Source organism: Notolepis coatsorum (genome assembly GCF_963971535.1).
Source record: "Notolepis coatsorum genome assembly, chromosome: 5".
In the NCBI taxonomy this organism is placed as follows: Eukaryota; Metazoa; Chordata; class Actinopteri; order Aulopiformes; family Paralepididae; genus Notolepis; species Notolepis coatsorum.
The window spans coordinates 207,101,398-207,173,486 of NC_140169.1; positions in this window are offsets into that span (position 1 = coordinate 207,101,398).

The following is a 72,089-nucleotide window of genomic DNA, read 5'->3' on the forward strand; positions in this document are numbered from 1 at the left end:
TGTGAGGGAGCCTCCTCAGAGTTTCAGAGCCTCCTCCTCAGATTGTCAAGGTGAGTAGAACTTCAAAAAGGAGTTCTGCTCTATTGTGTGTGTGTATTCGATTCAATTCGATTATTGAGTGTGTATTGGTTCAGTGCCTCCTCCTCGGAGAGCCCTAACCCAAGTGTTACATAGCTCAATGTTGCAATATATTCTTTTCAATCTATACAGCTCGCGTGGGAAGTCTCTCTGGGGATTTCCGTCTCCTCCCTGAGGCGAGGGTGGTGGGATATAAAAATGTAAACAATTTTTACCCTCAGCTGCGTCACGTGGGATTCATGTCAGTCTGTGTTTCTTTCTTTTTTTAAATAAAAAGAGGAAGGAACATGAAGCACGACGGCTCCGTGTCGTTCTCCCAGGCGACTTGGAGGAACAATGTTTGGTGTCTTGCTAGACTATCCATTGATGTGTTTGGGTCTCGACGCGTACATAGTGCTGGCTCGGGGTGTTTCTGTTAAGAATCACGCAGGGCCTAAGTGCGCCTTGGTTGCTTGTTATTAAAACAGCGTTTTTATAGGGCAACTGGGATGGAGTTTTGTCTCTTCCGAGCGCCAGTTTACTAAGTTGTCTCGATGAATTCTTGTTCATATCTGGGGGATGTTAACGGAATAGATCAGAACATAGGTAGAGGGGTCTCACGCCCTTGGGGTGGGCCACTGAGCGCGGTACAAATGGGACCGTCTGGGTGGCGCCCTCTTTTCATGTTTTAGATCGACACGCATACCTACCCCCTCTCCTGGAGTGGGCATGTCGGCGTGGTTAGGGCACGGCACTGGTTCTGGTCGCGCTGGTCCAGGTCAGTTAATCCGTTGTCCGCCGGGGACGCAGATCTGCTGTTCTGGTACCCTGAGGGACTTGTGCTTTTTTCGGGGGGGAAAATGCCGGGTCGGCCCGGGTGTCACAGGGTTAGGCGTTATGGAGACCCTTTGTTGGGTACATGTTGTACTCTGCACTATTGTAATGGCTTACGGCCATACCAACCTGAACACGCCCGATCTCGTCCGATCTCGGAAGCTAAGCTGGTTCGGTCCTGGTTAGTACCTGGTTGGGAGACCGCCTGGGAATACCAAGTGCAGTGAGCTTAGGGCTGGTTCTCCATTCTTTTGTGGCGAAGAGGGGGCTGTTGGGGTGGTCTTTTGGACCTCCTCTGGTAACCCTGTGTGCTTCCCGAGCCGCCGGGCCCGGTCCGAAGTAATGTTTCGTCGACCCGTAGGCCTGGAATAACCCTTTTTTGAAAACTGAAACACTTGTACTGCGGTATATCCAGTGTATACCCGCAGGTGTGTTTTGGAGTTTTTTCTTGAGGGGTTATAGGAACAACCACTGCATGTGGTACCAAGAGGGTGGTTGATTCCCTGGTGTGTTGGAGCAGAGTCAACTCCCGGGTTACCCGGTTGAGTGTGCCCCTGCACGTTCATGACGTCTGCCAATCATGTCAGCCTTCTCTGCCTCGACCCCTCTGGGTGGGTTTTTTTTAATGGAGGCTTTGTCATGGTGATCAACAACGCCAGCATACGCCCCTTCCGCCGGGGGGGCTGTTTTCAGCTGACTCCTTTGGCGCCTGTCTCGTCCGCAGTGCTCCAGGCTTAGGTTACAGCCTGCTGCCTGGTTTCCCCGGTGCGCTGCCTGCTTCCGTTGGTTAACCTTTTTTGAGTGCTTACGGCCATGCTGACTGCCTGTTCTGCAGGGTCAGTGTGCCAGGCGGTGTGCTATTGGGGGGAAAGGGCCCGCTCTTGGAGGGGCCTTATCCGAATACGCTGGCGATGTGGGGGGGCGGTGTCACTAAGTGACCGCCTGGTGGGGTCTTGATGCCTGGCGTCAATGACCTCTCCGGGCCCCAGTCCCTTCAGTGGGTCTGGGTCTTCCTTCGCCCTCCGCTGCTACAGCCTTGCCACAGGGTTGGGTTTGCTCTTGACCCCGTGATTTTGGGGGCAGTAACGTTTGTTCCCTGGTGGCATGCGGGTTGTGCGTGTATGTAGTCGTGGGGTCAAGCCACGGTCTGCTCACCCTGTGCGTTGAGTTGCTTAGAGTTCCTCTTCGCACGGTCGGATCCGTCACCCTCCCATAAGCCTCCAATAGGGAGGGTATCCTCCATTAGGGAGTGTCGGGGTGCTCGGTCCTCCCCGGTCTGATGGTTGTGGGGGGCCTCAGCGGGGTACATTTGTCGAGCTATGGCTCCCGCTCAGCTCCTGTTATGCAACTGATGCTGAGCGAAAGCCATAATGAAATAGAACGTAAGGTTATGTATATAACCAAGTTCTATGAATTATGGCGACGCTCAGCATCAGGACGCCACTGCGGCCCTTGATCTTTCATTGTGGTGAAATTTGTTGGGAAGGAGATGAGTGTGTGGCCCCACCCCTGCTTATGTAGGCAGCAGATGGGGGTGTGGTCAGACGGATGTTGGTATGTAAAGGTACATTTTGAAATGTATTCAGTGCATATCCACTGAAGCGAGATATTATGCAACTGATGCTGAGCGTCGCCATAATTCATAGAACTTGGTTATATACATAACCTTACGTTAATTGGGCTTGTGTGTGGGCTTGATTGCCACCTGATTGGTGTCAGGTGTGCAGTGCCTTTAAGTAGGCTTGGTTTTCTCTGTGTTCAGATGCTTGTTATAGTATCGTCATAGCTTCCGCTCTGCGCCTACTGGAATATATCCCTATATCAGTCTATACACTCAATAAATCTCCACATGCACCTTTACACACCCATTCGCCTGGCCACACCCCCATCCGCTCCTCTACATAAGCAGGGGTGTGGCCATACTAACAGCTCCTTCCTTATTTTCACCATGACGAGTGTCTGTACACACCACTTGAGTTTAGTGTAAAATAGTTGGAAAGGAGCTACGTTGAAGAGAAGGAGCTGCGTTGACATTATATCTTTGTTTTCTCTCTCACTGTTTTTCGAGGAAATACAGCGATAATGTCTTCGCCACCGGAGTGTCTAGAAGATGATGATCATTCTGACCTCCATTGGAGCTGTGTAGTAGGGGCTTGCGTCGCTGAGCAAATCTCCGCCGGCATTTCCTCCGCTCTGCAGTTGGATGTTGCTTGGGAGGCGGTCGGCTGTGTGGGGGCTGACGGCCTCTCTGGGGCGGGTGATGTGTTTGCAATGCGGGCGCCAGGTGTGTTGGTTGTGGGGGGAACAACTACACAGTTTACGAAGATCCTACCCCAGGGTGGTATTCTTTTTTCGCTGCTCTAGCGGCGTGGAGAGGGTTCTGGTTTGATGCCCACGTTAACATGAGCTTCTCATCGAGAGCTTTGTTTACTGGGACCGTACTCCGAATCTGCGGTTCAATTCCCCGGGTCTCTGGACAAACGGATCCCCTCTGTCACCGTGCGGGCCCCACTTTCAAGGTGAAAAATACCCAGCGCGAGGGAGGTGAGCTTGGTGTTTCATTATAAGAATATCCCCACGCTCAAGTCGGCTGCAGTCCATGAGGGACTTGTTGCTGACACCTCTGTGTCTGATAAACAACGTTCTGAAGACTGTGTTGACTTCTTTTTCTCTTCTCTCTTCGGATGAGGAGAGGGACAGACAGCGGCTGTCTGAAATGTTGGCCTATATTGTTTTCTCACGTTGTACAGTTTCAGTGGTAGCTGCTTAGCTTGCTTCCTAGCTGGGTTGAGCTACCTGTTAGCCAGTTAGCTGCTTAGCTATGACGTTCGCTCCCTACGTTCGCCCGGCTGGGTTCAGTTAGCCTGGAGTTAGCTGTTAGCTTGTGCTACAACCGCTGAACATTAGCCGTGAGAATAGCAGGCCCTAGCTCTCTGACTACGACGTCATCTTTGACAGAAGATGTAGTCGGGGCTGCACCATGACCGGCTGTTGGAGGGGAGCGTCTCGCCGGAGCCTTGCTCCGGCCATAGCTTCTTTTGCCCCGCCAGCGAGAGGCCTTTTGTCAACGTGGAGACCAGCCTGTTGTGGCCTTCTCATCCTGCGTTCGTTGGTGCAGGACAGGTAAGAGTCCATTGGACATTACCCCACTCTTCCTTCCTTCCTTCTCCTCCCGAATGTTTTGTTAATAACAATGTTTTTTTTTCCAAAACGTACTACATTTGGAGATACGACATGTGCTATGTGTGAATTGTCTTGGTCGCTTGTATAGCTTGGGTACCGCTGGCCAAAGCTTGTGCTTTTCTCTCTACCTAGAAACAGCGTTGTTTTTTACGTGAGTAAAAATGAACTGGGTTTTTGTTGTATGATGAGAAGTTGTGTGTGTTCATGTAACGTTAGACAACGTGGCTGAGCCCACAACTGGCTGAGTTACCCTACAATGCTGTGCATAGTGGCATGTGATCGAGGGATGAGTCCCTCTCTCAGCTTGTGATGACAATAAACAGGTGGAAAGTTTTTTCACACATGAACAGGGCTGTACCTGTTCAAACAAGGTCTTCGGCTGTGCTGGCGTGTATGATGTAAAGCTTACTCTACACATTGGCGTCGTATCAGGGATAAGGTGGTGAGGGGTGGTTTTTCCCCCCGGTTTTCCCCTGGGCCCCCCCTCCCCTCAAACATGATTTTGTTTACAATATGTGTGTTGTTTCACTATGTTTTGGGGGAAATGGTGTAACCCCTCAGCTTCTGCTGGGGTTGTGCTCTTGCTTAGAGAGGCAATTTTTTTCTGAAAATTGTTTGGTCGCTGTCATGTGGACTTAGCAAGGCCTGTGGCCAGTACTTAATCGAGGACTTGTGTCTTCTCTCGTTATGAAAAACGGCGTTCCTCTTACGGTAGTGAGAGTGTACTTTCGCACTTTTTTGTTGTGATGGAGGGTTGTGTGTGTCGTTAAGATCCACAACTGGGTTAGGTGTTGGCCTACAGAAGTTACATGTGTAAGCTCTTGTACCAGGGCCCTCTGTGTTTTTTCTTCCTTTAGGAAAAGGTGTAAAAATTCAGGTGGCAGGTTCGCACATGAGCCTATGTGAAGCTGTTACCTTGATAGGTATACATGCGCTTCATGTAGCACGCTATGACTGGTGTCATGGCTCTGCTTTGTCATTGCATCGTATCAGGGGTGAGGGGTCATGAGGGGGTGAACTGATAAACCCTCCCTCCCCTTTTTCTGATTGGTCAGGGGGTTGGACCTCCTGTCTTTCGGGCTTCCTGTCACGTTGCTGGGTCAGCGTGTCACAGGGTAGGGAGTTTCCTGGTCCCACGCCATATTTGGGCGGTGGGTCACGGAATTCCCCCCGCCATAGAGTACGTCACTGGGCGTGTTTCTATTGGTTGTGAAACTTCCGTGAGTTCTTTTCAGGCTCCATGTTGTGGACCTCTGTTATTGTCAAGATGAGTTAGAACTTAAAAAGAAGTTCTGCTCTGTTGTATGTGTCTTGAGCTTGGTAGGTGATGCAATGCAGTAGAGACAATTTGTTCTTCTGCTCTGCTCCCTACTAGTAGTATATATTGGGTCAGAGCCTCCTCCTCAGGGAGTTCAGAGCCTCCTCCTCAGGGAGTTTCAGAGCCTCCTCGTGAGTTTCAGAACCTCCCTCTCAGTGAGGGAGCCTGCTCAAGAGTTTCAGAGCCTCCTCCTCAGAGAGTCTTAGTCCAATTGTTACAGCTCAATGTTGCATATATCTTTTCAATTATTACTCACATGGGAAGTCTCTCTCTGGGGGTTCCCTGTCTCCTCTCTTTTATAGGGCAGGGTTGACAGGGGTGTTTTCCCTCGGACGCGTCACATGGGACCCATGTCTGTGTCTTGGCCAGCTTCCTGCCGCTCTCCCAGGCGGCTTGGAGGGAACGTTATCTGGGTTCTTGTTAGAATTACCATTGATATGTTTTGGGTCTCGACATGTACATAGTGCTGGCCCTGGGTGCTTCTGATAGGAACCACGCATGGGCTTGCGCGCCTTGCTTGCTCATCATTGAAACAGCGTTTTTATGGGGCAACTGGGATGGAGTTTGTCTCTTCCGAGCGCCAGTGTAGATCAAAGCATTGGTAGAGGGGTCTCACGCCCTTGGGGTGGGCCACCAGGCGCGGTGCTTTGTGTTCTGACCGTCTTGGTGTTTTGAATCGACACGCGTACCTACCCCCCTCCTGGGACTGGGGATGGCGGCGTGATTAGGACACGGGACTGGTTCTGGTCGCGCCGGACCAGGTCAGTTAACCCGTTGTCCGCTGGGGCGCAGATCTGCTGTTCTGGTACTGTGGAATATATGATGTATGAACTACGCCCCATTCCTCCCCTCCCCTTCCCCCACCCCCCCCCCATTGTTCACCTGGTACTTAACTGCTTCCCCGACTGGGGAGCAAGATCTTTTTACCTGACTGACGGAGCTGGTCTGTTTAGGTAAGATCTCCAGCCATATTCTCTATTGTTGTAATGATTTGATTTGATCTGGGTAATAAACCTTATTATCTGGACCCTCTGAGTGAGCAAGTCATTTGACTCTATTCCTATTTGAATACTATTATTATCCTACAATTTGGCGTCGCGAACTTCGAGTTTTGTGCAGACTGATCTGTTCTCAGGTGTAGAGAGAAAAGGATTAGTTTAGGCCGGCCGGTATCTGGAACACATTGGTGTGATCCCCACTTCTCTCTACACAAGGTGAGCATTTACAGTGTGTTTTAATATTCAAGACTATGGCTGGACAATAGAATAACGTGTATTGAATATCTGGGCTGTATTGGGATTCGTTATGGGGGAAACGCGTGTACTCCGGTCCTATATCAGGAGGTTCTGGTAGGATTTGCTATAGGTTGAAGTGCTATTCCTGGTCGAGTCCACAGTAAGGTTGTCGGATTGCTAACCCAAGTCTAATTCAGGCTGAAATATAGGCAACAAAAAAGGAGATACGTGAGCTTATTAGAGTGATATCATTGGAAAACGCTACTCTCTTAGAAACTATTCTATGATTCTTTTGGCAAAGAGGCGGGAAGTTAGGACCGAGAAGCTGTTATAATCTAATTAGATTTAACAGAGTAACGATATATATTCATAGATGCAACCTTAAACTAAGCTCACAACCTCTTCCATTCCTGAAAACGATATATTTGGATTGAATTAATCAATTAATCATACAGAGAGCGGGAAGGAGACCGGCGATGCCTCGACAGTACATAAATGTACATTTAACGGGACATTAATCGCGGGTTGAAGGGACCGAGACTATGATTAAAAGGTATATATAATCTAATATATCGCTATTAAATTTCGAAGTTCAGGATTCGGTCGTTATGTTTTAAAAGACGATGTATAGATAGATCAAGGGTATAAATGCCTTGTCGCAGCAGAGTGCTGGCCGACTAAACGAACAAGCGATCCAATACAGACCAGGTATATACACACGTTAACTTTTATGTATTTTCGTTTGTTTGTCTGTTTGAGTCTTGTTTGTATGTGCACAGTATTATAACCCGCTGAGGTGTTTTATTGAGTTAAGAACGAACCGGCTGATATCGCAAAGCATTGAGAGACGAGTTAACGTTATACAAGGAAGCCAGGAAAGTGATTTCCGGTAGTGATTTCCGGTTGGGAATTGTAGTTTTGGTTCCACTTCCGGTTTCACGATAGGTAATGATAACGGCGCTATAAATTACATAGTGATAACGATACATAAAGTAATTGGGATAATATGTATAAGGATTCAACATCTAAATTAGGTATAGCAGTATACAACTGAAATACATATATCTTAGAATCGGACCTGACAAATTAACTTTGACTTGAATGAATACCCAAATTGGTTCTCTAGAACAATATAGATTGCTACAGTTAATAAGTTATAATTAAGATACCAACAAGTATACAAAATAAGTTATAATTAAGATACCAAATATATAAGATTGAGTGTCTGGTCTCCACCTTATATACAGTTATTTAGTTATAACTAAAAACAGGGCATTTGTTCTAGTTATTTGTCTGTCTATCTCTCTCTCTCCTCCTCACTGTTTACCAGTCATACCGGTTTGACAACACGAGTGATCATATCAGGGACGTTACATCGAGGGCAACGCGGAGCATATAGCTGGTATCATGGGGCGTTCACTAAGCAAAAATGACGTTACCGGCAACTCTCCGTGCGACTTCATGCTAACAAAATATGGACCTATAGCTGTAAAATATTTGGGATTGTGGTCAAAATGGACAAAAAACAACTGGCCAGTCCTAGGGTGTTTTCATAACGGGAAACTTAGAGGCGTACGCGAAAGTTTCCGTGAACGTGCCAGATCGTTTACCGTGAGAAAACAAAGTCGTATCGAACATGCATTGGTTTTGTGGCAATGTGAAATTGATTTGAGAAATATGACACGTTTAAAAGAAGAGGCGGAAAAAAGTATTATAACGCAGTCTCAAACTAAAACGCTTGACAACGGAAAAGACAGAGAAAGTAACACAAGGCCCAATATCAAAAATGTTAAAGGCCTATATCCAAGCCTGACCGCAAGCGTGGTAGAAGACGATTCAGACGATGACATATCCACAAGAGTGACGTTTAACAGAGACGCACATGTGGTTTTAGATAGGAACCCAGACGAAAGAGAAAATGTAGAAGCAGGACCATCAAGGAACAATAGACCTGCTAGAACACAGGACAGTTCACCAACAGTGCAACCGCCGTCACCACCAGCGAATAAAATAGAAAAGGTTAAAACGCCTCCGGAACCATCACAAATGGTCACTAGATCCGAGAAACCGACCAGCACATATCCTATGAGGATTGTCCCACTAGGCGAAAATGTAAACGCTACAGTTTACCGACCATGGTCACCGACAGAATTAAAAGGACTCGTTGAACAATTTCCCAAACCCGACAGAGACCCAATCGGTTTTATCGAACAATTGGATTTAATATGCCATTGCTATAGTCCGACCCCTAGAGACATGAAACAGCTAATGTTGGGATGTCTAGGAAATAAATATCACAGCGTCTCAACGCAAATGGCTATTCCAAGCAGTGATGCCTGGAGTGAAAACAACACTAGAGAACAGTGTATTACTGCAATAACAGCCGCGGTACAAGGTTTGGCAAGGCGAAATGCATGCATGTCAAATATCACAGCTTGCGTTCAAAACGAGTCTGAAACAGTCGATGCGTTTTACAGTAAATTCAAAGCGGCTTGGGCCGCGAACAGCGGATTAACGGCAGACGAGGGACTCGCAATCCAGGTATCCTATTTCGTTAACGGCCTCCTACCACACGTTGGAAAACATTTGAAAGCCGTCCAGATTGGGAGAGCTCTCCTATTACAAACGTTAAGAACGCAGCCATCAATATAGAACGACAGCATCACGACAAGAAACGTGTCATCAAAGACATCGGAGTCTTTGTATCTCGACCAGAGGTGGTAGAAGAGGAAGCAATACACTGCTATCCAGCTAGAAATTATTACCCCCAGGGAAACAACCAAAGGGGTGGGGGTGGGAACACGCGAAACGGGCCTCCACAGAGGAACGGGGTACAAACATGTTACCACTGCAATCAACCAGGACACCGAATACAGGAGTGTCCCCATGTAACATGTCATATTTGCCAACAAAAGGGCCATGTGGCGTTCTATTGTCCAAAGGAGAATAGAAACAATGGGAACAAAGGGGAATATATGCAAAGAGACTCACGCAGGCCCCACAAACCCCATCCTAGCGCCCCACCATATGCAGATTACACTATGGCGGATCCGTTCAAAGGAGACGAGGCGACGAATGTCGCATAGAGGTGCCAACAGGAAAAAAAGATCTGTCTGGAGAATGTTATGCAAATATTAACAGCAAATCCCGAAGAGGAACCCAAAATTAACTTAATGATAAATAACAAAGAAGTTACTTTCATGATAGACACCGGAGCCACACAATCATCAATTGATGAGAGCACAATGTCATTACCATTGTCTGGACAGTCTGTATTAACAGTCGGGATAAGCGGTATCCCACAGACAATCCCTTTGTCTATACCAGTTAAAATAGAATCAACTAGCGATTCTTTTTCAACTGAACACTCTTTGTTATTAACATCTAAAGCAGCAGTTAACCTTTGTGGACGAGATTTGCTTTGTAAAATGAACGCTAACATTTACTGCTCACAAGATGGAGTCTTTTTACAGCTACCAGAGAAGGGAGAAAGAATTGAAATGCAACAGATGATGTCACAACGAGTGGGAAATGTGATAGAATACAGATGGAAATTAAATAATGATCCTATCAATGAGTTTGTTTCCACAGCATTGAAAGAAATAACAGAAGCCGACACAGGAGTGAACGCGAGGTGTTTACAGATGAAGTTCCTGGCCGAACACCACGTAACAGCGTCCAAATGGGATACAGACGTACCAAAAGTATATATAGAAAAGGTAAAATCATCCATTGGTAAGACCACACTGTTTCCAGCATTCTCAGAAATATACATCTCCCATGAAGGCATTGCAGCCACAGTAATCTTATCAGAAGTTCAAAGAGTGGCAATTCATGACTCTGATTATACCCCACACATATCAATCGCATTCGACACGGCGGAAGGAGAACAGGACTTGTCCCCCATGATGATAAGACTACAGACAGACAAAAGAACGGCTACCTCCCACACTGTTAAGATAAAAAATGGGTGGAATTTAACTAGATTGAAAGATGGATACATAATAGCCATACCCCCATTCATGATTGAAGGGCCATTGATATGCATACCAGAGCCCCCACACGCTGTTTTCCTTCCTGAAACTTCATTGTCTAAGGTACCCCATAAACTGTGGGCGTCACACTCCACTGAAGTCGGGCTAATGACATCTGCAGTCCCCCACAGAGTCACACTGAAACCAGATTGTACCCCTCCCAAACTAAGGCAGTATCCACTGAAACAGGAAGCCATCGATGGAATAACACCAGTAATAGAATCACTGCTATCACAAGGCATTTTAAAACACTGCGAAAGTCCTTGCAACACACCAATTTGTCCCATTATAAAGGCTAACAAACGTGATTGGTGATTTATACAAGACTTGAGAGCCATAAATCAATGCGTGATCCCCATCACCCCATTGGTTTCTGATTCATCTACAGTAATGGCATTAATCCCCACAACAACAACACATTACACAGTAGTGGATTTATCCAGTGCATATTTTAGTTTCCCAATCCATGCCGACTCACAATATCTTTTCGCTTTCCAATTTAATGGTAAACAACTGACGTGGACGAGAGCACCACAAGGATACACAGAATCAGGAACATTGTATAGTCAAGCTTTGCACCACGACCTAAAAGATATACAGTTCCCCGGCGGAAGTACACTGTTAATGTTCATAGATGACCTATTGTTGTCATCCCCAAGTGAAGCAGCATGCCACACAGACTCTGTCATACTATTGACTGCCCTTGCAAACAAAGGACACAAAGCGTCATTGCCAAAACTACAGTTTTGCAAAACCAGAGTAAAATACCTGGGACACACACTCGACGGTTCGAAACGGGTAATATCCCACACCCGAGTACAAGCTCTGCAAAACTGCCCCAATCCAAAATCAAAGACAGAAATGCTATCATTTTTGGGAGCAGCTAATTTTTGTCGCCAACACGTGTTCAACTACGCCACACTAGACCAGCCTCTTCGTGCACTAACGTTATCTGACCAACCCAAACAGATCGCATGGACTCCGACACTACAACTTGCATTCCAAGCAATGAAAGAAGCTTTAACCACAGCGCCCGGCCTTGGCATGCCAGACTACAGTATGGAATTCTCACTTTTTGCCGCAGAAAGAGAAGGCTATGCGACAGGGATCCTAGCCCAGAGAAATTGCGACAAGATGAGACCAATAGCATACTATTCACAAAGACTTGATAGTGTAGCCTTGGGGTATGCTCCGTGTCTACGGTCAGTTGCTGCAGCCGCGTTCTGCGTATCGAGAAGCGCCAACATTACTCTAGAACATCCAGTAACAGTCTACGTCCCACATTCTGTGTGTATTATTTTACAAAACGCAGCTACACAACACTTATCAGCATCCAGACACACTACATACACAGCGATCCTATTGGCAAACCCAAACTTGACCATAAAACGTGCACCGCCAATAAACCCAGCAAATTTTGTTCCCCTATATGAGGATAACGAAATGTCACATAACTGTATTGATACAATCTCAGCTGTCACCTCACCCAGAGCCGACTTACAACAAACACCACTAGTTAACAGTGATCTAGTATATTATGTTGACGGTAGCGCGTCAAGACACACTAATGGATGTGATTTGAATGCTGGATACGCTGTTGTTGATGACCATGTGATGATTGAAAGTGCAAAACTACCTAATAATTGTTCAGCACAGGCAGCGGAGATCTTCGCTTTGACGAGAGCGTGCGTGTTGGCCAGGGGTAAGTCTGCTACAATTTTCACCGACTCAAGTTATGCGTTCAATGTAGTGCACAATGTGGGATTAATATGGAAACACAGAGGGTTCATTAAGACATCAGGCATTCCCATCAAACATGCTGTATTGGTCACTAACCTACTAGAGGCGTGCTTACTTCCTAAGCTATTGGCTGTTGTAAAATGTGTTGCACATTCTTCTTCTCCTTCTCTGGTTGCAAAGGGAAACGCCAGAGCGGATCACTGTGCCAAAAGGGCAGCGACCGTCCCTTCCCTGTTGGTAAAACAAATGGCTATCACAATCGCCAATGATAATACTCCCACTTTTGATAATGTCGTTTCATTACAGGCAGAGGCGACATCTGAGTGGCCAGTATGGACGTCAGCAGGTTGTTCCAAAATGCCAGACGGCATGTGGAAACATGCTGACAGTAGAGTTGTAGCTCCAAAACAACTCCTTCCCCTGTTAGTAAGATTAGCACATGGACTTAGCCACGTGTCAAAATTCGCAATGGTGGGCAGTATCACTTCACAGTGGCACGCGCCAGGCATCACCAGTTTAGCTCACCAATACTGCTCAAGATGTGTTGTATGCAATCAACACAATATAGGTAAAGCTATAAAGACTAGACGTGGCGCCCACCCACCACCTTGGGGACCATTTGTTAACATCCAAATGGATTTCATCCAATTAGAAAAAAGCATGGGATACCAGTACGCGCTAGTCTTAGTAGATATGTTCTCTAAATGGGTCGAAGTCTTCCCATGCAGACGCAACAACGCTCAAGCAGTAGCTAAGGTATTAGTCAGAGAAATAATTCCAAGATTCGGGTGTCCACACTCCATAAATTCAGACAGAGGTACGCACTTTACGGCACAACTGATAAACAACTTATCTACCGCATTAGGCATGAAAATACACCTGCACACACCCTACCACCCTGAAAGTGCAGGTGCGGTAGAAAGACAAAACTCAACCATCAAGAACCGTCTAGCTAAGACATGTACAGAGACAGGCCTTAAATGGCCCGACGCCCTCCCCTTAGTATTAATGCAAATGAGATCAATGCCAAACAGAGGAACAGGATTGTCACCTCACAAGATATTATTTGGACGTCCAATGTCGACACCAACCACAATGCTTCCCCCGTTATCACAAGTCCAGTTATTGCTAGCAGACGAAATTGCTATTAACTATTACAAAGCTTTGTGTGCCCAGATGAAGAGACTCCACCCCTTAGTGAGGCAGGCACAACCACAACCACCAACAACACCATGTCATGGATTGAACCCAGGTGACTATGTATATATAATGGTGTTCAAAAGAAAAAGTAAACTAAACCCCAGATGGTCTGGTCCATTTCAGGTGCTGCTAGTAACGGACACGGCAGTAAAGTGCGACGGAAAAGCATCCTGGATCCACGCATCCCACTGCAAAAGGGCAAATCTACCATGAGACCAATAACAATAGGAAAAATGACCACCAACTGGAACTGCTTAATCATCGCATGTGGCATAGCGGGATGCATTGTGTGGGCGACACTGGACGAACCTCAATCATGGACCAATGGGTTTAAGGGCGGTAAGGGGAAAGCAGTTGAACGCACCAAAAGATATGTTAACAGTCACCGCAACAACCTATATTTAAAGCTAAGCCAAGCAGTCGCACATTTTGCTAACCAATCAAATTGCTATGTATGCGGCTTAATACCCCATTCTACCGAAGATGCTTTTCCGTTAATGGGCCTCCCACTAACAGAATGCCACAAAGCCTCTCTAAACAAGTCCACAGGGACAGCTGAAAGCTGCACAAAATCAAACATGAAGATTCGACAAAGTCATGATACAAATGGAATACCAGTTTCTATTACCCCAGTGAAGTTTACAGAATGTGTATCTCAAAAGGGTTGGGGAAAGAATGTCGGGGTGTTGGAACATTGTGAAGTGCCCCAGGCGACCCGCAAACGAAGAACGATATCCCCCCGGACCAGAGACAATATCTACCCCATCCGCCAACAAAGATTAACACCACCCTGGGACAACATCCACCCTGTAAAGACACCACTGAAACCCACAACCAAAGAAACCCCCACCACCCAACGAACGACAACACCAGCACCGCCTGGGACCTACTGGATATGTGGCGCACAAGCTTACCCGTCCCTTCCACCCGGATGGAAAGGCACATGTGCATTAGGATATTTAGTGCCAGCCATGAGAGTGACACCGACCCTACCACAACACCCACTGACTAGAAAGACACGCCACGCAAATCACTTCCACACACATGACCGGGCCTGCAAGACATGCGACTTTTTCAGAGCACTAATCCCCTCCTATGGTGTGATGTCAGCCCTAGATCAAATCGCAGACCTATCCACACTGATAGAAGACTTAGCCAACACAGATGCTGAAGGACTGTCACTCGTCAGCAACGAACTGACATCAATCAGATTGATGACATTGCAGAACAGAGCAGCACTGGACTTCCTGCTATCTAGTACTGGAGGAACATGTAAACTAATCGGTCAAGAATGCTGTGTCTACATACCTGCAAACGACAACATGACTATACCAAGCATCATTGAACACCTGCACAACATCTCCAGAGCCGCACACATCCCCCCAACGTATACCATGTCCGATTGGATGACCGAGAAACTTGGTACAATAGGAGCAGTGGTAGTTCGGTACATTATGTATGCAGTAATAATATTTGTTATCCTAGTAGTGTGTGTGCATACTATAAAATTCGGAGTTGGATACATCACAAAAGTACTCTGCACAAGCCAAACCCCCCCGATAACCATGATGATCGCCACGACCATGAGAGAAGAAACGCAAAACGAACCCACCAACCCCCTCGCACCATACTTCCACAGATACGCACTAGAATCCACAATGCAGAACCTCTAATGTTTACTATTTTAATTCATTTTATATTTCTCTTTAACATTCCTGTAAATTGTGTCATTCACTGAGCTGATGGTCATATTTGCATTAAGTCCTATTCCAATCATGTTTTTACCGTTTTATCTCATTGTTTACTATTTTAATTCATTTTATCATTAAGTCCTATTCCATTCATGTTTTTACCGTTTTATCTCATTGTTTACTATTCTAATTCATTTTATATTTCTTTTCATTTCTTTATCCAACCTTTAAATGATGTATATTTTACCGTTTTATCTCATTGTTTACTATTTTAATTCATTTTATATTTCTCTTTAACATTCCTGTAAATTGTGTCATTCACTGAGCTGATGGTCATATTTGCATTAAGTCCTATTCCATTCATGTTTTTACCGTTTTATCTCATTGTTTACTATTCTAATTCATTTTATATTTCTTTTCATTTCTTTATCCAACCTTTAAATGATGTATATTTTACCATTTTATCTCATTGTTTACTATTTTAATTCATTTTATATTTCTTTTCATTTCTTTCATTCACGTTTATATCTTTTTGCCAACCTTTAAATGCTTTTATATTTTACCATTGACCTGATGGTCATAGCCAGATGACAGTGTATATACTAAAGTAAAAGGTGTTGCCATCAAGTAAAAAGTAAAAGGGACGATATTCACAACCCTAAAAATACACATAGATCTTAACCCACACTGTATAAATACTGACATTCAAATAATAACTCATTTTATATTTACTTTCATTTCTTTAATTGTGTATTTTATATTACATTCATTTTATATTTACTTTGTTTATTTTATATTTCACCATATTCTATCTCATTTATTAATTCATTTTATATTTACTTTCATTCCTTTAATTGGTTATTTTATATTTCACCAAATTATCTCATTTATTCATTCCTTTAAATTGTGTATCTCATGTGTTTACTATTTTATATTTCTTTTCATTTATTTACCCTATGACCAAAATAGGTCACAACAAGTTTATAATTTTACTATTTTATCTCATTTATTATCTCATGTTATGCTGACCTTACCTATTTTATCTCATTTATTATCTCATGTTATGCTGACCTTACCTATTCCAGTCATACATCTGAGAATACTTGTCCCACCCACATTATAAAAGAGAAAAGGACCCAACTGTGGAATATATGATGTATGAACTACGCCCCCTTCCTCCCCTCCCCTTCCCCCACCCCCCCCCCCATTGTTCACCTGGTACTTAACTGCTTCCCCGACTGGGGAGCAAGATCTTTTTACCTGACTGACGGAGCTGGTCTGTTTAGGTAAGATCTCCAGCCATATTCTCTATTGTTGTAATGATTTGATTTGATCTGGGTAATAAACCTTATTATCTGGACCCTCTGAGTGAGCAAGTCATTTGACTCTATTCCTATTTGAATACTATTATTATCCTACAGTACCCTGAGGGACTTGTGCTTTTTCGGGGGGGAAATGCCGGGTCGGCCCGGGCGTTGCAGGGTTTGATGTTATGGAGGTGTTTGTGTTTATGTCACTGCGTGTTATCCCTCACTGTTGCTTGGTCCATATTGTGTTGTACCTTGTGCTGTGCTAAAGGAGCCTGGTTCTTCTCCATTCTTTTTTCGCCCCCCTCTCTTCTCCTGCTTGGCGGGGCTGGGAGGGGGCTGTCGAGGTGGTTCTTGTTCCCCTCTGGCATCCCTGTGTACGTCCCGGTCCGCCGGGCCCAAGTCCGAACTTGTTCTCGTCGACCTGTTGGCCTGGGTTAACCCCTTCTTGAAAACTGAAGCACTTGTACTGCTGTATAGCCAGTGTATACCCGCAGTTGTGTTTTGGAGTTTTTTTTGGGGGGGTTATAGGAACAACCGCCTCATGTTAGAACCAAGGTGGTGTTTGGTTTCCAGGGTCCTCATTCATCAACATTGCGTACGCACAGATATGTGCTTAACCCGTGCGTACGACCATTTCTAAGCAAAGTGTGGGATTTATCAATTTGAACGTGAACTTGACTTTGTGCGTATGTCTGCGCACAGCCCAGAGCATGCGTACCTGACGCCCTGTGGTAGAATATGGGGACTGCAGACGGACGGCATAGCTCTCATCAGTTGCATGCATTAGTTTCAACGCGGAAATAAGCTTGACTGACGTGTTCTGTATGACCCCCTAATTCATTATAGTTCATTGTGAAATAGCGATATTAGTGTAATTATTGTCAAACCCTAAATAGCATGTGGAATAGGTCTTTCTCTCCGAATGAATGCAGGTTTATATATAGCGTTATCGGGTGCACTGACTGCGCTCGCAGGAACTGTTTTCAGAGATAGCATCAGATAGGGATGAATGAATGAATGAGGGGCAGTCTAATAGCAGAGAGAACATAATATTAACTAGAGTCCACTACCCGAGACACCTCCTTCATTTGTACCGCAATTTGGGACCCAAATTGGAGCTATAAGCTTAAAAGCTTTTCCGTGCTTATTGAGAAGGTCCAGCTGCAGAGCCGGAGAGACAGACAGCAGAGAGACAGACAGACAGACAGACAGACAGACAGACAGACAGACAGACAGACAGACAGACAGACAGACAGACAGACAGACAGACAGACAGACAGACAGACAGACAGATAGACACAGTGTGTGTGTGTGTGTGTGCGTGTGTGTGTGTGTGTGTGTGTGTGTGTGTGTGTGTGTGTGTGTGTGTGTGTGTGTGTGTGTGTGTGTGTGTGTGTGTGTGTGTGTGTCTGAATACACCAGCAGACTTGATTTAATTCATGCATCACCACTTCCACTCATCATGAAACTTGAGGCAATCAGAGTAATGGCATTGGCCAAAGTACAACACCTGTTCTCCAATGTACATATTCCACGAAAATCACTACATGATTTGACTAATAAAACCGTACACCTAGTGAGACAATGGACTGGCCTCAACACACATACAACACGCAACATCACATTTCACAGTAAACGTGAGGGTGGTCTGGGTGTTCCCAATTTTGAATGGGCATATATTGCTACACGGCTCTCCCATCTGTTGAATATGCTGAACAGTGATGACCAGTATGTGAGAACGCTCGCCCGTTCTTCTCTTTTCTTGGACCTAAAAAGACGTAAGGTCCCCCTGGCGCGTGGTTCGGACCCTAACTTCCTAGGCTTTAAGAGAAAGCCGAATGGAAAGCTGGACAGTCGCTCTCCTGGCTTCGGTCTGTGGTCAGACTGGCCGGACCTTAATGACATGTGTTGCTGGGCTGATGTTACCCTGGAGTGGGTGGGGTCTAACTCTGAGGCAGTGGCTGTCTCAGAGAATATTATATCTGACGCCAGTATCTCAGTCAGAGCATCTATGTCTGTGTGTGGAATGGATCACCAACTTCCACTGACTAATGCCCGAGGTCGCCTACTGTGGGCACAACAACAAAGACAACAATGGACTGAGTTGAGACTGCAGGGGAAGATTGCGTGTCTCCCTGCTGCGGACCATTCTGTCTCTCACTCTGTGTTCAAAAATGTTGCCATAGATGTGTTATCTTTACTCTGAAAGCGAGATTACAGGTCTTACCATCTAAACTGAATCTCTCCATCTGGTTTCCAGGCAGTCATACTCCTCACTGTATTCATCATGACAATAACCAAATAGCTGAAACCATGTCCCACATCTTAAATGGTTGCCATGAATACAGGGGCCTCTACATAAGTAGGCATGACAGAATAGTAGATTTGATAGCGAAAGATATCTCTCTTATTGTTAGGTCCTCCATCACCCTGTATACGCATTCTACTGTGAAGCCAAGCATGTTCAACCTGTGCAATAATGATTCCATGTTCTCTAGTATTACAGCTAACACCCCCGATGTTTTTGTGGTAAATTAACACCTTAGGGAGGTGTCCATTCTTGAGGTTGGCTGCACTTTTGATTACAGCTTAGAAGAAGCCTTCCTAACAAAAATGCTGAAATACCAACAGCTACAGCAGACCATCTCACAGCTAGGCTACAGATGTAAACTCCTAGTTTTTATCTTTGGCAGCCTAGGGCATGTGCACAAGTTGGTTGTGAGGGGCCTACAAATAGCCGGTCTCCCCAAAAGGAAGGCCAAGCAGTTAGCCAGGTACTGCTCAGTATCAGCTATTATAGGAAGCCGCTCAATTTGTAGGAGGCGCTGTTACCTTTACCCTTGATTCTGCCGCCCATGCACCTTGTACCTGACTGTTCTTCATGATTTTCTGATTGCACTCGCATTGTTTATGTCCTTTGTATGAGGCTCTGCAGCTGGACCCTTCTCAAATCAGCACGAAAAAAGCTATAAGCTTATAAAACGATTTAATATGCTAAACTTCGTTTTAAATTCTTTAATTCACATTTGTTTATTTCATAAAGATTTTCCCGACATAATGCTACCTGCCCCGACCAGATCCGTGACTCTGTTGCGATACAGATGAATTATCTACTCAGAAAGCTTATAAAACGATTTAATATGCTAAACTTCGTTTTTAAATTCTTTAATTCACATTTGTTTATTTCATAAAGATTTTCCCGACATAATGCTACCTGCCCCGACCAGATCCGTGACTCTGTTGCGATACAGATGAATTATCTACTCAGAATAGTATTATAAAGTGGCTATCTTTTATGCTGTAGATCACTGCTGGTATGTGCATGCAGAACCTTTATTTCAGCGGGGACTGTAGTATTTATTTGACGTTACTGTACAATATATGAGTGTATTAAAAGACGGAGCTGTCTTTTATTGTAATATAATAATTATTAATATTAAAAATAAATGAAGAAAGGCATTCTTATTCCAGCATGCATTAATGACACCAACGGGCAACGGCAAAACAGTGGTTAATGGTCTTTATTAGTGTTTGCGGTGTCCAGGCAGCAATGGTCTTTTAGGAAGTTAATAGATATAATATCCGACATCACCGTGTACAACACGCTTCCCTCGGCTTAGTCCACTTTTCCACATTTCATGGGGGTGTTCCATTACCGTATATGGTTAATCGGGGCGGTTCTGGTATGCAAATACTTAAAACAGTGCATGAGCTCCAGCTTAGGAGCAAGGTGATATTTATCAAGACAACTGTGCGTAGGACCTGTGTACGCACGTGTGATAAATCCCGTTTTTTTTGTGCGTGCACACATTCTAAATTCTGTGCTTAAGTATGAAAATAGAATACTTTCTAAGAAAAATTGATAAATGAGGGCCCAGGTGTGTTGGTAGGGTAGCGGAAGTCGACTCTCCGGGTAGGCCGGGCTTGGCCCCGTCTGCCTGTGAGTGTGCCCCCGCACCTTTCATGACGTCTGCCAATCGTGTCTGCCTTCTCTGCCTCGGCCCCTCTAGAGGGTCGGGGTTTTTTGTGGAGGCTGCGACATGGTGCACAGCATACCGTACGCCCCTTCCGCCGGGGTGCTGTTTTCAGCAGACCCCTTTGGCGCCTGTCTAGTCCGCAGTGCTCCAAGCTCAGGTCGAGTGGCCTGTTGCCTGGATTGAGGGATCGACCTCTTTTGGGGGTTGTCTCCCCGGTGCGCTGCCTGGTCCCGCTGTGGGTGTAGCCTCTTGAGTGCTTCAGGGCGGCGTGCTGTAGGGGGGAAGGGCTTGCTCTTGGATGGGCCCTGTCCGAATACGCTGGCGATGTGGGGGATGGTGTTACTAGTGACCGCCTGGTGGGGTCTTGATGCTGCGGCGTCGTTGGCCTCACCAGGCCCCCTTTTCCGGGGGTCCAGTCCCTTCCTGGGGCTGGGTCCTCCTTCGCGCTCCGCTGCTACGGCCTTGCCACGGGGTTGGGTTTTTGCCCATGACCCCGTGATATTAGGGGTTGTAACGCGTTTTTTTCTTTCTTCCCGTTCGTTCCCTAGTGGCATGTGGGTTGCGCGTTTGTGTAGTCGTGGGTTCTTCTGTGGGAAGGTAAGTCCCATGGTCTGCTCACTCTGTGCGTTTGAGTTGCTAAACCCCTCTTCGCACAGTCGGATCCGTGTCCCTCCCATCCTCCACTAGGGGGGTCCGGGGGCTCGGGTCCTCCCCGGTTCTGATGGTTGTGGGGGGCCTCAGCGGGTACATTTGTCGAGCTTCCGCTCTGCTCAGCTCCTGTATTCCAGTAGACGCAGAGCGGAAGCTATGACGATACTATAACATATGGTTATATCTATAACCATAGTTATATGATTATATCACTGATATATCACTATATCACTGAGGACCCCGTGGTCTTCGCCTTGGTGGTGAAAGACTTGGGAAGGAGCTGTTAGTATGGCCACACCCCTGCTTATGTAGAGGAGCGGATGGGGGTGTGGCCAGGCGAATGGGTGTGTAAAGGTGCATGTGGAGATTTATTCAGTGTATAGACTGATATAGGGATATATTCCAGTAGGCGCAGAGTGTCACTATACTCATATAACTATGGTTATAGATATAACCGTACGTTCATTTCATATTCTCCCTCAGTAGTAGAGGAGTGTCCCAAGTTAATGTTTCTAGGGTTTTCTCAAGTCTGTAGTGCTTTTGGTTTCTTACATTTACATTTAGTCATTTAGCTGACGCTTTTATCCAAAGAGACTTACAAGTTCTGTACGACAGGTCATCAGGAAGGGTACAACTCTATCAGCTTAGTAACAATATTCATCAAAGTGTTGCGTGTTACAGTGTAGGTTAGTTTATTAGGACAAGTGCATGACAGTAAGGTTAGTTAGGGTTAGATTTTTTTTATTTTTTTTTATTATTATTTCAGATAATGGTTGAAGAAGTGCGTCTTTAGTCGACGGCGAAAGATTGGACAGGATTCGGCTGTCCTAACTGGGGTGGGTAGTTGTGGGGCAAGGACTGAGAATAGGCGGCTTCTCTTTGATGACCCTCCCGGAGCTTGGATAGGAGTAGGTCTGAGGCGGCCAGAAGATGCAGAGCGTTTCTTGGTTGTTTTCAACTGCTAGGCAGTGGTGGTTATTTAGGTTTATTCCCCCATTTATTTTTATCCTGGTGTTTTGTGTTTTCTGTAGCTTTTATTATTATACTTATTATTATTATTTATTATTATTATTATTATTATTATTATTATTATTATTATTATTATTATTATTATTATTATTATTATTATTATTATATTATTTATTTCAGTGTTCTTGTATTTCCCCCACCCTATTTCATTGCTCTGCGATTCCAGTGGTAACTTTAAGATTCCCCTCTTATGTATGTGTCTGCGTGTGTGTCCTACACCCCCCAACCCTCACAGCTAACTATGTCGAGCTAGTATGCAGAACAGACTCTAGTTTACTGAGTAACATCTGGTAACATCTGGCCGTCATCCAGACTCTAGTTTACTGAGTAACATCTGGTAACATCTGGTAACATCGGGACATCATCCAGACTCTAGTTTACTGAGTAACATCTGGTAACATCTGGTAACATCTGGTCGTCATCAAGACTCTAGTTTACTGAGTAACATAAGATAAGATAAGATAAGATAAGATATTCCTTTATTGATCCCCTTGGGGAAATTCAGGCATCATAGCAGCATGGGGGGGAGGGGGGGGGGTACAGGTAGTAAAACAACACAGTATACAGGTAGTAAAAAAACAACACAGGCAGTGTAAACAATTTGATCAATATGGTCAATATAATTTACTATCTGACTAGCTGAGGAATATTCACATTATTCACAGTGTCACATTGTGACACAGTATGCATGAGGTAGTGTTATAATTTACTATCTACCGAGTATCTGGTAACATCTGGTCGTCATCCAGACTCTAGTTTACTGAGTAACATCTGGTAACATCTGGTCGTCATCCAGACTCTAGTTTACTGAGTAACATCTGGTAACATCTGGTTGTCATCCAGACTCTAGTTTACTGAGTAACATCTGGTAACATCTGGTCGTCATCCAGACTCTAGTTTACTGAGTAACATCTGGTAACATCTGGTCATCATCCAGACTCTAGTTTTCTGAGTAACATCTGGTAACATCTGGTCGTCATCCAGACTCTAGTTTACTGAGTAACATCTGGTAACATCTGGTCGTCATCCAGACTCTAGTTTTCTGAGTAACATCTGGTAACATCTGGTCGTCATCCAGACTCTAGTTTACTGAGTAACATCTGGTAACATCTGGTAACATCTGGCCATCATCCAGACTCTAGTTTACTGAGTAACATCTGGTAACATCTGGTCGTCATCCAGACTCTAGTTTACTGAGTAACATCTGGTAACATCTGGTCGTCATCCAGACTCTAATTTACTGAGTAACATCTGGTAACATCTGGTCGTCATCCAGACTCTAGTTTACTGAGTAACATCTGGTAACATCTGGTAACATCTGGCCATCATCCAGACTCTAGTTTACTGAGTAACATCTGGTAACATCTGGTAACATCTGGTCGTCATCCAGACTCTAGTTTACTGAGTAACATCTGGTAACATCTGGTCGTCATCCAGACTCTAGTTTACTGAGTAACATCTGGTAACATCTGGTCGTCATCCAGACTCTAGTTTACTGAGTAACATCTGGTAACATCTGGTCGTCAATCAGACTCTAGTTTACTGAGTAACATCTGGTAACATCTGGCCATCATCCAGACTCTAGTTTACTGAGTAACATCTGGTAACATCTGGCCATCATCCAGACTCTAGTTTACTGAGTAACATCTGGTAACATCTGGCCATCATCCAGACTCTAGTTTACTGAGTAACATCTGGTAACATCTGGCCATCATCCAGACTCTAGTTTACTGAGTAACATCTGGTAACATCTGGTAACATCTGGCCATCATCCAGACTCTAGTTGACTGAGTAACATCTGGTAACATCTGGTCATCATCCAGACTCTAGTTTACTGAGTAACATCTGGTAACATCTGGCCATCATCCAGACTCTAGTTTACTGAGTAACATCTGGTAACAGCTGGTAACATCTGGTAACATCTGGTCATCATCCAGACTCTAGTTTACTGAGTAACATCTGGTAACATCTGGTCGTCATCCAGACTCTAGTTTACTGAGTAACATCTGGTAACATCTGGTCGTCATCCAGACTCTAGTTTACTGAGTAACATCTGGTAACATCTGGTCGTCATCCACACTCTAGTTTACTGAGTAACATCTGGTAACATCTGGTCGTCATCCAGACTCTAATTTACTGAGTAACATCTGGTAACATCTGGTCGTCATCCAGACTCTAGTTTACTGAGTAACATCTGGTAACATCTGGTAACATCTGGCCATCATCCAGACTCTAGTTTACTGAGTAACATCTGGTAACATCTGGTCGTCGTCCAGACTCTAGTTTACTGAGTAACATCTGGTAACATCTGGTTGTCATCCAGACTCTAGTTTACTGAGTAACATCTGGTAACATCTGGCCATCATCCAGACTCTAGTTTACTGAGTAACATCTGGTAACATCTGGCCATCATCCAGACTCTAGTTTACTGAGTAACATCTGGTAACATCTGGCCATCATCCAGACTCTAGTTTACTGAGTAACATCTGGTAACATCTGGTAACATCTGGCCATCATCCAGACTCTAGTTTACTGAGTAACATCTGGTAACATCTGGCCATCATCCAGACTCTAGTTTACTGAGTAACATCTGGTAACATCTGGTAACATCTGGCCATCATCCAGACTCTAGTTTACTGAGTAACATCTGGTAACATCTGGTCATCATTCAGACTCTAGTTTACTGAGTAACATCTGGTAACATCTGGCCATCATCCAGACTCTAGTTTACTGAGTAACATCTGGTAACATCTGGTAACATCTGGCCATCATCCAGACTCTAGTTTACTGAGTAACATCTGGTAACATCTGGTAACATCTGGCCATCATCCAGACTCTAGTTTACTGAGTAACATCTGGTAACATCTGGTCATCATCCAGACTCTAGTTTACTGAGTAACATCTGGTAACATCTGGCCATCATCCAGACTCTAGTTTACTGAGTAACATCTGGTAACATCTGGTCATCATCCAGACTCTAGTTTACTGAGTAACATCTGGTAACAGCTGGTAACATCTGGTAACATCTGGTCATCATCCAGACTCTAGTTTACTGAGTAACATCTGGTAACATCTGGTCATCATCCAGACTCTAGTTTACTGAGTAACATCTGGTCATCATCCAGACTCTAGTTTACTGAGTAACATCTGGTAACATCTGGTCATCATCCAGACTCTAGTTTACTGAGTAACATCTGGTAACATCTGGCCATCATCCAGACTCTAGTTTACTGAGTAACATCTGGTAACAGCTGGTAACATCTGGTAACATCTGGTCATCATCCAGACTCTAGTTTACTGAGTAACATCTGGTAACATCTGGTCATCATCCAGACTCTAGTTTACTGAGTAACATCTGGTAACATCTGGTCATCATCCTGACTCTAGTTTACTGAGTAACATCTGGTAACATCTGGTCATCATCCAGACTCTAGTTTACTGAGTAACATCTGGTAACATCTGGTCATCATCCAGACTCTAGTTTACTGAGTAACATCTGGTAACATCTGGTCGTCATCCAGACTCTAGTTTACTGAGTAACATCTGGTAACATCTGGCCATCATCCAGACACTAGTTTACTGAGTAACATCTGGTAACATCTGGTAACATCTGGCCATCATCCAGACTCTAGTTTACTGAGTAACATCTGGTAACATCTGGTCGTCATCCAGACTCTAGTTTACTGAGTAACATCTGGTAACATCTGGTTGTCATCCAGACTCTAGTTTACTGAGTAACATCTGGTAACATCTGGTAACATCTGGTTATCATCCAGACTCTAGTTTAACATCTGGTTATCATCCAGACTCTAGTTTAACATCTGGTTATCATCCAGACTCTAGTTTAACATCTGGTCATCATCCAGACTCTAGTTTAACATCTGGTCATCATCCAGACTCTAGTTTAACATCTGGTTATCATCCAGACTCTAGTTTAACATCTGGTTATCATCCAGACTCTAGTTTAACATCTGGTTATCATCCAGACTCTAGTTTACTGAGTAAAAGGTGAAAATGACCCACTCACAGTCATGTTCATTTAAAACGATCCACTAATGATACAGAACGATAGGTTATGTCTATAACCAAGTTCTGTTAATTAGTGGTGACGCTCGGCATCACTCATGCACTGTCCTCGCACGTGCACGCGCACTGAATACATTTCCACAAAAGTACCTTTAATCCCAGTATTCGTCTGACCACACCCCTCGTTAGCTTACCTTCATAAGCAGTGTCGAGGAGCCTCAGGATTCGAGAATCCCCACCTTCCCTGTCAGGGTAAAATGGATCTCGCCTTTAGATCTATACCTAACCAGAGAGGCTATGGGTAAGAGAGCATATCCTACAGGTATAATCCCCATAAATCCCACAGGTGCAGTTCCCTGTGGCCTGGACACTAAGAGGATGAGATACCAGGAGGAACCGGCAGAGGGAGGAGTGGGGGCACAGCATCGTCCAAACCAAAGCCCCCCTCAGCCGGGGACACTAGACTGGTACAAAAGCATCGATAGCTGGTACAAAAGCATCGATAGCCCGGAATCCCCAGGGTCCCAGATGGACTGGTACGAGACCTACATCAACTCCAAATCCTTGGAGGAACAACAAGAGGTTAGTAAAACTAGGTACCAGAAGACCAAGGCCCGAGTGAACTGGCGGGACCCGCAGAAGGCCTCACCGAAAGGAAGGAGGCACCGGTCGTCCGAGTCATCAGGCAGCACGCCAGAGAGAGAACATCGCCTTGCTGACCCCAGGAGACAGCCAGGGGCTGGAGGAGCCATAGAGAGGGACGACTACTCCCCCCCCCTGCCAGCCTACGCTCTGCCACCAGCTCCTAACAATAGCCCTGCTGAAGGAGGGCTACTAGAAGATCCAGAGATGGGGGAAATGATGAAGGATGGGAGTGGTCTAGGTGACCTATCCCTCTCCAAACCAGCAACAAGGCCCACCGTCCTAGTCACACCAGCAACAAAGCCCACCGTCCTAGCCCCCCCACTCCCCAAGAGGAAATGGGATGCGGTTTTGGGATGGTATAAGACAGTCCCTACACCCCTCTGCGCTGAACCACCCGGGGAGACGGTACTGGAGTGCATTATAAGGGAGGTGACAGAAGGGTTAACAGAGAGGGAGAGGGTCCGAGGAGAAGCAGTGGTGGAGTGGATCAGAACGATCCCAGCACCACCCCCAGCACCACCCCCAGCACCACCAGTCCTTGAAATACCAGGGATGGATGAGCCGCTGGCGATATTCCTAGCCAGCTATGAAGCAATGATGGGAGATGATCTCCTAGATCTAGCAGATAGCCCAGACGTACTGGAAATACATGCCCCTGACAACAAGGACAATGGTTGGGAGAACTGGTACTGAGAGATACTAAGGGGCCAAGAAGAAACTGCAAAATACGAAGCAACCTCCAGAGGGTGACAATGAGTGATTATAACTGCAAATGAATTATAACCAATCATGTATGACTGATTAAAGAAATGTATTATTATTCAGCATACAATGTAAAGATGATTATAATGTTTTGAAATCAGTATAGGATGTCTTGTAATCAGTAAAACAGAAACATGATTTATGATTACCGAACTGTATCATTTATACCAGTGGTACTGTACTTTTGAGATGAGACATGGGAACTGGGTATGTAGTGACTCAACACGGAACTGTGAATAGGGGAAGTCATGACCATGTATGGGGAAGACGAACTGTAGTAACCTCGAGGTACAAGTGAGAGGCTGGCAAGGAAGGGGTTACTAAATTCACTGAGCAGAGAAAGAGGATGGACCACAGAAGGACAGAAAACGCAAGCCCCTATAAAAAGGGAAGTTATACAGAGAACAAGCAGAGCGCTGGGACGGCTCTCAAGGTAAGACTAACCTTTTGACTCCTTTGACTGTTTGCGGACGACTCAGCCCTGCTGGTCTCTGACAAGAACAAGTTACAGGTTGAAAAAACCCTCAGCTCGGAACTAGGCAGAATCTGCATATGGCTCGCTGATAACAAACTATCATTACACATGGGCAAAACAGAGTCCATTCTCTTCGGTTCAAATAACAAACTCAGCAAGACCGACGGCTTCTCAGTTACAGTGGGTGACAATATTGTCACAAGGAAAGATGAAATTACCTACCTGGGGTCCATCCTAGAGGCTAATCTCTCCTGTGACAAAATGGCATCCAATGTAATAAAAAAAGTCAACCAACGAACTCGATTCTTGTACCGGATCTCCTCTCTGGTAAACAAGAACACCCTGAAGACTCTGGCAGGAGCACTCATTCAGGGGTACTACGACTATGCTTGCACCTCATGGTACCAAAGCACCTCAAAGGCGCTAAAAACAAAATTACAAACATCTCAAAACAAACTGGTCAGACTACTGCTTGACCTTACTCCTAGAACCCACCTCACCCCTGCCCACTTCGACAACCTAGGATGGCTTAGAGTAGACGACAGAGTACAACAACTTGCAATGGGCCTGGTCTACAAGATACACTACACGACCAAGGTACCCATGTACATGTCAAAATACTTCCCAAAGGTCAGTGAATACCACGATCACAACACCAGAGGGAGCTCCACAAATCATGTCAAACCCAGATTCGGCTCAAATAAGGGACTAAACACGTTTCGCAATTATGCCACATCAATGTGGAACGCCCTACCCAAAGCTGTAAAGGAATGTGGATCACTACCCACTTTCAAAACCTCTCTCAAGGGACACCTACGGGAGACTGCAATTCAACACTGGCCCCTGTAAATATCCTAACCCAATCATTCCAACCCCCTCCAATGTACAGTCATTTACCTAGTATGGTTTTGTCAATAGTTCAATGTACAATTGTGTTTGTTTGTACAGTGTCTCCTCCCCCCCCCCCTCAATGTACAGTGTTACTTGTTTATACAGTATGCCCCCCGCCCCCCCCCCCCCCCCCAACCACCTCCAATGTAAATTACCCAGTATGGTTGTCAATATCCCAATGTACCCAACCCCCCCCACCCAACCTCCAATGTACAGTTTCTACGTCAAATGTATATACTCCCTTTTCTTGACTCCTTCTGTATCACAAACAGTACTGTATTTGCAAATCTGGTATGTCATAAATGTATAGATGTAGCAGTACTGACTATCTGTATGTCATGTATGTCATATATGTCTATATGAATTGAAAATGGGGGACCCTGATGGAAACAAGACAAACGTCTTTCTCAGGTCTGCATCCCCTTAACAATTGTATGTATTGAGCCGTACTGTATTGTACCCATTCTGCAATCTGTTAAATAAAGTTTTCATTCATTCATTCACACTCAAACCAGATGAGGAACCAGAGGAGCCAACTCTCTGCAATTGTCCGGAGATCTTCGAAGGGACTCAAACCCCAGCAGTAACCTAAGACCTAAGTGAGTACAACAGGCTCCATCTGGTCTAGGGGAACTGTAAATCACAGTTGAATGTGTCGCTAGCTCTCTCGCTCTAGGTTTGATCGAAACCGAGGAGTGTTGGCGCTGGAACATATTCCAGATTTAGGAATCCCTCGGAGTCTTCGGCTGTTGTACGAACGGCAGATTAGACCTCTGGTCCATCGCTCTCCCTGCTCAAACCCAAGATAAATATCGCACGGTGCGGGTTCCTTGTACTGGGAGCTGGCCCCGTGGTAGAGAGTTTATCCGAGCAGGACCAAAGCAGAGGTAAGGGGAAGTTGATCACTTCCTTCAGACTCTCTAGCTGGGGACTTCCAGAAATTACTACATTCTCAGTTCAGGGAAGCTCACTGTTACATTATAACTAAAATTCGATTTATCTTTTAATTTTGATTCTTTATTCTACCATGTCTTAGAGTCTTAGACTCATTGAATGTTTTTCTACTTTGATTCGAGTTCTATTCTCTTATCGACCTGAACTGTGGCTTTTTACCCATCTATGTAAACCAAATAAAAGCTTGAATAAAATAAAATCTTTGCTTTAATAATAATAAAAAATAATTGAAATAAAAAGAGACTTTGTGGAACTCCACTCTTTTTACCCATTGAAGGGGGTTCTTGCTGGTGAAGTAATTGTGTAAGGTATAGCGTGCATGAAGACAGGTTCTCAAAGGTTACTCTTAATACAAGTGAACATTTCCCCGACCGCATAAGTATACATGTGGTCACTACTTTTCCGACACCCACACCATCATATTCAATCATAAGTAGATAGCTGTCGTTAATTCTGGTGTCCTCGGGGACCTCTCGATCCACTGGCTATTTATCGAGAGACGCCGAGGGTGCAAAGGGGAGAGACCAGGAGACGGAGACAGTGAGAAGTCGGACGAATATCTACGCCCTGCAGCTTAGACACACCGGGAAGAGCTGGTAGGTAGTAAGACCCCCAGCTTCCCGGCGCGGACCCTTTAAACGGAGAGCTGTTCAGTAGTCTTGTACAAGGCTTAATAACTGGGATTGAACAGGTGGCGCCCAACGTGGGGCGTTAACGAGTAATTAATTAGTAAATTAATTAGTAAATTGATTTTGTTAATTATTCTTAACGCCGCCAAACCGAACCTGGAAAAGCGGCTAACGAAGAGCCGCATAGTCCTGAACGACCCAGAGAGTGGAGAGAGGCCAAGCGGAGAGACCGTGGAACCCTCTCCAGGGAAGCAGACACAGAGGTAAGAGAATCTCTAGGTGAAAACTTCCAGAAAACAGGTGTCTGGCCGGACCAGCCAGATACCCAGGCGGAAACCAAGGAAGACGGTGGAAGCCGCAGAGGAGGACGGTAAGTGACAATAACCCGTCCAAATAGCCCACAGTGTTCCTGGCCATCCCTAACCCAAGGCGTTGAAGGGGGGCTTTGGCAGGAATACGACTCGACAAGCGAAGACAACAAGTAAGTAAGATAACAGGTACAACCCAGCAATGGCTGACAACCAAGCCGAAGATGACGAAGCACCCCCGGTGGGGGACCTGGTTACATTCGACCAGATCGACAACAGAGTACAACTCAACCCGGACCATGAAGTAATACCCGTGGGCCAGACAAGAACTTGGGGAGAGTTGAGCCCACTCCTCCAGCAGTATCTAGACAGGTACAGGGGGACCGTGCCGCTGGCAGAGGTAGGTGAAAAAATAACCCTCCAACTAGGAAATAAGAAAGCATATGGCTTATGGGTGAACTTGGGAGGTGGAGGAATCAGAAGAATATCCCTGGTGCCAAGCCCGAAGGAGCATAAAGCAAAAACTAAAACCATATCCAGTTGGATTGTCTGGCTGGGAGAGGTCCTGAACACCAAGATATACGAGCTGGAAGAACAGGTAAGTAGATAGCTGTCGTTAATTCTGGTGTCCTCGGGGACCTCTCGATCCACTGGCTATTTATCGAGAGACGCCGAGGGTGCAAAGGGGAGAGACCAGGAGACGGAGACAGTGAGAAGTCGGACGAATATCTACGCCCTGCAGCTTAGACACACCGGGAAGAGCTGGTAGGTAGTAAGACCCCCAGCTTCCCGGCGCGGACCCTTTAAACGGAGAGCTGTTCAGTAGTCTTGTACAAGGCTTAATAACTGGGATTGAACAGCAGGTGTGTGGTCACCTGCTCTCCTCCTTCCCAAGCTTTCACCACAAGGTGAGGTCAAGGGCTGCAGCGGCGTCGGATGCCGAGCGTCACCACTAATTAACAGAACTTGGTTATAGACATAACCTATCGTTCTGTATCATTAGTGGATCCGCTCGACATCACTCATGCACATAGGGAGGCCGAGCGGAGCCACCGGCCGACAAATACACCCCGCTGAAAGCCCCCCACGACCATCAGAACAGGGAGGGCCGAGCCCCCTCGACCCCCCCTAATGGAGGGCACCCCCCCTATTAGAGGTTTCCCGGGAGGGCGACGGACCCGACCGTGCGAAGAGGCACTCAAGCAACTCAACGCACAGGGTGAGCAGACCGTGGCCTGACCCCACGACTACACACACGCACAACCCGCATGCCACCCGGGAACGAATGGAGGGAACAACCTCGTTACTTCCCCCAAAAACACGGGGTCAAGGGCAAACCCAACCCCGTGGCAAGGCCGTAGCAGCGGAGCGCGAAGGAAGGCCCAGACCCACCAAAGGGACTGGACCCCCTGGAACGGGGGCCCGGAGAAGTCCATGATGACAGCATCAAGACCCCACCAGGCGGGCACTTAGTGGCCCCGCCCCCCACATCGCCAGCGTATTCGGACAAAGGCCCCTCAGCCGAGCGGGCCCTGTCCCCCCAATAGTACACCGCCTGGCACACAGACCCTGCAGAACAGGCAGTCAGCATGGCTGTAAGCACCCAAAAAAGGTTTAACCAACGGAAGCAGGCAGCGCACCGGGGAAAAACCAGGCAACAGGCTGTGAACCCGAGCCTGGAGACTGCGGACGAGACAGGCGCCAGAGGGGACAGCTGAACACAGCCGCCCCGGCGGAAGGGGCGCATGCTGGCGTTGGTACATGACCAAGCCTCCACATAAAAACCCCCACCCAGAGGGGTTGAGGCAGAGAAGGCTGACACGATTGGCAGACGCCATGAACGTGCAGGGGCACCCTCAACCGGTGAACCCGGGAGTTGACACTGCTCCAACACACCAGAGAACCAACCACCTAGTCCAGGGGTCGGGAACCTATGGCTCGCGAGCCATATATGGCTCTTCTGGTGACAGCATATGGCCCCCAGAATTTTTTGAGTAAATTTTTTTTTTTTTTTTTTTTTTTTTTATACTTGTGATATTTCTTAATAATACTGTGTCATTTAAAAGTAAACAGAAATTAGTTTTGAAGATACAGCTAATAGTATCTGTAGCTGAAGATATAGCGAGCAGAGCTGGCGAGGGAACACAAGTGGACAGAAATTAAAAATCTTCAACCTGAAGACCAGCTGATTCTTAAAACTTGGAACGAGCTTCCTGTGACATACCACACAATGCAGCGTGAGTATTGCCGTATTGACCATGTTTGCCTCTACATATGCATGTGGGCAGTCATTCTTGCATATGAGGAACATTAAGACCAACCTATGCTCACGTTTAACTGATGGAAGCCTCAACGCCTGCATGAAGCTCAACCTCACCACGTATGAAGCAGATTACAAGGCCATCAGCAAAACCATGCAGCACCAGAAGTCGCATTAAAAGTAAGACATATTTAATTCATTATACGTTAAAAATACTATATGGCTCTCAATGAAATATATTTAGAAATATTTGGCTTTTATGGCTCTCCCAGTCAAAAAGGTTCCTGACCCCTGACCTAGTCGTTACCCTATGCGGTGGTTGGTCCCATAACCCCTCAGGAAAAAACTCCAAAACATACCTGCGGCACTACCGCAGTACCCGTGTTCCAGTTTCCAACAGGGTTATCCCGGGCCTACGGGTCAACGAAAACATTACTTCGGACCGGGCCCGGTGATACGGGGAGCACAGGGTCCCCCGAGGAGGTCAAAGACCACCCCAACAGGCCCCTCTTCGCCATGCGTAAGAGAAGAGCGCAAGAATGGAAAACAAGCCCCAACACCCCGTACTTGGTATTCCCAGGAGGTCACCCAACCAAGTACTAACCAAGACCAACCTGCGTGACGGCCGAGATCCGATGAGATCGGGCGTGTACAGGTTGGCACGGCCGTAAGCCATTACGACAGTGTAGAATACAATGCACCCAACAAGGGTTCCATAGCGCCTAACCCTGTGACACCCGGACCGACCTAGCATTTTTCCCCCTGAAAAAAGCCCAAGTCCCTTAGGGTACCAGAACAGCAGATCTGCATCCCCGGCGGACAACGGGTTTAACTGATCCGGACCAGCGCGACCAGAACCAGTCCCGTGCCCTAACCACGCCGACATGCCAACTCCAGGAGAAGGGGCAGATATGCGTGTTGATCTCAAACATGAAAAGAAGGCGCCACTCAGACGTTCGATGCGAACCGCGTGCGGTGGCCCACCCCCAGGGCGTGAGACCCTTCTACGTATGTTCAGATCCATTCCGTTATCATCCCCTGATATGAACGAGAACCCGTCAACAACCACACAGGTCGTCGGAAGAGGAAAAACCCCCATCCCAATTGCTTTATAAAAACGCTGTTTTAACCCCAAGCAACCAAGGCGCGCCAGTCAGTTGCTTAATGTCCAGCAGAACATCCCGAGCTAGCACTATGTGTGCGTCGGGTATACCCACATAAAAAAATAGGCTATTTAGACCTTTTTATTGAATCCCCAAGGCGCCCAGGGGAACGACAAGAGGGGCGGGATGCAACCAACTCCAACCCTTTATAATAATAAAGAAGAAGCATCAACCGTATGAACCCAACTGCACAGCTGGGAGTAAAAAACTGTTTATATTTTTTACATCCAGTCACTCCTTTAGTCAAAGAGTATAGACCGAACTTTCCCAGAAGCCTTCCCACATGAGTCGTAGTTATGAAAAAGACATGTCAACTGTGAGTCACGTGACCAACTGACTCAAGTTTACACATAAATCGAGCGTAGCAGACCCGTAAGCCCTACGCTCTAACTCGACACCTTAACACCACAACCTTACGTAAAGATCTTAACTCACGGAAGCCGTCGCCATAGCAACATTGCTATGATGGGGGGAAACCCTGTACACGGCTCCTGTTTGTAATAGGAGTTGCGTCAGGACAACCCCCCCCCCCCCCCCCCTCCCTGCCAAGACGTTCTAACGGCTCGGCCCTGACTGGCTCAGCAGAATGAGATAAAATCTCCTAAACCAACCAAGTGGGAAGGAGGGGTTTATTCGACACCCCCTCACAAAAACCCTTTTCCCTACACACAATAACAACTGTAGCATTTTGAAACCTTCGGTAGAATGCTAATGTATAGCGTAAGCTAATACAATGCCCGCTACCCACAAAATGTGAACAGGATTTACAACAAAACAAGTCGTATGTGTGTGAATCCTACACCCGCTGTCTATGTCGTACATAGCAAACGCTGACCGAGAGTAACGGCTAGGCCGTGGAACGTGTGTGTACGAGTATTACTGCAACTAACACAACAGCGTTGTGGAACACATATACTTTGTTTAAGCAATGGAATACCACCAGTTTCTACCTGCATGTGGAGCGTCAGGCTAATATAACCTCCTACGACTGAGTGTATGCTTGCAGACCTTGCTTAATCTCGTAACACAACATGACTCATCTCTTAATGTAATAGTGCAGATTCACATTTACGCAACCCCATCATATGATTTGTTGAAGAAACACACAGTTTGTTTGGCCAAAAATATAGTTCCCCTTATATCGGGGAACTTTTTATTTCCATGGCACAAAACACAATCATGAGGGGCCGGGGAGGGTGTAGAGGAGAGGGGACGCAGAGGGAAAAGTCACTTTAGCGGCGTCTGCTACCTCGCGCCGCTCGAGTTTTGCCACCCCGAGGAGCCCCGGAGGGACGGTAGGTAACTGTCTGCTGGTCTCGACATTCACTACCGTCTCCTCCGGTCGTGGATGGGCCGGCGGTAGCAGAAGCGCCGTCTCTCCTCCTGGCCTTCTTGGAGGGGCCAGCAGCGGCGGCGGAGGCAGTGGTAGGCACGGCGGAGGGAGCTCGACGTCGTGGAAGCCTTCTGACTCCACCGGCAAGGACGGGAGGCGGAAAATGGGGTTGGAGAACGGATCTCTCCTCTGCCATCTCTCTGCACGTTGAGGTCATCAGCTGCAGGGCCTTCCCGAATAGTCCAGCATCGGCGAGGCTGGCCGTCAGAAGAGGGGTTCTCTTCTTCTCCGGCACTCGAGCCTGCTCCAGCCAAAGGTGGCGCTGGATCAGGGTGGCCAGGGCGCGCGTCTTCCCCGAGGCTATGGCCAGCACCTGGGTAAGATGCAGGACAGCTCCTGCCGCCTGGGTGATCTGATCGCATTTTACCTCGGTCAGATCCGTGCCGCCCGTCATTATCCCCGATACAAATCTAGCCAGGTGGGCGATGTTAGAAGCCGCAGCCAGCGATTGTGTACCAGCGATAAATGACTGGTCACCCCAATATGCCAATCGCCTAGCCGATCTTCCATGGAGAACCGGCTTGCATAATGGTTCCCACACCATATCCGGACAGAGGAGAGCGGCCATCGGCCTATCAAGCCGTGGCACGCCCTCTCTCATACCTTTGACCAACCCCGACACCCGCGTAACTGGTACGTAGGCGGGGGTAAGTCCCATGATGTGAGACACCGCCTGACCCTGACGAACATAGGCCCCCATTGAGGGGAAAAATGGGTAGACAACGTCCACCCCTCTCACCGGGCGACGCTGCCAGAGACGACCTATGAGATCATCGGGGACAGGAGCAGGCAATGGCTGCGGCAGCAGCACGCCGTTTGCAGCGGCAGCTACCGCCATGAGCTCGGGAAACAAAGCCAGCAGTTCCCCCTGCTGACTTTCCTCCACCGAACCCGCATCCCTCACATACAGCAAGCTTCGACCCATTGACAGTCTGATGTGGCTGATAGCAGGGCATCCTGCTGAAGAGGCCGAGGTGGTTCCTCGACATCCTCGAACAAGGCGTCCCAAGGAGCCATTTCTCCCCCCTCCGGTGTTTCCTGGATAGGAGGGATACTCGCCTCCACAGGACCTTCAAACAAGAATCCGTCCGACTCTTCCATGATATCCTCAGTTTCCATTGGACAAACAGAGCCCGACGCATCCTCGCTGGTCTCCAGCAATTCCCCAAACCCAGGCCGTTCGCGCCTGCATGCCACCATCTTGCGACGTGAATGGGCAGACGCGAAAAGTTTGCGTCGCAAATCCTCCGGACCCAAAGGAACCGACCGTTCAACAACGGACGATTCCCTGAGACCAGAGGAACCAGAGTCGAGATCATGCCATCGCCGGAGCGACGGCACCGAAGTCTCGGCTCCTCGGAGAGGCAAACTACCCATCGGCTGCCTCCTGGGCTGGGTCGGCAACCACGAAAGTGGCAGCAGCCCCGCACCAGAACGCACGACGGAGGCGGGAATGGAGAACCGCTGGTGAAGAGTGGGTCTACACTCCGAAGTAGACATTATGACTTAGCTTTTTCCTTTGAACAGTTATGAGAGAAGAAAAAACTAAGCACAATGTAAACACGTCACAACTCTTTTCAACTAACAACACGTCAAGTGGGGACTACCGAGGCACTTCCTTGTGGTGAAAGCGAGAAGGAGGAGAGCAGGTGACCACACACCTGCTTATGAAGGTAAGCTAACGAGGGGTGTGGTCAGACGAATACTGGGATTAAAGGTACATTTGTGGAAATGTATTCAGTGCGCGTGCACGTGCGAGGACAGTGCATGAGTGATGCCGAGCGGATCCACTAATGATACAGAACTATATTTATTTCTCTGTGTTCATCAAGCATCTTAAAGAAGTGCTGATCTGAGACCAGATTGGCTCATAAGTCATAGTGAGGAGTACATGGTCATGTAATCTGAGCAGTGATCCTAGATCAGTACTCCTGTACTCGGACATTTGATCAAAAAAAGATATGTATAATGGTCTGACTCGTCTGACTCGTCCATGTCAGACTCAAGGAGGCAAAAAGGACCGTAATCCTCGTCAGAACAACGGGGCAGACTACAATATTATTTGTTAGCCATGCTAGCGATCTAAACAATCAACCCATGTAAAGGGTGAAACACTCAACGATGCTGATTTGGCAGTCAGTCAGTATTTTAGTAGAGCTCCATTATATTTTTAGTCAGGGGAGTGTCATGGTTTCTCCATAGAGCTCCATTATACTTTTAGTCAGGGGAGTGTCATGGTTTCTCCATAGAGCTCCATTATACTTTTAGTCAGGGGATTGTCATGGTTTCCCCATAGAGCTCCATTATACTTTTAGTCAGGGGATTGTCATGGTTTCCCCATAGAGCTCCATTATACTTTTAGTCAGGGGAGTGTCATGGTTTCTCCATAGAGCTCCATTATACTTTTAGTCAGGGGAGTGTCATGGTTTCCCCATAGAGCCCCATTATACTTTTAGTCAGGAGAGTGTGATGGTTTCTCCATAGAGCTCCATTATACTTTTAGTCAGGGGATTGTCATGGTTTCTCCATAGAGCTCCATTATACTTTTAGTCAGGGGAGTCTTGTGGTTTCTCTATAGATATCTATTATACTTTTAGTCAGGATAGTGGCAGGGTTTCTCCATAAAGGTCCATTATGGAGCTTCTATCCCATCAGGATGCTCAATGACTCCATGTAACAACCCGTCATCTACACTCATCATTGCACACACATGATCCACATGCACACACTCACTTTTAAACAAACACTCACCTTAACACTCAATTTAGACACTTTACCACAACATTATATGTATCTATTATTATAGAGATTTGCACTACATTCAGTGTTCGAATTATGAGGGGGCCAATGGGGGCTCAGCCCCCATAGCTATAGTCTGAGCCCCCATAGTCAAGACCCCCTGTGGGGGTCTCTCAAAAAAAATTATATAATTTTTTTTTTTTTTTTTTTTACGAATTAGTATTATTTATGTTACCTAAATAAATTGTTAATAGATCATATTTTTCTTTTCAGTTTTTAAAAGAACTGAGTAATTAATGTTGTGGAATAGGCTGCATTTCACCTCCAAGCCGCTATGCGTCGCCCATAAGTTTAACGCTACTCCAACCTAGTGAAGAAGAAGCAGCAAGCAGCTGCTGTAAACAGAAGGCTGCTGGTCCGTGTCCTGCAACTGAAAACATAAACACTAAACAGTACGCCACATGCCGCCAAAAAGAAAAAAAGAAAAAAAGGCTCAACCCGCCGCAAGGCTGTACAAAGCTGGACAGCTTTGGTTTTATAAAAAGGCCAAAGACTGACGCTGTTAGTGTAGCAGCTAGCAGCGCTACTGTCACTGAAGTTGACACTGCTAGTGCTAGTACTAGTGTTAGCTCTGCTGCTCCTGTGCGCAGTGCACCTGTTATTGTTACCGCGCCGGTTGCCACTGCCAGACCCGAGTCTCCACCACTAGACCTGGACTGTGCTGCTACTCAACCACCACAATGCTGGGGTCCGAGTCAGTGGAACTTTTGGAAAAATAAATATGACTGGTTATTTGCCAAGGAGGGATGCATTGGCTGCCTTCCATGTAAAAACGCCAAGACATTGTTAAATAAATCATTTGGAGCCCATTTGGCAGAGCAGTGGATGAATGGGACTGTGACTAGCTCTCAGAGCAAGAAGTTGAGGAAGAGAATATAGTCGTCACTACTCGCTTTGGATAAAAGAGGTCAGTGGTTTGAATCCCGGCTCTTCCAGTCTGCATGTCGGTGACATGCTGCAGTAGTTACTTTTCTTCTTGTTGTTCTAAGAAGATGCTGCTACTATTTTTCATACAGTTCTTGATTACCTGTTCACATTTGTTTATAACATTATTTATTTTGATTTATACAAGTATTTATTTTATGTTCATTTTATTATCAGATGATAATGTTACTTACTGTGTCCTGATAAATGCTGCTGTTGTGCCATACAACTATTTATTTTCCATTAGATTATTTTGTTAGTTTTTGATTTATAAGTGCAGAGACAAATAAATGTTAATTCAAGTTCATAAATTTGGTCTCATTTTTCAAATTAAATTGTTGTATTTTTTCAGATGCAAAATGCAAATAAGTAAATATGGCATTATATATCAGAGGTGAGTAAGAAAATGAACAAATATTGATGGTTAAGAATGAGCCTGAATAATGACATCACACAATAGTCTAATGCACAGGCTACAAACCAGCCAAAATAAGACCATACGATTGGTCCTAAATCTGCCACCTCGAACCCATATTGAGCCATGTCACTTCAATGAGGTGGGATGGCTCCCTGTGGAGCAGAGGGTCTCCTTTCTGAAACTGGGACATATGTATAAAATGTTAAATGGATCTGCCCCCAGATATTTATGCTCTCGTATTGTCCTGCGTGGCCAGGTCCACGGACGACAGTTACGGTCTGGACAGCTCTCAGTTTATGAGCCTAGAAAGGGTTCCTATTCACAGAATGGCTTTCTGTCTACAGCCTGCCGGCTGTGGAACTCTCTGCCCAGGGCCATCCAAAACTCCCCCACTATTGCTGTCTTCAAGAGGGGTGTGAAGCGACATCTGCAACAATAGGTTGCAGAGGGTGCTTGGCCACCACTCTTGAAGAACAGGAACATGACATGCTGTAATGAGGCTCTTAGAAAATTGTGTTGTCTATTTTATCTACTTGTTGTATCTATTTTATCTTAACTCTTTCTTTGTGATTTATTGTATTTTTCTTGGGACCATGTTGGAAACAAGTCGACAGACTCTCACATGTTATCCTTGTACCCCTTGTTTTTATACTATTGTATAAATTGTATGTACTAAATAAAAATCAAATCAAATCAGGTGTCAAACTCATGGCCCGCGGGCCAAATGCGGCCCGCCACGTCATTTGATGTGGCCCCCCAAGAACGCCGGTAAAAAAATTGCGGCGTTAAAATAATTGTGGGTTAATGCGTTAATAAAGCTTTGACAGCCTTAGTTATTACACATTCTTACACATACATGTGTAAACATCTGAGGTATTGATGAAGTAACAAAGGAAAAAAGCCAAAAGCACTTACTCAGACATTCTTTGACAATTTTACAGCCCAAAATACAAAAAAGATCCAGGCGGAATAGGTAACAAAGGGTTGAAGAAATATTGTCTGAACTGTCAGATGCAAGCTGGCTGTGTGACATAACCGAGCATCTCGCTCAATTGAATAAGAAGCTGTAGGGACGCAAACAAGTCCCACCCAAAACTTGACCAATATAGTTGTGAACTGAGACAACCCTTATTTTGTTATTTTTGAGTACAGTTACAGTTGTGTGTTCATGCATTGCAGACACATAATAGCAATTTCATTACGAATTGAAAATGGGGGACCCTGAAGTAAACAAGTCGAAAGTCCTTCTCTGGTCTGCATTCCCTTAACAATTGTGTGTATTGAGCTGTACTGTACTGTACCCATTCTGCAATCTGTTAATTAAAGTTAATTAAACTATCTTCCATTAGTGGCCTCTGCAAGGTTGTGTGCAGCCATTTGTTTTTGTAACATATGCTACATCTGTCCCACGTGTTCTTTGCAGCTCAGTTGTTAGTTCTACCCTTCTTGACTGTGACAAAAAGGTTTTGAACAAACTTAATGTCATAGCTTGTATTTGATGATATTCTTCTTTGTTATTTACTTGAATGGTTTGATCATTGATTGATGGAGTAATATGGGGTTCTGATAAACTAAAATCATTTGTTAAAATAACATAAGCTAACATATATTTCTACATCTATGCAAATGCATATGCAATATGTATAACTTGAATAAGTAATAAATACAGAAACAACATGTTTAACAATATGTAAATGAGTAGCTACATTTATTTTACATTACATTAACATTAATACGGTCTTTGGCCCTTTGAGGGCAACCATAATGCTGATGTGGCCCTCTGTGAAAATGAGTTTGACACCCCTGTAGAGAGGAACTGAGGAGGGCAGAAAGAAAGAGAAGTCACCGCTGTAGACAACAACTGACTCAATTTTGGATCTAGAAAAGGAGACTTATTAAGAAAGGCGAAAGCAAGGGAGGGGAATACAACAACTCTCCACATTGGAGCCTACAGACAGGGTAAGCTTCTTATTTCTTGTGATAATATAAATTAGATTGGGAGAGTAGCTTAATATAAGCCTAATCTACTGGGGGAAACCTTGTTTTAACCTTTGAATAGACTGCTACCTAATAAGGTATTACACTCTTATCTTATGAGCTTGTATAGCACATCTGCAGACATATTGATCTAGTGTGTAGACTATTCTCTTATAGCCAACTTTTGTCATCACGACTTTATTGTTTTACAGGATAATATACTGTACCAATACTGTAGATCTGTCTCTGGGTACTTCTTCTCTTCTCTCATTTCTGGACTCTTTTTGTATCACAAACAGTACTGTATTTGCAAATCTGGTATGTCATAAATGTATCTGTACTGTCTATCTGTATGTCGTGTGTGTCATATATGTTATGATGAATTGAAAATGGGGGACCCTGAAGTAAACAAGTCGAAAGTCTTTCTCTGGTCTGCATTCCCTTAACAATTGTGTGTATTGAGCTGTACTGTACTGTACCCATTCTGCAATCTGTTCATTAAAGTTAATTAAACTATCTTCCATTAGTGGCCTCTGCAAGGTTGTGTGCAGCCATTTGTTTTTGTAACATCTGCTACATCTGTCCCACGTGTTCTTTGCAGCTTAGTTGTTAGTTCTGCCCTTCTTGACTGAGACAAAAAGGTTTTGAACAAACTTAATGTCATAGCTTGTATTTGATGATATTCTTCTTTGTTATTTACTTGAATGGTTTGATCATTGATTGATGGAGTAATATGGGGTTCTGATAAACTAAAATTATTTGTTAAAATAACATAAGCTAACATATATTTTTACATCTATACAAATGCATATGCAATATGTATAACTTGAATAAGTAATAAATACAGAAACAACATGTTTAACAATATGTAAATGAGTAGCTACATTTATTTTACATTACATTAACATTAATACGGTCTTTGGCCCTTTGAGGGCAACCATAATGCTGATGTGGCCCTCTGTGAAAATGAGTTTGACACCCCTGGTCTAATGATTAGAATGTTGTGTGATGTCATTATTACTTAGTATTAGACTAATCCTAATGAGATATTCCTCTAAATATGACTTCGAAAACAGCCACAATTCCAGGAAAAAAAATAGTAAAAAAAAAAATTCAGGGGGCCCCCATAGCTCTCAGGTGATAATTCGAACCCTGACTACATTCATACCTCATTTGCATTCGCACCTTACCTCAAAGTTTTGTACCTCATTTTCTGCATTGTACCTCACTGTTTACTCATTTTTACTGTATATATTGTATATGTGTATAATTTATATTGTATATTCCTCTTTGCTTACTTTTTACTTACTTTCTTGCTTACTTTTTTTTTACTGTATGAAGCACACTCTCAGGGGCTCGTACAGAACCAAGCATTTCACCGTAAAGTATGTGTATTTTATTGTGATAATTAATAAACAAACTTGAACTTGCACTTGAACATTATGGGAGTGCCATGGGGAGTGCCATGGTTTCTCCATTATACTTTTAGTCAGGGGAGTGCCATGGTTTCTCCATTATACTTTTAGTCAGGGGAGTGCCATGGTTTCTCCATTATACTTTTAGTCAGGGGAGTGCCATGGTTTCTCCATTATACTTTTAGTCAGGGGAGTGTCATGGTTTCTCCATTATACTTTTAGTCAGGGAAGTGCCATGGTTTCTCCATTATATTTTTAGTCAGGGGAGTGCCATGGTTTCTCCATTATACTTTTAGTCAGGGGAGTGCCATGGTTTCTCCATTATACTTTTAGTCAGGGGAGTGTCATGGTTTCTCCATTATACTTTTAGTCAGGGGAGTGTCATGGTTTCTCCATTATACTTTTAGTCAGGGGAGTGTCATGGTTTCTCCATTATACTTTTAGTCAGGGAAGTGCCATGGTTTCTCCATTATACTTTTAGTCTGGGGAGTGCCATGGTTTCTGTGCCATGGTTTCTCCATTATACTTTTAGTCAGGGGAGTGCCATGGTTATATTATCGTACTTGGCCATCGCGTCCCGCTCTGTAAGCCTATCGAGATATACCTCATCTCATGTACCTATTGTACTCCATCAACGAAAAAAACAAGTACACCTACACCTACACCTGCCGGGTCCCGCCCCTATGGAGGCGTAGCCTATAAGACAGTAGGCATGATCACCAAACACTCTTCCTCTATTTTCGTTTCCATCATAACGGTTGCAGTGCACCTTATGTAAACTAGTTGTTATGAAAAGATTAGAGAAATTGCGTAATGTTGAATGCTTACCGGAGGTTTGCTTACCCCTGGCATCTTCGAGGCATATTTCAGCGACACGTCGGGCCTGTGTTGATGTTTCCTCGTCTGACGGCAGCAGACCAAGGGGCAGCGTACAAGGTTTGGCTATCGAGCCGGCTTGTACAAAGGTAGGCCCTGTGTCATCAGGCATTAATGTTGGTATTGGTAATGCTGTGGAGTATGTTTTGGCGCCAGGGCCGGGGTGGCTTGGTGAACGTTCCACTGCAGTGGACGATTTCCTGGCGATCCTGGAGCATGCTGCTAACGCTAATGCTACTAATGCTACTGCTAATGCTAATGTTGATGCTGAAATGGGTTGTTGTTCTAATAATCCCCGCCGCGGGACATTGCCACTTTTCCCTCCTCTTGCCCGCTTCATTGATGAAGGTCAGTCGGTTGCTAATGTGGGGGGTTTCGCTGAGTCCTATTTACCTTTTTTACGGGTAAACGGGCTAACAACAGGGTGCAGGCCGGGTGTACCGTGGCTACGTAGCCAGGTAGCTTTGTTCCTGTGCCCCGGCGGGGATGAACGATGTCCTACCCGGCCGATGCTTGAGAGCGAATCGGCTCGGAGGGTGGCAGTATGGACGGATGAGTGGTATACTGCTGCAGGATGGTTTGTAGCGGCGGCCAGTGTTATGGCTCAGCTGGCTAGTTTCCTATCCACATTGGCGTCGGGTAGTAGGGCTATGGGTCCAGCCGACATTGTAAACATGTTGCATGTTTGTGGTGTTATAGAGATCTTGACTCAGTCGCAAGCTATAACTGCGGGGAGGATTAGGATGCTATCAACGTTTGTTGTTAGGCATGTTTCGTTGGAGCACTCTCCTCTTGGGGAAGAGGATAGGTTTTCTCTCCTCACGACTCCTTTTTCCACGGAAAGACTTTTTGGTTGTTCTGTGGAGGCGCAGGCGGTTGTTGATCTGGGTCCTACACCGCCTCACGCTGTGCAGCCAGAGGTGGGAGCATGGTCTCGTCAACGACTGTGGCGAGGCCCTCGACAGGCGGCCATGTTTCCCCCGCCAGTGGTGCCCTGGGCGGAGAGTCAACAGGGTTCCACAAGGCCGACAGCCTTGGCGGCCGAGGGATCGGCCATTTTGGGTGAATTCGGCTTGGATAAAACAAGCCGTCGTCACTTTGCCGCGAGCAGCCCGCTCCCCGTTCAATCCTCTCTCTGTTACCCACGGAAGCGGGGCTCTGATTGTTTTCCTTTGGCTGCGGGCCGCGAACCTTCTTTGAAGCGCATGCAGCCCCATTCTTCACTTCTCATGGGACAGGGGCTGACACCCAGTTGATGGCTGAGCCTGGGTCTGTCCGTGAGAATGTTGTGCTGTCGCGTGGCTCCTGCACCACACGTTGTGTGATGGATGAGCCTGGTGTTACAGCTGCCACTAGCTACAGTGGTCAGCAGGGGGACTCGAGGCCTCTTCTGTTGAATGCACAGCAAGGGTTACCCCGGCCTCGCCTTCACCAGGCGGGGTATCACGCTGATGCCTCCCACTCCCGTGAGAGCGGCAGTGGTCTGCAAAGAAGAGGCGAGCGTGATTTGGGTGGTAGCAATATCACTGCAGGGCTTCGGCGTGTAGGAGCCCATGGGGTCCTCATGCCTTGCGTGTCTAGCTGCGGAACAACTCCTCAGCATGCGCTAGAGGGGTGTTCAGGGGGGGGTGTGTGTCAACCAGTTTGATGACAGCTTCTCCCGTATCAAACTGGCCCTTTCTGTCGGGGTCCCCCCTTGGGTGCGTCGCACAGCGGGAGGGACCGGGCCAACTATCTACTGTTCCTTGCGGCACAGCGTCAGTTGACGGCGGGTGTGCTGTGGGATTATTTTCACGTATGGCGACAAGAATGCCGTTTTGGGGGGTGGATAGAGAGAACGTTGAGGGAGGGGCTTGTTTTGCAGTTCGCACAACCCCACCCTCCGTTCTCAGGTTTGGTGCCGACCCTATTGTCAGGGTCAGAAGCAGTGACAGCCCTGGCCGACGAGATCCAATCTCTGTTGGCGAAGCAGGCCGTCGTCGTGGTCCTGAGAGAGGACGCGATGTCAGGCGTCTACTCCCGTTATTTTCTGGTACCCAAGAAAACAGGGGGGGTCAGACCTATACTGGATCTGTCCGCGCTCAATCGGTTGATTGTAGCGAGACCATTCAGGATGTTGACCGTCAAACTCTTTCTGCTTGCTGTCAGAAGGGGAGACTGGTTCACCTCCATAGACCTGAAGGATGCGTATTTTCACATCCCGATTTTCCCCCTCACAGGCAGTTCCTACGGTTCCTGTTTCAGGGCGTAGCGTACGAGTACCAGAGGTTGCCGTTCGGCTATTCTCTGGCTCCCCGCACATTCACCAAGTGCGTGGCGACTGCGCTGGAGCCTCTACGTCGTCGGGGGATACAGGTTCTATTCTTTCTCGACGACATTCTACTCCTCAGTCGTTCGGAGGAGGTTGCCAGGTCTCATACCAGGCTGGTGGTGTAATTCCTCACCAGGCTGGGTTTTGCTGTGAATTGGAAGAAGAGTACACCTCTTCCCAGTCAACAGGTGGAGTACTTGGGCTTGACGTTGAGGTCAAGGCCCATGATTATAACCCTCTCGGAGCAGCGGCGGGTGTCTATCCTGATTGTTTTCCTTTGGCTGCGGGCCGCGAACCTTCTTTGAAGCGCATGCAGCCCCATTCTTCACTTCTCATGGGACAGGGGCTGACACCCAGTTGATGGCTGAGCCTGGGTCTGTCCGTGAGAATGTTGTGCTGTCGCGTGGCTCCTGCACCACACGTTGTGTGATGGATGAGCCTGGTGTTACAGCTGCCACTAGCTACAGTGGTCAGCAGGGGGACTCGAGGCCTCTTCTGTTGAATGCACAGCAAGGGTTACCCCGGCCTCGCCTTCACCAGGCGGGGTATCACGCTGATGCCTCCCACTCCCGTGAGAGCGGCAGTGGTCTGCAAAAAAGAGGCGAGCGTGATTTGGGTGGTAGCAATATCACTGCAGGGCTTCGGCGTGTAGGAGCCCATGTGGTCCTCATGCCTTGCGTGTCTAGCTGCGGAACAACTCCTCAGCATGCGCTGGAGGGGTGTTCAGGGGGGGGTGTGTGTCAACCAGTTTGATGACAGCTTCTCCCGTATCAAACTGGCCCTTTCTGTCGGGGTCCCCCCTTGGGTGCGTCGCACAGCGGGAGGGACCGGGCCAACTATCTACTGTTCCTTGCGGCACAGCGTCAGTTGACGGCGGGTGTGCTGTGGGATTATTTTCACGTATGGCGACAAGAATGCCGTTTTGGGGGGTGGATAGAGAGAACGTTGAGGGAGGGGCTTGTTTTGCAGTTCGCACAACCCCACCCTCCGTTCTCAGGTTTGGTGCCGACCCTATTGTCAGGGTCAGAAGCAGTGACAGCCCTGGCCGACGAGATCCAATCTCTGTTGGCGAAGCAGGCCGTCGTCGTGGTCCTGAGAGAGGACGCGATGTCAGGCGTCTACTCCCGTTATTTTCTGGTACCCAAGAAAACAGGGGGGGTCAGACCTATACTGGATCTGTCCGCGCTCAATCGGTTGATTGTAGCGAGACCATTCAGGATGTTGACCGTCAAACTCTTTCTGCTTGCTGTCAGAAGGGGAGACTGGTTCACCTCCATAGACCTGAAGGATGCGTATTTTCACATCCCGATTTTCCCCCCTCACAGGCAGTTCCTACGGTTCCTGTTTCAGGGCGTAGCGTACGAGTACCAGAGGTTGCCGTTCGGCTATTCTCTGGCTCCCCGCACATTCACCAAGTGCGTGGCGACTGCGCTGGAGCCTCTACGTCGTCGGGGGATACAGGTTCTATTCTTTCTCGACGACATTCTACTCCTCAGTCGTTCGGAGGAGGTTGCCAGGTCTCATACCAGGCTGGTGGTGTAATTCCTCACCAGGCTGGGTTTTGCTGTGAATTGGAAGAAGAGTACACCTCTTCCCAGTCAACAGGTGGAGTACTTGGGCTTGACGTTGAGGTCAAGGCCCATGATTATAACCCTCTCGGAGCAGCAGCGGGTGTCTATCCTTCGCGCGCTCGGGGGTTTCCGTCTGGGAGGGACGGTCACGGCGCTGCAAGTGATGAGTCTGCTCGGTATGATGGCATCTGCTCACACGATGGTTCCTCTTGGCCTCCTCTTCATGAGGAGAATACAGAGGTGGTTTTTCTCTATGGGAATAGATCCGGTGAGGGACAAATGGAAACGGTTGACGGTTCCTTTGTCGATATGGGGAGATCTCGGCCATTGGAGGAGGCTGGGTATCCTCACCATTGGGGTCCCCATGGGCAGCAGGCGTTCACACGTCACGGTCTTCACCGACGCCTCTCACGGGTTGGGGAGGGACGTGTCGGACCCACGCAGTGGGGGGCAGCTGGATGAAGGTTCATGCTGGCCCGTCTACCCCGCACATCAATGTCTTGGAATTGAAGGCGGTCCTCCTGGTCCTCAAACGGTTCAACCACTTGGTGGTAGGGGAGCACGTTTTGGTCAGGACAGACAGTATGACGGCAGCGGCGTATATCAACAGGCAGGGTGGGACTCGTTCCATCCGCCTGCACCGGGCGGCGGTCGAACTTTGGCTATGGGCATCTCGCAGGCTGCGCAGTCTGAGGGCGCTCCACATTCCTGGTGCAGAGAATATGGGCGCGGATATGATGTCTCAGGGCGGTCCTCGTTACGACAAGTGGGAACTCCGCCCCGACATAGTCAGACAGATCTGGGATCGGTTCGGGGAGGCCTCGGTAGATCTGTTTGCGAGCCGACGCTCTCACAAGTGCCCCTTGTGGTTCTCGGTCAGTCGAGCATATCATCCCCCCTTGGGGGTGGATGCCTTCTCAACCTTTCCATGGCCGCCCGGTCTTCTGTACGCCTTTCCTCCTGTACAGCTGTTGGGTCAGCTGTTGGAGCGGATACGGAGGGAGCGCAGGACGGTGATCCTGGTCGCGCCGGACCGGGGCACGGCAGTGTGGTTCCCGGTCTTGATCCAGCTTCTGGTCGCTCCGCCTTGGGTTATTCCTTGGTCGGCGACGGCCCTCTCGCAGCACAACGGGTCACTGTTCCAGTACCCGATGTTGGGCCAACGCCTGTTGGTGTGGCTGGTGGGAGGGTAAGTCTGGAGAGGATGGACCCTTCTGTAGTTGATACTGGTTGGTGTGTTGTTTTGCTCTGTGCCTGTCTCTCCCCAGCTGGGGGCAATTAGTAATTAGGGTTGCTATTTATGTGTGGGTTGCCCTCACCTGGGTGTGGAGACATTCCTTCCTGTTACCTGGTCCTGTGCTGTCTGTATTATACGTCGTTGTTCCTGTGCTGTCTGTATCAAACATCGTCCTATTAGTGTTGCTCTGTCTAAAAGTAAGTGTATATTAGTTTCTATTTTGTCATCTTTTATTTCGTGTGTTATGTCCGTTTTCTGGTTAGGTTTCGTTTGTAGTCAGTGTCAGCACGGCTGTGCCTATTGTTGTACTCATGTACTTTTGAGTAAACACTTTGAATTGTGATTGTCGACTCCTGCCTCATCTCCCTGCTTATTCTTCCTGCTGCCTTGGGTTCTACCACCACGTTATTGTATCGTAACAGAATGTCTCCACCATTATTGAACCCAACGGAAAGACTAAAGGGAACTATGAGTGTTATGGTCAAATTAATGGAGGGGGATATGTCCACCTATGCCCCAGCTAAATGTTTTTTTTTGCTAAAGACGATCCGGTCCGTAGCGGACCAAGATCCGGATTAGGAGGCAGAGATGGGGGTGTTAGCCAACAGGGTCGTGACCCTCATGGAGAGGTATAATTTCCCTCCACCCTCTGATCTGTCTCTTGTTCGTGGCCTTGCAGCTAAGCCAGCTTCCCTGGCTAGCATTGTCCCTGCAGCTAGCCAGGTCTTCCCTGCTAGCATAACCCTCACGGTTAGCCTAGCCCCTGAGGCTAACCGGGTCTCCCCAGCTAACATTTCCCCCCCAGCTGACATTTCCCCTACAGCTAATCCAGGCCCCGCTGTTGGCCCAGCCCCCACAGCTCGCACACCTCCGAGAGCTGGCAGGACTGGTGCAGCTGACAAGGCCTCCACAGATGACCCGGCCGTCGCTGCCAGCCTGGTTCCGGTCGATGTAGCCCCAGCTGTCATCGCTCTCCCTCCGGCTTCCACACCCAGCCCAGCCTCTACGCCGGGTCTCGGCTCCTCATCTCCGGCCCCTACGCAACGCCTCGCCGCCGAGACCGGACCGGTCTCCACGCCCAGCCCAGCCCAGCCTCTACGACTGGTCCGGCAGCAATGCCGGGTCCCGGCTCCTCGACTGGTCCTGGCTCCCCGTCTGGTCCAGTCCCACGCCGTGACCGGCGTCCTGGTCCTCGCCATGGTCTTCGGCGTGGTCTTCGCCGTGGTCTGCGGTGGGTCCTGCTCCAGGGGTCGCCGCCGCCGCACCTCCGTTCTGGCTCTCCTGAACCGGTCCCTGGTCCGGCAGCTGGAGGGGCTCTCGTCCGGGATCCTGCTCCGGGGTCCAGCTCCCCTCCCCGGGTCTCGGTGCCCATCCCCACCCCCCCTCGTCGGGCCACTGTTCCCAGGTCCAGCCCCCCTCCCCGGGTCTCGGTGCCCATCCCCACCCCCCCTCATCGGGCTGCTGCTCCCAGGTCCTGCTTCCCTCTCCGGCCCTCTGTTCCCAGGGCCAGCCCCCCTCTCCGGGTCTCGGCACCCTTCCCCACCCCCCTCGTCGGGCCTCGGTTCCCATCCCCACCCCCCCTCTCCGGGCCTGTGCGCCTGTTTTCAGCCCTCCTGGCTGCTATGCCCCCCCCGGGTTTTTTGCTCAGGGTCTCCGGGTCCTCTCTCTGGGTCCTCTCCGGGGTTCCGGCTTCCTCCCTCACCTGGTTATGGATGTTGTTTTCGGGGGTCTGGAAGCCCCCTGTTGAGGGAGGGGTACTGTCACGTTCCTAGGCCCGGTCCTGGCGGGACTGGGCAGGATGGTAACATTGGGCAGTGCCCTCCACCTAACATTGGGCTGTGCCCTCCAACTAACATTGGCTCTCTGCCTAACAATGGTCGCCTACCTGGTCCTCTACCTCCCTCTTGTGGCCAGACAAGCCAGTTGGTTCAGACACTGTTGCATCACGTCATAACTCACATGCTTACGTTAATTAATAGTATGATTAATGGGATGTCACTGTGTATGTTGTTGTTGTTGAACTTCCCCACCCTGGTGTGAATTGGTTTCCCTGTGTAGTGTTGTTGGTGTATTGATTATTGGTAGTGTGTTGTTTTTCTCTGTGCCTGTCTCTCCCCAGCTGGGGGCAATTAGTAATTAGGGTTGCTATTTATGTGTGGGTTGCCCTCACCTGGGTGTGGAGACATTCCTTCCTGTTCTTCAAATCTTCAACTCGTGCAAAATGCGGCTGCACGGATACTAACTAGAACTAGAAAATTTGATCACATCACACCAGTTTTGTCCGCCCTACACTGGCTTCCTATCCAAGCCCGATCTGACTTTAAAGTGCTACTCCTCACCTACAAAATTTTAAATGGGCTTGCACCGCTCTATCTATCCGATCTCATCTCCCAATACTCGCCCGCTCGTGCCCTGCACTCACAAAATGCGGGGCTTCTATCGATCCCTAGGGTTAAAAAGAAATCCGCAGGCCACAGAGCCTTTGTCTACCGCGCTCCCTACCTGTGGAACAAATTACCTGCCGTCATCAGGTGCGCCTGCTCTGTCGAAGCTTTTAAATCCCTGCTTAAGACTCATCTTTTCTCTCTCTCCTTCAACCTACCCTGATCTCACCTGGTCGGGGACTGACCTTTAGATTAATCTGTCTAGTTTAGTTAGGGTACAGGGTACTACATGGTACTACTGGGTAGTTTACTACAGGGTAGTTTAGTTAGGGTACAGGGTGCTGCATGGTACTACGGGGTACTGCATGGTACTACATGGCACTACGGGGTACTACATGGCTCTACATGGTACTGCGTGGCACTACATGGCACTACATGGCACTGCGGGGTACTACATGGTACTACATGGTACTACAGGGCACTACGGGGTACTACATGGCACTACAGGGTACTACAGGGCACTACAGGGTATTACATGGCACTACGGGGTACTACATGGCACTACAGGGTACTACATGTCTGCTCTTTTGCAGCACCACAAACATGGGAACTCTCTAACTCTTCCCCCCTCCCCCCCTTCCCTCCCCCCTTCCCTCCCCCCCCCCCCCCTCCATCCCCCATCTCTCTGAGTGCCCGTCTCCTGGCGCTGACTAAGGTGATGGATGCCTCGGGGTCTTGGCCAAGATTGTAGTGACTGCTCTACATGCACCTCCGAGGCCTTGGATCAGTTATTTACCGTCGTCTGTCCATGGTCCTGTCAACTGATTAACAGCATTAACAGACTGTTAACAGATTAACAGTCAACGCGGTTTCATTGCTGGGTTAAGTACTTCTATTCTATTCACATAATATGCTTACTTCATATATCTACTCCATTCACATATATGCTTACCACTTGTATCTATTGCTATGTCCGCCCACTACAATCACATGAGCTGTCTAACGCCTGTCCCGTCTCCCTGTCCCCCTATGACATGCTGTCCTGGAGTGCTGACCGGAGTGTCGGACATCCCGTGATGAAGGCCCCCCTGTCTCCGGAAGTCTCGTAGTGGTGACTGGAGTGCCGGACGTCCCGCGATGATGTCGGGGAGTTCGCGACCCTCTCTGCACCGCCCCCTATCTCCCTGTCTCCGGCTGTCCCTGAGCAATGACCGGAGTGTTGAATGTCCCGTGACTAAGACGGGGAGGACGTGACCCTCTTTGCGCCGCCCCTGTGCCTCAAATAGATCCGCTATCAGCTCTATCTTTAATCTTTCAAAATGTTCAGTTGCTATCGCTGTTTGCTTTATCTTTAATCTTTCAAAATTTCCAGTTGCTATTGCATGCACTCATCTGTGTTTCACTACACACATGAGTGCATGCTTACCAACTGTCCGTCTGCAACACTACTATCACCAACATCTAAGAAGGGAGATCCCCCCTTGAATGGCCCTTCTAAGGTTTCTCTCCTCCACACTGCCTGTGGAGCTTTTTTCCATATTGTTAGGTTTTAGTGAGTTTTTCCTTACCTTTGCGTGGGGTATGTCTGGGAGTGCTTGCATTCTTTAATTTTTAATTTTAATTTTTTGCATTCATCTAAAAATGTTTGGACCTTATGGTGTTCTTGTTCTGTTCTTGACTTATTGTTATGTTTTCTTCTTGACTTGTTTAAAGAAGACCTGTACGGCCCATGGGGACATTAGCGTGTGTTGTCGGGCCTTATAAATAAATTTGATTTGATTTGATTTGATTTGTTACCTGGTCCTGTGCTGTCTGTATTATACGTCGTTGTTCCTGTGCTGTCTGTATCAAACATCGTCCTATTAGTGTTGCTCTGTCTAAAAGTAAGTGTATATTAGTTTCTATTTTGTCATCTTTTATTTCGTGTTATGTCCGTTTTCTGGTTAGGTTTGGTTTGTAGTCAGTGTCAGCACGGCTGTGCTACTCATGTTGTACTCATATGTACTTTTGAGTAAACACTTGAGTCGACTCCTGCCTCATCTCCCTGCTTATTCTTCCTGCCGCCTTGGGTTCTACCACCATGTTATCTTATCGTAACAGTCTGGAGCCTGTTGACTGTAATTTCTAATGTACTCCCTATGTATCTGTTATCGGTTCTGTGTGCTCCCCAGTATGTTCATATGTCCTAGTCTAGCCCTGTCTGTATTCATATTCATATGTTCCTGTCTAGTCCTGTATTCCCAGTGTTGTATCGATTTCCTGTGTCCTAGCCTGTCAGCCCCCAGCTGTTTCTTGTCAATAATTAGTGTCTGTATATATTCGTGCCGCCCCCTGTCTACCAGTGTCGCGCCATTGTTTTGTTTCCTGTTCCAGTACCTTTCCGTGCTGTGATCTGTTTTCCCTGTATCCTGTTGTATCCCTGCTATTCCTGCCGTTCGCGAAATAGCCCTTTATCTCTTGTTTCCCTTTGAGTCCGTTCCCGCTTCCTAGCGCCGTTTTCCAGCACAGCTGAGGTTTTGTTTCCCTGTTTTACAGTTCGCTTGTGTTGTACCGTGTAATGTGTTCCTTTGTTTACTTCTGCTCAAGTAAAGTCTTCGATTATACTTTTCGCCGTCGACTCTGCCTCCTCTCTCTGGTTCATAACTGTCCAGCATTTGGGTTCTCTCACCTCCCCGCGCCACAAACCCTAACAGTATTGCGTAATTTCAATGTGGAATTAAGGAATATCAAAATAAAAGCACACATTGTTGAACTTGATCATGCATATTTATTAGAAATGTTAATTACAGCACTATGTTATCAATACACATTTATAAAACAAGGCATATTTAGCCAAAATATGTTGCCAGAACATTACCTTGCCAATGCTTACCCACAACCCCCCTTTGGGCCGCGACCCGTAGTTTGAGAACCGCTGCTTTAAACCATTCCGCGGCGCTAAGCCCACGATGCAGTGACGGTAGCCTTGCAAAATAGTGTCGCAGATTGTGGAAGGGGAGGAGAATTCCCACTGAAATAGTCAGCCAATAGCAGCTTATACCCACAGTTTGTTACGAAGGGGGTGGCGAGGGAAGGAGAGGAGAACCCAATATGCGGAATGGAGTGGAAGGAGGAGACGGAGACGGAAGGTTGCTCTTCTCAACACTGTGTTATTTTTATTGTAAGAACCACAAGAGCAAGGATAATGTACAAAGCACAAACAAAAGCGAAAGGCACAGCCAAACTGGCACAGAGTAAAAATCGAACTGAGAACACGAAAATCAAAGTGCACAAAAATGGAATACTAACAAACAAACTTACTGAGCAGAACACAACAACAGGGCAAGGACGACGTAGACAGGAACAGGGGTAACGGAGGTAATGACGCCACAAGGAAGTGAGGACAGACCCACACTTAAATACAAAGACTAATTATTAGCAATCTGTGCAATGTTGTTCATGCCACCCCCCCCCCCCACAAGATGATCAAAGCCTACACTGTACTGCGAGAAAATAATAGTTCCCATGGAGGAACCCATGTGTATGTGTGCGTGTGCGCATGCGTGCGTGCGTGCACGTGTGTGTGTTCACGGGTTCAAGTTGAATTTCAGTGTCAGTTTCCATATTCTGTGAGAAAGGTTGAGTTCCCGTGGGGGGAGGGGTGCCAGAGGGATTGGGAGTACAGGTGCATACTGCGAGAAAATTATTCTATAAAACTATTAAATAAAGTAGTTCTCGTGGAGGTGGGGTGTCTAGAGTCAAAGATGAATCTTGATTGAGCTACATTTGACCCAGAGTTACCAGAGTTTCATCTCAGTGCACTGCTGGGTCTTCTTCCCAGACCCCGACACCAAATGATACACGTTTCTTTGGACAGACCTTCAGAATTGGCTAAAATGGTTATATAGCTGTTGTGGAGGATATCATGAAGCCTTGTTCCAACACACACAACATAAGGGTTAAGATGGCTATAGATAGTTGTGTTTCTTTTGTGTTCTATATGGAACCATTACATTACCACAACGAACCCAAGAACCATTGTGATATGAAGTTTGATTTGATTTTTTATTTGAAATCTTTATTTCGAACATGTAGATACAAACAATATAAAATCAAAACAAATCATTGATCTCTATTAAATGGGAAAAAAATTATAATAAACAAAAACAAAACTCAATTACGTTATGTTCAAAAGGGAGTAGGAAGAAGTATGCACTTATTTAATCCTACCCCTTTTCCACTACTCAAATGAGTAATTTAAAACATTACAAAACAAATATATATATATATATATGCAAAAAAAACAAAAATTATATAAAACATGAAGGTAATAAAATAAAGATGTAAACACCCGTGGTTGTCAAATCCCTTCCTCATCCCTGTACCTCGTGAAAAGTATTTCCTTAAGTTACTAATGGTTCTGTTAATTTATTCTGTTAACTTAACCCCGAAAGGTTCAAGTCATTTTAAATAGTGCCAGCTCTATAAAGCACCATTTAGTCCACCAAGAGCCCCTGGAGAGCCATCTTCTTTTTCTTTTCTTTTTAAGAGTGTATTCTGTGAGGGGAAGGAAAGTGAGATCATTCATAGTCTACTAAGCCTGGCGAGAGAGAGAGAGAGAGAGAGAGAGAGAGAGAGAGAGAGAGAGAGAGAGAGAGAGAGAGAGAGAGAGAGAGAGAGAGAGAGAGAGAGTCCCTGGAGGTTCTGGTTGGTATGCAGGACACTCTTGCACACACACGTTCGCCTACACATACACACACAGAATCACAAACACAGTTGTTGTGGGCTGTGCTTCACTGTAAGACACTACAGTCACACTCTTGTGCACACGCACACACACACACACACACACACACACACACACACACACACACACACACACACACACACACACACACACACACACACACACACACACACACACACACACACACACACCATACATATGAATCATCATCCTCCCCACGTTCTCGGTATCATCTCAGCTCCAGTTAGTGTTAAAACCATGTTAAAGGAGCATGCCAACATTATAGGAAATGTGCTCACCCTCTTCTCCAGAGTCAGACGGTAGATACCAGTTTCCTCTCTGTGCGTTCAGTAGGAAGCTATCTGGCTGCAAGCTAACCTACTGTAGCTTAGCACAAATTAATGGAAGCAGATGCGGACTGCTAGCCTATCTTTTTTTTTTATCCACTTTTTCTCCCCATTTTCTATTTTTCTCCCATCCCAATTTCGTATTATCCAATTCTTCCCTCCCCTGTCTTGAACGTTGCTAGACTATGCCTCCCACAGGTCGGCTGTAGTGAGGACAGAAGCCTTGCATCACGTGTCCCCTCCGGTACACGAGGAGGCAGCCTGTCGCATCTTTTCACCGCAGCAGCTCGAACTCTCAGCGGCGAGGAGTAACGCGTGGGAGGCTCACGCTGCCCCCGCTACTCCCTGCTTCCGCCGCACCGGCGTCACCAAACCGACCTGTAGGAGTCGCTGTCCACAACGTCCAATCCCCACCCACCGGCTTTCCCACCCTCTAACACTTGCCAATTGTGTTAGTATGAACGACCGGCCAGCCGGTAGCAACGCCGAGACCTGGGCTCGGACCCAGCGTCTCCTGCGTTAGTGGCGAGCGTCTTGCCCACTGCGCCAATCAGCCGCCCGACCTCTTAGCCTATCTTAAAACTCCGGAAAGAGGTTTTTCTGGCCGTATCCATATTATGTTTGCTGGGCAGACTTGGATATCAGACGCGTTGGCAATATTTCTCTCTTTACAGGACTGACCCAGGTTAAACTGTATCGAATATAGAATTAATCTGGATCACTTTCAGATGTGATCTATGATCATTGTTGCGCTACAGAGAAAAGTCAGTAGATCTCCTGCTACAGCTATTGTCTTATTTATTTTGTCTTGTAAAAACAGATTAACAATTAACTCTAGACCTTTGTTTCAAGGAACTAAATACCAAAACAAAAATTATACCAAACCCAGTCTGACCCCAACATAGATAGATTATATAGAGTATATAGATTATAAATCAAATCAAATGTATTCGTAAGGCCCGACAACACACGTTAATGTCCCCATGGGCCGGACACGTCCTCTTTAAACAAGTCAAGAAGAAACATCACAATAAATCAAGAACAAAGACAAAAAAATACATATAGTAGATGTAGATTATATAGAGTACATATCGATTATATAGAATACAAATAGATTATATACAGTACATTAGGGGTGTAACCAGTGGCGTCGTTAGCCCTGGGCTTCCGGGGCTTTAGCCCTGGGCTTCCGGGGCTTTAGCCCTGGGCTTCCGGGGCTTTAGCCCCGGATGTTTTTCTCCTAGCCCCGGACCTTTTTTTTTTTTTTCTTCGATGTCAGCATCCCCATTGTTTGTGCTGAATGTTTGTTAGTGTTTGGTATTTTTTGTTGGTTTTAAGTACTTTTAATCCATTTTTAGTAAGTAGTTTTCATTTGATCCTAGAATTTTTTCATTCACCGATTTGTGGACTTTTTTTTTGTGTCCTGAAAGGCGCATTATAAATCAAATGCATTATTATTATTATTATTATTATTATTATTATTATTATTATTATTATTATTATTATTATTATTATTATTATTATTATTATTATTATTATTATTATTATTATTATTATCATCCAGGAGGGAAAAGACACTTTGGATAGTAGGGACTGCATCTCTGCCTGTCCTGACCAGGAAACACTTTGCAACTGTGATCTCCTCTGGCAATAGTTGGATATTGTAATGTGTGGCGAGGGGTTGCAGCAATTCCACTGAGAGAAACTGGTCTGAGGCTGGATAACATGCCTGTGTATGCCTCTCATAAGTTGTTATCCAACTCATGAGAACCTGCTCTCAAGCTCTTGCAGCATTCTGTCGACGACTGGATAGAACAGTCTCTATCTCAGCTGATCTCCTGAGCTGAGGTCTGAGCTTGTGCCACAAGATGCCATTACATATGGCCTTTGTCCTGTCATACATGTCCACTGCCATCTCTGAGGTGCGATAACCTTTGAGTGTGTCCTGCACTGTGCTTTTAAATAGTACAGATAGGTATTGAAGATGTGCACTTTAACGCAGCAGCACCTGGAGCCATCCATACCCATGTCCAGTGTCCACTGACAAAGACATGCTCATGATACTGTGATAAACTATAATAAGCTTTAATCGAACCCTGGTTCATTTCCTCGGATAGTCCGGTTGGTTTGGGGTGGTGTGAAAGCTCATTCACTCTTGCAAGTGAACCCTGCATTTGAGATGTGAATGCAAAGCGGACCAAAGGCAGGAAAATACCCAAAAATCGAATCTTTTTTTTATGAGACGTTTTTTTTCGATTGCTTAAGCATGATTTTGAAAACGGGGCCCGGTGTTTCAAAACACACAATTAGCACAACCACACACACAATTATCAGAACACCTCAGATCCTTTGCTAAATTAAACACTTGTCAAAACCATACACTAATTTATAAAAACTACATTTTGTTACCATATGAAACACACGTTTTATATGACTTAATTCTGTTTGAACCAGTTACTCACACTGCTGTGCTTAACCTAAAACACATTTCGCAATTCTACTTCTCAGTGATTAGAGTACTGTAAGTGAAGTACGCAGAGAATGTGCAAATATACAATAAATTCACCAAACACTACACAAGACCAATGCTGTAGACTGATGAAAATATTATTTATTTATCTACATATACCCAAATCAATGATGCAGACTGCTGAAAAAAACATTTTCTCTCCATATACCCAAATCAATGATGCAGACTGATGAAAATATAAATGTTCTCTCCATATAACCAAATCAGTCAACATTTCAACATGGAGAATCACAACAAAACATGTCCCAGTTTTCATGCTACTATGTGCATAACACTGTAAGCTCAGCAAATATCAGACAAACATAAAATACTGTATCCAGTACAGGTTAAAATTACAGTAACACAAAAACAATTTTGAAAAAATTTAAATAGAGTACAGAAAATACTAGACGTTATCTCTTTGCCTAGCTGGATCTGGCAAGATATTTTTTTACTCTGTGTGTATTGTTTTGCAAAAAGTGTGAGGCTGACATTGTGCTTATAGGGGTGCAAATCTGGGCCTATGTTTTGCTCCTTGAGTGTAAGGTTTTGATAATTGTGTAATACTTTTGATTTGAGTGTTTATGCAATTGAAGAAAACTGTAAAGACTAGAGATGAACTGTTTATTTCTTTTGTACATAGGCTGTGCATATGTTTGTTTGTTTATTTGCTTATGTGTATGATTCTTAACTGTTTTTATTTTGTTATTGGTGTATATGTGTGTATGTATGTACAGTATATGTATATATATGTGTATATATGTATATTTGTACTCCTGTTGGGGCCTCTTGGACCAGATCAATGTTTTATCTGGCTAAATAAAGGTTAAATAAATAAATAAGAAACTGATGATTTGGTCCTGTTAACTTTGAATTTTATATGGGGACTGCCCAGATCCCTCTCATGGACATGGACCTCACTTTGAGAACCTCTAATGATTCTAGTTCTTCAGTATTCATCTCTAATTACTCAAAAATTGCGTATTTCTGTGTTTTAAAAAAAAAAGGGGGGGGGGGGAACCCCCTCCACCCCCCCCCCCCCCCCCCCCCCCGGGCTGAAGCCCCCAATGTTTTCTAACCCTAAAAACGCCCCTGGGTGTAACGGTACACAAAAACCACGGTACGGTACGTACCTCGGTTTTGAAGTCAAGGTTCGGTACGGGTTTTCGGTACAGTGGGGGAAAGTTTGGCTTTCCATGTTCCTCTCAGGGGTGATGTAGTGAGCAGTAACTAATTGTACTTGTAGGGCTGTCAACGGATATTTTATATTGAAATTAATAATAGAAAAAATTATAATAATAATTATATTAGATTGTGAAAAAAACAGCCCCCGGTGGGCGGTCGTTAGTGGTTAACTACACAGCCGTTCGGTACGGTATGGTACACACTGAAACTTGTTTGGTTCGGTACGGATACGCGTACCTTTACACCCCTACAGTACATAGATTGTAGTAGATGTAGATTATATAGAGTGCATATAGATTATATACAATAAAAATAGATGATATATAGGGTAGATATAGATTCTCACTATTTATACAGCCATGAACTATATAGAATGGTCCGTTAAAATCAATAATAACTTTATTTGCATAGGACTTTTGACAAACATCTCGTCTCTTCATTCATGCTAACTCCCCATCAGCTCTCCAACTTAGTTTATATTGTATTTTGGCTACTGACCATTTTAAAACTGTAAATAAACACATTCATCATGTTTTTATTGTCAATATCCTTACAATGCGTGAGGACATTCAGGTCACATTCAGGGGACACATGAGTCTAAAAGTCTAGTCCTGTACAGGAGGGTCAGTCTCAGTCATGTGTTGTTCTGTGAACAAGGCTGTTTTGAAGATGTTTCCATGTTTAGTGGACGATCCAGCCACTTCTTTACTTGTTACGCAAACTGTTCTAATGGTAAAGGAAGAGTTTTAGCACCACCGTGTGGCTGAAAATAAGTTACTACATTCATTTATTTTACTGCCAACACACTATCGCTGCATTATCATTATCATCATCAGCATCATCATCATCATCATGTGTATCTAAATGGATGGAGAAAGGTACTCGGGTTAGGAGTTTGATTCTCCCTGGAGCCACCTACAGTATACGTATGCACCTAATATAAAATACTTTAAAATACAATGTAATCTCTTAAGGTGCTTTAACATGACATACTAAATAAAGATATACATCATAATACAACATTAAAAAGCATATATATTAAAACTATAGTATGGCCAAGGAAAGCACATAAGTAAAACACGTCAGGACCCTAGAAAAAAGCACTGTGGAAGAGATGTGTCCTCCGTTTTATTTAGAAGCAGTAATCGAGTCTGAGACCCTATAGTTGTTTCTGGGAGCTGATTCCCCAGTTGTGGACCCAGTGCTGAAAAAGCATGTTCCCCCATTGTTAGAAGTTTCTTCTCCGAGTCCTTATCCTTCTCCTTCTCCTTCTTCCTCTCCTTCTTCTCCTTCTTTTTCTCATTCTCCTTCTTCCTCTCCCTCTCCTTCTCCTTCTTCTCCTTCTTTGTCTCATCTTCTTCTTCCTCTCTTTCTTCTTCTCCTTCTTTTTCTTCTTATTCTCCCCCTTCTCCTCCTCCATATTTTCTGTCATGTAAGAAGAATTCCAAGTATATGCCTTCATGTATGCGGCGGGAGACGACGCCGAAGACATATTAAGTGTTTTGCCGCTCACAGAGGAACAGAAAAATAAATACAAGGATGTCACGGATGTGTTCAACGCACATCGTGTCGGTAAGAGGAACGTCATATTTGATAGAGCATGTTTCAACAGACGGAACCAAGAACCGGGTGAGAATGTTGAATCCTTTATCACTGCTGTACACACACTGGCTGAACATTGTCCATTTGGAACCCTAAGAGAAGACTTGATAAGGGACAGAATTGTAGTAGGCATAAGAGATGCCAAGCTATCAGAAAACCTGCAAATGGATGCAGATTTAACTCTGGAAAGGGCAATGACTAAGGTGAAGCAGAGTGCAGCAATAAAGAAACAACAGCCCGTCTTAAGAGGCACTGAGCAGCAGGCAGCTGCACATGTAGAGGCCATACAAAAATATGAATGGCAGAAGGTATGTCAGGGACCAAGCAGCCAGACAAGGAGGACACAGTGGTTTTGGCAAAAAATAAGGGTTTTATTTTACCCATTTCAAAAACATAATTTAAATATAACATAAATGGTCCAAATAATATAGCAGGACAAAAACAGACCTGAACAGAACAGAATACCACACACAAAAGAGAACTCAAACTATATATAGGTCCTGGCCAGACACATAAACATAGGCAGGCTAATTGATTAATTAATATTTGACTCTACTATCTTAAAAATGCACATTAATCAAATAAACAATAAACAAACATATAACATATCTACCGAACTAAACAACCAATAATCTTAAGTAATAAGGAAAATACATATAATAAACTAAATCACAATACAAGGAACCCCCCCCCCCGACATCTCCTGTGACATGGTTTGGTCCACCACCCCCATCCGGCTATTTAGGGTGGACCAGTTGCAGCTGCTCTGTTTGCCCAGAGTTAGGACGGCTGGCTGTAGAGTTGAAGCAACCAAACAAACGATAAGGGTGAGGGAACAAGTTAATATGTGCGGGTGCGGCGCACAGACGCATCCGTCACAAGGTACAACAGTACAGGACTGACACACAGTCTCCTGGATGTGGCAGATGTGGAAATGTTAAAAGACATATGTGGAGAGAATGCCCTGCCCGTGATGCTGTGTGTAGGGTGTGTCATAAAATAGGACACTTTGCAAAGACATGCAGAACAGAGAAACGGGTCCATGACCTACGCCAGGATTCTGTTGGTGGACTTCAGCTCGGCCTTCAACACCATACTGCTGCACATCCTGGAGCACTCGGCCTTCAGCACCATCCTCCTGCACATCCTGGAGCACTCGGCCTTCAACACCATCCTCCTGCAGCACTGGGCCTTCAACACCATCCTCCTGCAGCACTGGGCCTTCAACACCATCCTCCTGCACATCCTGGAGCACTCGGCCTTCAACACCATCCTCCTGCACATCCTGGAGCACTCTGCCTTCAACACCATCCTCCTGCACATCCTGGAGCACTCGGCCTTCAGCACCATCCTCCTGCACATCCTGGAGCACTCGGCCTTCAGCACCATCCTCCTGCACATCCTGGAGCACTCAGCCTTCAGCACCATACTCCTGCACATACATCCTGGAGCACTCAGCCTTCAGCACCATACTCCTGCACATACATCCTGGAGCACTCAGCCTTCAACACCATACTGCTGCACATCCTGGAGCACTCGGCCTTCAACACCATCCTCCTGCACATCCTGGAGCACCATCCTCCTGCACATCCTGGAGCACTCGGCCTTCAACACCATCCTCCTGCTGCACATCCTGGAGCACTCTGCCTTCAACACCATCCTCCTGCACATCCTGGAGCACTCGGCCTTCAGCACCATCCTCCTGCACATCCTGGAGCACTCGGCCTTCAACACCATCCTCCTGCTGCACATCCTGGAGCACTCTGCCTTCAACACCATACTCCTGCACATCCTGGAGCACTCGGCCTTCAACACCATCCTCCTGCTGCACATCCTGGAGCACTCTGCCTTCAACACCATACTCCTGCACATCCTGGAGCACTCGGCCTTCAGCACCATCCTCCTGCTGCACATCCTGGAGCACTCTGCCTTCAACACCATACTCCTGCACATCCTGGAGCACTCGGCCTTCAGCACCATCCTCCTGCACATCCTGGAGCACTCAGCCTTCAACACCATCCTCCTGCACATCCTGGAGCACTCAGCCTTCAACACCATCCTCCTGCACATCCTGGAGCACTGGGCCTTCAACACCATCCTCCTGCACATCCTGGAGCACTCAGCCTTCAACACCATCCTCCTGCACATCCTGGAGCACTCAGCCTTCAACACCATCCTCCTGCACATCCTGGAGCACTGGGCCTTCAACACCATCCTCCTGCACATCCTGGAGCACTCAGCCTTCAACACCATCCTCCTGCACATCCTGGAGCACTGGGCCTTCAACACCATCCTCCTGCACATCCTGGAGCACTCAGCCTTCAACACCATCCTCCTGCACATCCTGGAGCACTCGGCCTTCAGCACCATCCTCCTGCACATCCTGGAGCACTGGGCCTTCAACACCATCCTCCTGCACATCCTGGAGCACTCAGCCTTCAACACCATCCTCCTGCACATCCTGGAGCACTGGGCCTTCAACACCATCCTCCTGCACATCCTGGAGCACTCAGCCTTCAACACCATCCTCCTGCTGCACATCCTGGAGCACCAGGCCTTCAACACCATCCTCCTGCTGCACATCCTGGAGCACTCTGCCTTCAACACCATCCTCCTGCACATCCTGGAGCACTCAGCCTTCAACACCATCCTCCTGCACATCCTGGAGCACTCGGCCTTCAGCACCATCCTCCTGCACATCCTGGAGCACCAGGCCTTCAACACCATACTGCTGCACATCCTGGAGCACTCGGCCTTCAACACCATACTGCTGCACATCCTGGAGCACTCGGCCTTCAGCACCATACTGCTGCACATCCTGGAGCACTCGGCCTTCAGCACCATACTGCTGCACATCCTGGAGCACTCGGCCTTCAGCACCATACTGCTGCACATCCTGGAGCACCAGATGTCCCTGCTGCAGGTGCCGGACTCTACCTGCAGGTGGATCACGGACTTCCTGACTAACAGGTCACAGCGGGTGAAGTTGGGAATCAACATCTCCGATCCCAAGTCCATCAGCACTGGCTCCCCACAGGGCTGTGTTCTGTCCCCACTACTGTTCTCCCTGTACACCAACAGCTGCGTCTCTCTGCACCCCTCGGTCAAACTCCTGAAGTTTGCGGACGACACCACCCTGGTGGGTCTCATATCCAGGGGGGACGAGTCCGCCTACAGGAGGGAGATCGAGAGGCTGCTGAGCTGGTGCAGCTGCAACAACCTGCACCTCAACGCCCAGAAAACAGTGGAGATGGTAGTGGACTTCAGGCGGAAGGCAGCCCCCCCCACCCCGATCATTCTGGGAGGCACCCCGGTGGCCTCTGTGGAGTCCTGCCGCTTCCTCGGCATGACACTCTCCCGGGACCTAAAATGGGAGCTGAACACCATCGCTCTCAATAAAAAGGCCCGGAAGAGGATGTACTTCCTACGTCAGCTGAGGAAGTTCAGGCTGCCGAGGACCATGATGGTCCAGTTTTACACCGCCATCATCCAGTCCATCCTCACCCTCTCCATCATCACCTGGTTCCCTGCAGCCACGGTCAGAGACAAGGCCAAGCTGCAGCGGGTGATTCGCTCGGCGGAGAGGGTGATCGGCTGCCCCCTTCCCTCCCTCGAGTCCCTACATTCCACCAGGGCCTTGAGGAGGGCGAGGAAGATCATGGCAGACCCCGCCCACCCGGGTCACAACCTCTTCAACATGCTCCCCCACGGCAGGCGGCTACGGCTGCCCAAGACACTAAAGTCCCGCCACAGACTGAGTTTCTTCCCCTCAGCAGCTCGCCTGGTAAACGAGTCAGGTGTCCCCCTGCTCCCCCCCCCCCTCTATGACGAGCTGCTAGGGCTGGACTTCTGGACTTGAACTTTGTGTTGCACTGTATCCATGTCCCCAACCACCGCACTTTCAGTCTTATTGTTGTCTCACTGTTCTGTCCTGTGTTGCACTTTACTTAAAATTATTTATTTACTGTTGTATTGTTCTTAATTGTGAAAAAAGTATGCACTGTAATGCCAAAACACGTTCCATTTTGTACCTGTATGAAATGGCGAATAAAGTAATCTGAATCTGAATCTGATCTGACATCACACTGGCACACACAGAGGCTTCTCAAGATGTGGCTTCTCAAGATGAAGAGGAGGACTTTGCGTTCCTGAATGTAGTAAACCTGGAGGAACCTGAAGATGAATGGCTGGAACTGTTAGAGCTGAATGGACAGGAGGCCATATTCAAGCTGGATACAGGTGCCCAGGTCACAGCGGTGCCAAGCTCAGTTGAGAAACATGGACATCTACAGCCACCACAAAAAGTACTGTATGGACCAGGAAAATACAAGTTAAATACAAGAGGCTGCTTCAGTGGTGAACTAACCATTAGGAAGAGAACAACAGCACAATTAATCTATGTTGTAGAAGAGCTAACCAGGCCCCTCCTAGGCCTTCCTGCAATAGAGGCGCTTGGACTCATAAAGCGGCTGCACACAGTATCAGCCCAGCGAGGTGATGTCAAGGTTCAATACCCCAAAGTATTCTCAGGCTTAGGGAAGCTAAACGGGCCCTACAAAATTGGGCTAGAGCCCGATGCTGTCCCATACGGCCTGTCAAGTCCACGTCCCTTGCGCCTGCGAGAGACGGTGAGGGCAGAACTGTGTGGCACATGTTCACAACACAGGGCAGAACGCAGAGAGCCCTTAGTCCCCACACCAGTGCGAGAAAGGCCCTGGCAGCAGGTCGCTACAGACTTGTTCTTATGGGAGAAAAATACTTATATGGTGGTTGTGGACTTTTTCTCACACTACATGGAGGTTGCCCATATTAAGGTAGCTTCAGCTGAGGCGGTTGTGGCTGCATTGAAGGACGTATTCAGCCGTAACGGGACCCCACAGACCCTGGTTTCGGACAATCGGCCCCAATACGGTGGGTTACCCTTCCAGAATTTTGCTAGTGAGTATGGTTTCACCCATGTGACCAGCAGTCCACGGTATCCGCAGGCAAACGGAGAGGCTGAGCGAGCCGTGGCTACAGTGAAAAGACTGTTGAAAGGAGGAGGCGACAAGGCAAAGGCGCTGCTGGCATACCGCGCCACGCCCCTGGAGAGCGGTTATTCCCCTGCACAGCTCCTCATGGGGAGACAGATTCGCTCCAACATACCACAACTCCCAAAGTCTCTACTCCCTCGCGGGCCAAACATCAGAGACTTCGGGGAGTCGGAGATGCAGGCAAAAGAGCAACGACGTCGCTACAATCTGCATCACGGAGCCCGTCCCTTACCTACGCTGCAGTGTGGCCAAAAGGTGTGGCTCTCCAAAGCGGACGGAGGAGGGTCTGTCATACAGCAGGCAAGGTCATACATCGTACAGACGGACGAAGGACAGTTGAGAAGAAATCGTGCTCACCTGTGCACTCTTCAACAACCTGCTCCACAGACAACAACACCTGAGGTACCTGAGCTGACTGTGGAACAAGGTAACTCAGACACACACACATGCCAGCCAGCTCAATGTGGCAGTGACATTAGAAATGACAGACATTCTTATAACACCAAAGTGCCCTATGTGACTTTCTCTGGCAGAGTTTCACATCCTCCAGTTAGATTGGATATGTGAAGAACTGTTTGAGTGAAAGAAAAAAAAAACAGTAAATGAAAGGGGGAAGTATTGTGATGATCGGAGAATGTGAATTGTTTCTGGAAAAAAAAAAGATGGGAAGAGAGAGGAAAGATGATGTGATTTGCAGGTGTCCATAAGTTCAGTAAGATTTATTGTTTGAAAATGTTATGCAAATATTGGATGCCTATTAGTAAGGGAAATATATGGAAATCTGCAAACTAAATCCTTACCAATCAATTTCTTCACTAATGTGTTTGTAAAGGTGTGTAGTAAGATGTATTAAAAAGTTGAAGTTCAAATCCTGTATGTTTTTTCGTAACAACTGCTCAAAGTCGAGGTACCGAATACCGATTTTCGAAAAATCTAAAATGTTCTGTTTGGCCTTGGGTAACTTGTGAGGGGTCAAACTAGGTTTTTTTTTCATGATTCTGAGTTGATTACAATAATTTATTTTTCATTAAAATCATTCCTTGGTTGAAAAAAGGCCTTGCCCACTCTTATATTTAAATTCGAAAGTAGCTTTATTTGTAGTTACAAGTAGTTACAAGTGCTGATCACTTCAGGAGTAAATCTCTGAGTCTTCTCCAGACTCACCACCATCATGACCACAATTCTTGCATGAAATTCCTTTACAGACTCCACATGCTGAGATGCACTTAACGCCATTCCTCTTGCAGCTGCACCGCCGGTTGCTGCAATCTCCGTTACAGTTGCAGCTTGTGAACTGCAGTAGCTCCTCAGGAGTCATGGGGTCTAGTGTTGGGACTGGCTCATAGCCATGTACACCTAATGTCCATCCATAGTCACTGGGGTTCAGAGACACACTCTGCTGACCAGAGTGTATCGCCCGGAGTGAGGAGTAGCTGGTCTTGTGTCACAGAAGAGGCGAGCTCAGTAATGGGAAGAAATGTGATGGTGTTTATCCCTGTCCTTGTTCTGTTGGTGAATGGAAGAATCTTCACTTCAGCTCCTCTCAGGATCTTAGCTCTGTCAAGTGCCTTCAACTTCACTCACAGCTGCTGTCGTCTGGGGATCTGGCAAAGATGGTGCCGGAGAGGTGACTTTGATCCAACCCACTGAATGGAAAGGAATGTTTCCCTGAATAGAGACAATTCTTAAATCTATATTGTCTCAGACAAACTGAGTGAATACATTGGTTGTTTCCCCAACCTCCATGACCACCCGATTGTGATGGCTAGTTTCACTTCCACTGGCTATCGTAAATGATAGATCCTCAAGGTCAACCGCAACCTCATCATCGATCTGCTCATCAGTTTCTTCCACAATGGTATAAAGAGTATCAGAAGTATCTTGGATGCCATCTCCATTCCTGTCATTAAGGAAGCAGTATTTGTAGTTTTGTGTCTCGGAATATGACTCTGTGTATCCCAGCTGGTGTAACTTGTTGAGCATCCATTTTGACCCAAATCTATGATCAAGTTGTATGGCAAGCCCCATCTATGGCAAAACTCCTGATCGAGGCCGACAGGCCTTTATGAAGTTCTGCCCCCAAATGGCTACTCTTTCGTCGGTCTTCACTATTGGCCTCAGGAACATCTGACTCTGGATGTGTTAGGGCAGGGGTTGGCGGAGCCCAATAGCAGAACACAGGAGGAGAGAGAATGGAGCGTTTTAGGTTGGCTTTAATGTTTACCCCCAAGCAGACAGGTTTACAACATCAGAATGTGCAACATGTACAAGAATGTGCAATGGACGAGAGCAGGTGCACTCCTTGTGCAGCACAGGGTGTCCAGGTGGGAGGTGTACCAGAGCGGTGGTCCTGGGCACAGAGAGAACAAGATTAGGACAAGGTATTTCAACAAGGATAGAGTAGCAAGGCTAGGGTTCGTTGTCGTACCTAGGAAGTTAGGTTAACACTGTGACGAGGGTAGGGCAGGATCCGTGGGCTGAAGTAGTAGTTCGCTGACGAGGCAATCCATCACAGCGGTGTCAATTAGTGTCCCACTGGCAGCGTGGGAATCCTGGGGTCGGATGCTGCCCATACAAGGGTGTGAGAGGATGAGGGGTGAGGAAGGCTCTCGCCGTGACTATGACATGATGTCAGTCATACTGTGTGCTGTGGGGTATGACTTTGGGTCTAGATCGACCATGGCGATGTCGTTGCATACAAACTTTAGTGCAGTCTTTATGATCTGAGTCTTCTCATCTCCATGCTCAAGATTAGCATGATGCTCTCACAGAATGTTGTCTGTGTCATCTTTGAGGCAGAGCACATCTGCCCTTCTCTCCTGTGATGTGAAATACAAGGTGTCATGGAATTTATCTTGGAGTTTCTTCTTTAGCCAATACTTTGAATAAGAGAGGCTCTTATCTGGTGACAGATCAAACTGCTGTAGCTTTTTGTGGACTTGGTCAAGAGTCATCACCCCATGCTCGCGTTCTGAGTCTAACCAATCACAGAATTCAACAAAAACAGCCTCTCGTTCCTCATCAATTTCTTTCTTTGTCCTCTATCTTCAGTCTTGGAGTAATGGCCACCTGTCTCAAAAAGAGTTTTGCAGCGCAAATGGTACAGGGTTTCTTCTGCCACAAGGTCATTGATCCCTTCCGACGTCAACTGGAACAACTTCAGTGCCCCAGTCATCCCCGCGACTCTGTGCTGTCTTCCGCAAGCTTGCCTTCAGTCTATCGGCAGTCAAATTATCTGGCACTGTATCTCTTTCTAGCTTCCTCTGGAAGTTTTGTAGATCTGTGCAGGTTGGTTGCAAAGAATGCATACATTCTTGTACAGAAGCTGAATGGACCATGAACTTGTAGAACTGCATGCAGAAGCTGCACTGAAGTCAGAGCAAGTGCATCTTCTCTTCTTATTTGCTGACTCTTTCTCTGCCTTTAATGTTTGGCCTGAGTTCTTGTTGACTTCAACAAATCTGTTGTATAAATCATCTTTACACTTTTTGTGGTACCTGAGTCTTCCTATGTTCTGAGCCTCCTTCAAACGCTCCAAAATATTAGCATTTTCAACTACTTGTGCTTGTTCCAAAAAAGTAGGGTAGCCTTTAGGAGTTGGCTGTATCAGCCTCTGAGCTGGTGTCTCCGGGCTTTCACAGATGAAACAATTTAGCAAAGGTGGAGTCGAGTCCATCCATACTGCAGCTAGACTAATATGTCCTACAAAGTAAAATAAACATTGTATTATTCAGTCATAATATCATTATTTTGTGACATTAAAGACAATATCATGTACAGTAGATGATTAACATTGTAATAGATATTATTGCAAAGGAAAATAGAAGATCTGCTTCACAGTAACGTTAAACACAAAAGATCCTGTCAGAGACAATACACCACTGTAACCTAATGGGCCAGAAAGCTAGCATTCAAGAAAATAAAATGATCATAAGATTCAGTTTGAGGTGTGTAATACATCATGGTAGTTGGATACAATCATGGAGTAATAAATCATGGATTTCACGTTAGCTAGATAACCATGTTGTTGTGCCTAATGTTACATAGCTAACAAGTAAGAAAAGCTGACAACTAATCATGGAGTAATACATCATGGATTTAACGTTAGCTAGCTAACCATATTATTGCGCCTACTGTTACACAGTTAACAAGTAAGCAAAGTTGACAACTTGTACAGTATGTTACATTTCATTACCAAAGTAGTGACATGAAATATTTCAAGTAAAAAATGTAGATAATACTTACATATCAGGCGTAAAAAGCAGTCTGTCCATGATCAAATGAAGGTTGCAAATGGCTTCAGCATGTTAACTCTAAACTTCCTCACTCTGAATGCCAACCAACTATAATAATAATAATAATAATAATAATAATAATAATAATAATAATAATAATAATAATAATAATAATAATAATAATAATAATAATAATAATAATAATAATAATAATAATAATAATAATAATAATAATAATAATAATAATAATAATAATAATAATAATAATAATAATAATAATAATAATAATAATAATAATAATAATAATAATAATAATAATAATAATAATAATAATAATAATAATAATAATAATAATAATAATAATAATAATAATAATAATAATAATAATAATAATAATAATAATAATAATAATAATAATAATAATAATAATAATAATAATAATAATAATAATAATAATAATAATAATAATAATAATAATAATAATAATAATAATAATAATAATAATAATAATAATAATAATAATAATAATAATAATAATAATAATAATATATAATAATAATAATAATAATAATAATAATAATAATAATAATAATAATAATAATAATAATAATAATAATAATAATAATAATAATAATAATAATAATAATAATAATAATAATAATAATAATAATAATAATAATAATAATAATAATAATAATAATAATAATAATAATAATAATAATAATAATAATAATAATAATAAGTCCTAAAAGGGCAAATAGTAAAGTAATCAAAC